This window comes from Mercurialis annua, linkage group LG6 (genome assembly GCF_937616625.2).
Source record: "Mercurialis annua linkage group LG6, ddMerAnnu1.2, whole genome shotgun sequence".
NCBI classification, from domain to species: Eukaryota; Viridiplantae; Streptophyta; class Magnoliopsida; order Malpighiales; family Euphorbiaceae; genus Mercurialis; species Mercurialis annua.
The window spans coordinates 28027835-28099729 of NC_065575.1; the positions used below are offsets into that span (position 1 = coordinate 28027835).

A 71895-nucleotide genomic window follows, 5' to 3' on the forward strand; every position below is an offset into this window, starting at 1 on the left:
TTTTGCAATTTAAGCCAAACGTTTACAAATGTTACGAAACAAATACAAACGTTTCACATTTTTAGCTATTTAAGTGAAATGTTGCGAAACAAATCCAAACGTTTCACCTTTTTAATGATTTAAGCCAAACCTTTACAAACGTTACGAAACAAAACCAAACGTTTAAAATGTTACGAAATAAATCCAAATGTTTCACATTATTAGCGATTTAAGCCAAACGTTATCAAACGTTACGAAACAAAACTAAGCGTTTCACCTTTTTAGCGATATAAGCCAAACGTTTACAAACGATACAAAACAAATCCAAGCGTTTCACCATTTTAGTAATTTAAGCCAAATGTTTACAAACGTTACGAAACAAATCCAAGTGTTCCACCTTTTTAGCAATTTAAGCCAAACGTTTACAAACGTTACGAAACAAATCCAAGCGTTTCACCTTTTTAGCAATTTTAGCCAAACGTTTACAAACGGTACGAAACAAATCCAAGCGTTGCACCTTTTTAGCAATTTAAGCCAAAAGTTTACAAACGTTAAGAAACAAATCCTAACATTTCACCTTTTTAGCGATTTAAGCCAAACGTTTACAAACGTTACGAAACAAAACCAAGCGTTTCATTTTTTTTAGCAATTTAAGCCAAACGTTTACAAACGTTACGAAATCAATCCAATCGTTTCATCTTTTTGGCAATTTCAGCAAAACGTTTACAAACGTTACTAAATAAATCCATGTGTTCCACCTTTTTAGCAATTTAAGCCAAACGTTTACAAACGTTACGAAACAAATCCAAAAGTTTCACCTTTTAAGCGATTTAAGCCAAACGTTTACAAACGTTGCGAAACAAATCCAAATGTTTCATCTTTTAAGCAATATAATCCAAACGTTTACATAGATTATGAAACAAATCCAAATTTTTCACCTTTTTAGCAATTTAAGGAAAAGGGTTACAACTTTAGAAAACAAATCCAAGCGTTTCACCTTTTTAGCAATTTAAGCAAACGTTTACAAACGTTACGAAACAAAACCAAATGTTTCACCTTTTTAGCGATTTAAGCCAAACGTTTACAAACATTACGAAACAAATCCAAGCGTTTCACCTTTTTAGCAAATTAAGCCAAACGTTTACAAACGTAATGAAGCAAATCCAAGAGTTTCACCTTTTTTGTAATTTAAGTCAAACGTCTACAAACATTATGAAACAAAACCAAACGTTTAAAATGTTACGAAACAAATCTAAAAGTTTCACCTTTTTAGAAATTTAAGCCAAATGTTTACAAACGTTGCGAAACAAATCCAAAGGTTTCACCTTTTTAGCGATTTAAGCCGAACGTTTACAAACATTACGAAACAAATCCAAACATTTCGCTTTTTAGCGATTTAAGCCAAACATTTACAAACGTCCCGAAATAAATCCAAACTTTACGAAACAAAACCAAATGTTTACAAACGTCACAAAATAAATCCAAGCGTTTCACCTTTTTATCAATTTAAGCCAAACGTTTACAAATGTTACGCAACAAATCGAAACGTTTCACCTTTTTAGCAATTTAAGCCAAACTTTTACAAACGTTACGAAACAAATCTAAACATTTCACCTTTTTAGCGATTTAAGACGAACGTTTACAAACAGTACGAAATAAAACCACACGTTTCTCCTTTTTAGCGATTTAAGCCAAACGTTTGCAAACGTTACAAAATAAATCCATATGTTTCCCCATTAATTGATTTAACTCAAACGTTTAAAACATTACGAAACAAATCCAAAAGTTTCACCTTTTTAGCAATTGAAGCCAAATGTTTACAAACGTTAAGAAACAAATCCAAACGTTTCACCTTTTTAGATTTAAGCCAAACGTTTACAAACGTTACGAAACAAATTCAAACATTACACCTTTTTAGCGATTTAAGCTAAACGTTTACAAACTTTACGAAACAAATCTAAACCTTTCACCTTTTTAGCGATTTAAGCCAAACATTACGAAACAAATCCAAACGTTTCACCTTTTTAGCGATTTAAGCAAAACTTTTACAAACGTTACGAAACAAAACCAAACGATTAAAACGTTACGAAACAAATCCAAACGTTTCACATTTTTAGCAATTTAAGCCAAACGTTTACAAAAGTTACGAAACAAAACCAAGCGTTCCCTTTTTTAGTAATGTAAGCCAAACATTTACAAACGATACGAAATCAATCCAATCGTTTCACCTTTTTAGCAATTGAAGCCAAACATTTACAAACATTACGAAACAAATTTAAGCCAAACGTTTACAAACGTTTCACCTTTTTAGCGATCTAAGCCAAACGTTTATAAACGTTACGAAACAAATCCAAACGTTTCACCTTTTAAGCGATTTAATCCAAACGTTTACAAAGATTATGAAACAAATCCAAATTTTTCACCTTTTTAGCAATTTAAGGCAAACATTTACAAACATTTCGAAAAAAATCCAAACGTTTTACTTTTTTGGCGATCTAAGACGAACGTTTCCAAACGTTACGAAACAAATCCAAGTGTTTTACTTTTTTAGCAATTTAAGCCAAACGTTTACAAACTTTACGAATCAAATCCAAACGTTTCAGTGTTTTAGCGATTTAAGCCAAACGTTTACAAACGTTACGAAATAAATCCAAACGTTTCATATTTTTACCGATTTAAGCCAAAAGTTAACAAACGTTACGCAACAAATCCAAACGTTTCGCCTTTTTAGCGATTTAAGCCAAACGTTTACAAAGGTTACTAAACAAACCCAAACATGTCACCTTTTTAGCAATTTAAGCCAAACGTTTACAAACGTTACGAAACAAATCCAAACGTTTCACCTTTTTAGCGATTTAAGCAAAACGTTTACAAAGGTTGGGAAACAAAAGCAAACGTTTCTCCTTTTTAGCGATTTAAGCCAAACGTATATAAAGGTTACGAAACAAATCCAAATGTGTCACCTTTTAAGCGATTTAAGCCAAACGTTTACAAACGTTGCGAAACAAATCCAAACTTTTCACCTTTTTAGCAATTTAAGTCAAACGTTTACAAAGGTTATGAAACAAAATCAAACGTTTCCCATTTTTAGCAATTTAGGCCAAACGTTTAAATCGATAAAAATGTGAAAATTTTGGATTTGTTTTGTACGAAACAAATCCAAATGTTTCATATTTTTTGCGATTTAAGCGAAACTATTACAAAGGTTATGAAACAATTCCAAACGTTTTCCCTTTTTAGCTATTTAATCCAAACATATACAAACGTTACGAAACAAATCCAAGCGTTTTCATTTTTAGCAATTTAAGCGAAACATTTGGTTTGTTTCGTAACCTTTTAAACGTTACGAAAGAAATCCAAATGTTTCAAATATTTAGTGATTTAAGCCAAACGTTTACAAATGTTACGAAACAAATCCAAACATTTCACATTTTTAGCAATTTAGGCCAAACGTTTACAAACATTGCAAACAAATCCAAACGATTTTTTTAGCGATTTAGGCCAAACGTTTACAAACGTTACGAAACAAATCCAAACGTTCACCTTTTAGCGATTTAAGCCAAACGTTTACAAAGGTTATGAAACAAAACCAAACGTTTCCCCTTTTTAGCAATTTAGGCAAAACATTTAAATCGTTAAAAATGTGAAATGTTTGGATTTGTTTTTTATGAAATAAATCCAAATGTTTCCCCTTTTTAGCTATTTAAGCCAAACATTTACAAACATTACGAAACAAATCCAAGCGTTTCACATTTTTAGCAATTTAAGCCAAGCGTTTGGTTTGTTTCGTAACCTTTTAAACGTTATGAAAGAAATCCAAAGGTTTCACATATTTAGCGATTTAAGCCAAACGTTTACAAACGTTACGAAACAAATCCAAATGTTTCACATTTTTAGCAATTTAGGCTAAACGTTTGCAAACGTTGCGAAACAAATCCAAATGATTATTTTATCGATTTAAGCCACACGTTTACAAACGTTACGAAAAAATCCAAAAGTTTCCCCTTATTAGCGATTTAAGCCAAACATTTACAAACGTTATGAATCAAACCCAAATGTTTCCTAACATTTTAAATGTTTGGATTTGTTTCGAAACGTTTGGATTTATTTCGAAACGTTTGGATTTGTTTCGTAACGTTTTAAAATATTTGGCTTCTATCACTAAAAAAGTGAAACGGTTGGATTTGTTTTGTATCGTTTGTAAACGTTTGGCTTAAATTGCTAAAAAAGTGAAACGTTTGGATTTGTTTCGTATTTGTAAACGTTTGGCTTAAATCGATAAAAAGATGAAACGCTTGGATTTGTTTCGTAACGTTTGTAAACGTTTGGCTTAAATTGCTAAAAAGGGGAAACGTTTGGATTTTTTTCGTAATGTTTGTAAACGTTTGGCTTAAATTGCTAAAAAGAGAAACGTTTGGCTTTGTTTTATAACCTTTGTAAACGTTTGGCTTAAATCGCTAAAAAGGTGAAACGTTTGGATTTGTTTCGTAACGTTGTAAACGTTTGGTTATAACGTTTACAAACGTTACGAAACATATCCAAAGTTTTATCTTTTTAGCGATTTAAGCCAAACATTTACAAACGTTACTAAACAAATCCAAACGTTAAGAAACAAAACCAAACGTTTAAAACATTTCGAAACAAATCCAAAGGTTTCACCTTTTTTAGCGATTTATGCCAAATGTTTACAAAGGTTATAAAACAAAACCAAACGTTTAAAACGTTACGAAACAAATCCAAACGTTTCACCATTTTAGCGATTTAAGCCAAACAGTTACAAACGATACAAAACAAAACCGAACATTTCCCCTTTTTAGCGATTTAAGCCAAACGTTTACAAATGTTACGAAACAAATCCAAACGTTTCGATTTGTTTCTTAGCGTTTGTAAAGGTTTGGCTTATATCGTTAAAAAGGTGAAACGTTTGGTTTTGTGAGCGTTTGGCTTAAATCGCTAAAAAGGTGAAACGTTTGGATCTGTTTCGTAACGTTTTGTAAACGTTTAATTTAAATCGCTAAAAAGGTGAAAGGTTTGGATTTGTTTTGTAACGTTTGTAAACGTTTGGTTTTATTTTGTAACGTTTGTAAAAGTTTGGCATAAATCACTAAATATGGGGAATCGTTTGTGATTTGTTTCGTAACGTTTTAAACGTTTGGTTTTATTTCGTAACGTTTGTAAACAATTGTCTTAAATCACTAAAAAGGGGAAACGTTTGGATTTGTTTCGTAACGTTTGTAAAAGTTTGGCTTAAATCGCTAATAAGGTGAAACGTTTGGATTTGTTTCCCAACGTTTGTAAACGCTTCGCTTAAATCTCTAATAAGGTGAAACGTTTGGTTTTATTTCGTAACCTTTGTAAATGTTCGGCTTAAATCGCTAAAAAGGTGAAACTGTTGGATTTGTTTCGTAACGTTTTAAACGTTTGGATTTGTTTCGAAATGTTTAGATTTGTTTCGTAACGTTTGTAAACGTTTGGCTTCAATCACTAAAAAGGTGAAGCGTTTGGATTTGTTTCGTAACGTTTGTAAATGTTTGGCTTAAATTGCTAAAAAGGTGAATCGTTTGCATTTGTTTCGTAATGTTTGTAAACGTTTGGTTTAAATCACTAAAAAGATGAAACGTTTGGATTTGTTTTGTAACGTTTGTAAACATTTGGCTTAAATTGCTAAAAAGGTGAAACATTTGGAATTATTTCGTAACGTTTGTAAACGTTTGGCTTAAATTGCTAAAAAGATGAAACGTTTGGTTTTGTTTCCTAACCTTTCTAAACGTTTGGATTAAATCGCTAAAAAGGTGAAACGTTTGAATTTGTTTCGTAACGTTTGTAAACGTTTGGCTTTAATCGCTTAAAAGGTGAAACATTTGGATTTGTTTCGTAATGTCTGTAAACGTTTGGCTTAAATTGCTAAAAAGGTGAAACGTTTGGCTTTCTTTCGTAACGTTTGTAAAAATTAGGCTTAAATCGCTAAAAAAACCCAAACGTTTGGTTTTGTTCTGTAACGTTTGTAAACGTTTGGCTTCAATCGCTAAAAAGGTGAAACGTTTGGATTCATTTCGTAGCCTTTAAAAACGTTTGGCGATTTAATGTTTGGATTTGTTTCGTAACGTTTGTAAAGCTTAAATCGCTAAAAAGGGGAAACATTTGGATTTGTTTCGGAACGTTTGTTAACATTTGGCTTAAATAGCTTAAAAGGTGAAACGTTTGATTTTGTTTCGTAACGTTTGGATTTGTTTCGAAACGTTTGTAAAACTTTGGCTTAAAATGCTAAAAAGGTGAAACGTTTGGCTTAAATCGCTAAAAAGGTGAAACGTTTGGTTCTGTTTCATAACCTTTGTAAACGTTACGAAACAAATCGAAATGTTTCACATTATTAGCGATTTAAGCCAAACGTTTACAAACGTTACGAAATACATCCAAACGTTTACAAACGATACGAAAGAAATCCAAGCGTTTAACCATTTTAGCGATTTAAGACAAACGTTTACAAACGTTACGAAACAAATCCAAAAGTTTCACCTTTTTAGCGATTGAAGCCAAACGTTTACAAACGTTATGGAACAAAACCAAACGTTTGGATTTTTTTAGCGATTTAAGCCAAACCTTTGTAACAAATCCAAACGTTTGGTTTTTTTTAGCGATTTAAGCCAAACCTTTGTAAACAAAATCCAAATGTTTCCTCTTTTTAGCAATTTAAGCCAAACGTTTATAAAAGTTACGAAACAAATCTAAACGTTTACAAACGGTTACGAAACAAATCCAAGCATTTCACCCTCTATGAAACAAATCCAAAAGTTTCACCTTTTTAACAATTTAAACCAAACGTTTACAATCGTTATGAAACAAATCCAAACGTTTGGCTTCAGTCGCGAAAAACGTCAAACGTTTGTTTTTCTTTCATAACGTTTGTAAACATTTGGCTTATATTGCTAAAAAAGTGGAACGTTTGGATTTTTTTCGTAATGTTTGTAAAAGTTTGGTTTAAATCGCTAAAAAGGTGAAAAGTTTGGATCTGTTTCGTAACGTTTGTAAACGTTTGGCTTAATTCGCTAAAAAGGGGAAACGTTTAGATTTGTTTCGTAACGTTTGTAAACGTTTGACTTAATTCGCTAAAAAGGGGATACGTTTGGATTTGTTTTGTAACGTTTGTATACGTTTGGCTTAAATCTCTAAAAAAATACAAACATTTGGTTTTTTTCAGTAACGTTTGTAAACGTTTGGCTTCAATCGCTAAAAAGGTGAAACGTTTGGATTTGATTCATAACGTTTGTAAACGTTTGGCTTAAATCTCTAAAAAGGTGACACGTTTGGATTTGTTTTGTAACCTTTGTAAACGTTTGACTTAAATCGCTAAAAAGGTGAAACGTTTGGATTTGTTTTGTAACGTTTGTAAACGTTTCGCTTAAATTGCTAAAAAGGTGAAAGGTTTGGATTTGTTTCGTAACATTTGTAAACGTTTCGCTTAAATCGCTAAAAAGGTAAAACATTTGGATTTGCTAAACGTTTGTAATTGTTTTGATGTAATCGCTAAAAAGGTGAAACATTCGGTTTTGTTTCGTAACGTTAGTAAACGTTTGGCTTAAATCGCTAAAAAGGTGAAATGCTTGGATTTGTTTCATAACGTTTGTAAACGTTTGGCTTAAATCGCTAAAATGGGGAAACGTTTGGATTTGTTTCGTAAGTTTGTAAACGTTTGGCTTAAATGGCTAAAAATATGAAACGTTTGAATTTGTTTCGTAACGTTATAAATGTTTGGCTTAAATCGCTAAAATGGGGAAATGTTTGGATTTGTTTCGTAACGTTTGTATACGTTTGGCTTAAATCGCTAAAAAGGGGAAACGTTTGGTTTTGTTTCGTAACTTTTGTAAACGTTTGGCTGAAATCGCTAAAAATGTGAAACGTTTGGATTTGTTTCGTAACGTTTGTAAACGTTTGGCTTAAATTGCTAAAAGGGGGAAACGTTTGGATTTGTTTCGTAACGTTTGTAAATGTTTAGCTTCAATCGCTAAAAAGGGGAAACGTTTGGATTTATTTCGTAACGTTTGTAAATGTTTGGCTTCAAACACTAAAAAGGCGAAACGCTTGGATTTGTTTCGTAGCGTTTGTAAACGTTTGGCTTAAATCGCTAAAAAAGTGAAATGATAACAACACAGATAAATAATCTCAAAACACACTACAGACCGAGCAAGACACATCATAAATCTAGTTAGTAAGGAACACTGCTAATCCGTCTTGGCTCAAAACCGAACAAGGACATACCACATCGTCACCTCATGATAATCGAATGAAACACACAGCACCTCGGTTTTGTCCGAGGTTCGCCTCTCACTGATTACAACGACAGAACTGTCAGAAGGTACCTTGACATTCCAGACAATATCTGCACGGACAAAGAGAATGAAATCAGGATTGTCGGCCCAGACAAAGAGGAACATAGGCATAATATAAAAGGCTAAGAAAAAGTAGGTAAAAATGTTAATTCTCTTTTTCTCTCAACTCTTATCTCACTTCCACTTCTTATTCTTTCTCTCACTAAAATACCTATTGACTAGACCGTCGGAGTGGTTTTCCGGAATCTCCTTCCGGCATCCTTCTTACGGTTGTGCTGTGCCTTTCAGGCACGGTCTTGAAGCTTTCGCCGGATCAGAGTGTCGCCGCCGTTCCACAAGTTATCATTGGCGTCGTCTGTGGGAATTGAAGTAAGAAAGTTTCCCCCTATCTATTCTACCGGAAGGCGATAGGATGAACAGAGTAGAGGGAAATGATCCCGCTACCGGAGATAATAACACGCTCAGCAATAGAACAGGAGAGGGGCTCTACGCGCCGCCACGGGTGAAAGCTCGTTCTGCCCCTTCACAACATCAGGAGGAGGTATTCACCGAGGCACTACATCGGGGGTCACCACTCATTATCCATGGGGAATGCCACTACCGGGAAACATTCCCCCAGCATCATACTTCACTTCTATGCAGCAAACCACTCAAAAAATTTCAGTAAGACCGGGCGTAACCCCCATTAACCTCACATTAACTCCGAGCACCACCCCCACTCCCAGACCGACCACCACCACATAAATTCAAAACCCCACACTAGCACAAATCCAAGAATACATCGAGTTTCATGCTCGGCAATTGGCTTTCCTTCAACAAGTACAACAAGCCCATGCTCGGCCAACGTCCGCAACCATATCTCAGGGCAACATACCACCCCACCATACATACCGACCGCACAACCTCATCCACAAGAATTCTACCAAGGCCAGACAACACCTGAGGAAGCAAACCACGAGAAAAATCCACGTGAACAGAACCCAAAGGAAGGACAAGGAATACTAGCCGGACACAAAGCTCCAGAGGGACCGAAGAAGACGCCCAAGCGGGTGGAAATCGAAGAAAGCGTGCATAGCTCGGGAGCCGATTCACCAAAGAAAAAGAATTTGGAGCAAGAAATTACCGAGAGGGTCTGAACTGAAATGGAAAAATTCAGGAGGAAAGAGCCGAGGAACACAAGCTTCTTAAACATTGGAAACCCACCGTCTACCGAGATACGGGATGAACCCTTCCCTTTAAACTACAAAACACCGCAGTTAGACGACTACAATGGAACAAGGGATCCGATCACACACTTGAGCTGCTTCCAAGTGGTCATGATGGTACAAAGCTTATCCGAAGCCGCCGGTTTCAAGCTCTTTCCAACAACCCTGAAAGGACCGGCTGCCATCTGGTATCAAAGCCTGAAAGAAGGCTCTATTCGGAGCTCTAACGAGCTCGTGAAAGCTTTCTGAACTCATTTTGCACCGAGCATACAGCGGAAGAAAAAGTCCAGTGACCTAAAACTTTGTTACCAGAAACCAGGAGAAAGTTTGCAAAGCTATATCGGCAGATTCAATGCCGAAGCCGTCGAAGTAGGAAACTTGAATGATGATACCGTGATAGACGCAATGAAGGACAACACAACGATGATGGCCTTCAGAGATAACCTGATAACGAATCCGGTACAAACTTACTCCCAGCTCATGGACCGAGCCTGGAATTATATAAATTTGGACGAAGAACAACTACGAAAAGCCACACAAACGACAACACAGTTCCAAACACCAAAGCCTACTTTCAGTCAGACGGCTAGGCAAGACACGTTCAGGCCAAGAAACCAACAACAAGTCGGTCCACAACGAACAGAACAACACCGTGCAGTGAAAGTAGAAGACCAATCCTTCATTCCACTCAATACACCGAGATCGCACATCTTAATGTGGATACAGAACACCAATGAGCCAGTAAGATACCCACCAAAGCTTCAGTACGAGGGAGATAGGAAAAAATACTGCCAATTCCACGATGGCCATGGCCATGTCACCGATGAATGTGGAAGTCTGAAGAAGGAAATTGACTGATTGGTGCAAGTGGGTCGGTTAAAAGACTTTGTCGCACAAAGCAAAAATTATAACTCGGGAGGAAGTTACCGAAGCGAGCATAGTGGAAAAAGAGAAGAGTCACCACCGCCCAAAAGACAAAATGTATCGGGAGTAATAAACACCATAGCAGGCGGTATGGCCGACCCAGAATACAAACGAGGAAGACGCAAATGGCAAAAAGTGGTGATGAATATATCGGTAGCTAAACCTTTACCCGAGGCTAGTTTCGGCTCGGTCGACGGCGAAGGAATAGATTTTCCACACCAAGACCCCTTGGTAATCTCGGGACTAATCGAAAAATTTTGGGTAATGAGGCAATTGGTCGATGAAGGAAGCTCAGTTAACCTCATCACAAAGCAGGCATACCTCGGTATAGGGTGCTCCATTCTAAATCTCAAACCAGTCAAAACTCCCCTAGTCGGCCTGGGAGGAACACTGGTACAAGCAAAAGGGGTTGCGGAACTAACGGTGGAATTAGGGAAAGAAAATGGCTCGCCAAAAGGAGGCCTGATCGGCATCACAAAAAAATTCAAAACACTATTTATGGTTGTCGACATGCCACTTGCTTACAACGTCATACTCGGCAGACCAATGTTATACAACACCGAGGCTGTCACATGCATCAAATACTTGTGTATGAAAATACCGAACGAAGAAGGAGTGGTGACGGTCAAAGGAAGGCAAGACATAGCCAAACAATGCTACTTGGTATCAATGAAAGGAGTATCGGAAACTTTGGCTATTGAAACAATGGAGATACCAGACTCGGATGAAGGCAAGCTCGAACCGCATGGAAAGTTAGAAAGAGTAAATCTAACAGGAATAACACCAAGATCGGTCCAAATAGGCGCAGCACTGCCTAAACCAATAAAACAGGAGATAACCGACATGCTAATCAGGAATGAGGTCGAATTTGTTAACACCCCAGGCGAGATAGAAGGGGTCGACCCGGCAATAATATCACATAAACTAAATGTTTATCCAAAGCACAAGCCAGTCAAACAAAAGAAAACAGTCTTCGCAGTAGACAGACAAATCGCCATCAGAGCCGAAGTAGACAAATTATTAGCAGCATGTTTTATCAGAAGAGTGTACTACCCGGAATGGCTATCAAATGTCGTGCTCATAAAAAAGCCAAATGGGAAATGGAGATTGTGCATAGACTTCACAGATCTGAACCGAGCATGCCCCAAGAACAGCTACCCCTTGCCAAACATTGACCAACTGGTCGATTCAACCAGCGGTTACGAAGTTTACTCATCCATAGACGCGGCCCAAGGATATCACCAGATCCCAATGCACAAAGATGATGAAGAGAAAACAAGCTTTGTAACTGACAGCGGCACATACTGTTACAAACAAATGCCATTCGGATTAAAAAATGCAGGGGCAACTTATCAGCGGCTAATGAATTTCGTATTCAAAGACCAGATCGGTCGTAACATGGAAGTTTATGTCAACGACATCATCATCAAGTCCAAAAAGGTAGAAGATCATGCAAAAGACCTAGAAGAAGTCTTCACCAAGCTTAAAAAATACAAACTCAAGCTAAATTCGGACAAATGCGCATTCGGAGTCCCAGCAGGAAAATTCCTCGGTTACCTCATCTTTCAAAAAGGCATTGAAGTAAACCCGGAGAAAACAAAAGCAATTTTGGAAATGAAGGCGCCAAAATCAGCTAAAGAAACGTTACGAAGCTATTTAAGCCAAACGTTTACAAACTTTACGAAACAAAATCAAACTTTTCCCCTTTTTAGCGATTTAAGCCAAACGTTTACAAACGTTACGAAACAAAACAAACGTTTTAAACGTTACAAAACAAATCCAAACGTTTCCCCATTTTAGCGATTTAATCCAAACGTTTATAAACGTTACAAAACAAAACAAAACGTTTACAAACGTTACGAAACAAATCAAAGCGTTTCACCTTTTTAGCAATTTAAGCCAAACGTTACGAAACAAATCCAAATGTTTACAAAGGTTATGAAACAAATCTGTAATACCCCAAAATATTTAAGTATTTAATTGGACCACGTGTCCAGTGTTAAGTCGCCAGAATGGCGATATCAGAAAGACTTCCGAGAAATTAAAATAAATATTAAATTTTAGTAGGACGGATTCGAGAGGATTATTGTGAGAAATTTAACATTATATTTCAGTTCTAAAGTTCGAATTGGAATTAGAAAAGAAAAATGTTAAGAAAGTCGCAAAATAAAGTACAGGGACTAAAATGGTAATTTAGCCATATAATTTCCGAAGTGAAAATTATTTCGCCAAGGTCCGCGAAATATTTTATAGTATATGTGGTAAAAGTTTCGGGTCAATCGAAGACCTTTTAAAATTTGGACGCGGATGCGTTTTGGGCTAAATTGCAACTTTTGAAAAGTTCAAGGACCAAAGTGAAAAGTAGCCAATTAAATCTCAAGAATAGTAATTAAAAGATTATTGACGGAAAATAATAATTTTGCGTTAATATTATTTATATGAATATAAATAATACGTAAATAATCGAGTTAAAAGAATAATTTAACCGTTTGGTTAAATTAGAAAGTTTAAAAGAGAAATGGTTTAACTTAAAGAAATGAAGGATCAAAATGGATAATTAACCAATATATATGTAAAAGAAAGAAAGGAATCAGATGATTCCAGAGAGAAAGAAATGAAACAGAGTGACGAAGAAAGGTTTTGGCGATCGATTCGTTCCGCCGCCGTTTCGTCGTTTCTCGCCCAAATCACGAGTTCTTTATATCGATTCGTTCAGAATTCGATTCTCTATCATCGCTAAGCTTCAAATCAAGGTAAGCTTGACATTTTTGTTGCGAGAATTAGTAAATAAGAGTTATTTCATTTTAACAAATTAAACAAATCGTAATAGCGTTTTTATAGTCGTTTTTTGGTGAGATTTAGATTGGATTATATGTTAAAACGGAGTGGAAGCATGTCGGGAGTGCCGGCGAGCGGCAAAGCGCCCGGAAAAATGATTTTTTCGGGGATGCGTGCGGTGTGCGAATGCACACCTGTGTGTGCGGACGCACACTTGCTGGCGTGCGAATGCACACCGGACCGTGCGAAGCGCACGGGACCTTTCGTGCGCTCGCACAGCCAGCTACCGCGCCTGTTTGGGCTTTTTGCCCCATTTAGACCTAGATTTCCGACTTCAAGTACGTCGGACATTAAAAGTGAATCACGGACCCCGAAAACGAGAAATGTGGATATCGAACATAATGTATTCGACTAGGATTTCGAGATATAAAGAACCTAAGTTTAAGAATCGATGAATAAGAGATATAACGAATATCTCGACTAAGTATTAAAATAATATCAAAGTTAAGAATCGTAATAGAAATACGATTATATTAGCCTAAGTTTATAACTTAGGATTTTGATATTAAGTTCACGTTTAAGAATTAAACGTACAGGTAACTCGGATAAGTAACTGACTAATCGACGAGCCAATAGACCGATGAGCTAGAATAGCTAAAGGATCAAACGATGCATGGAGCTCGAGTTCATGGGATCTTTATACTATTATTATTCGGGAAGCGGTCACTGTGAGTGGCAATTTACTTTTGCGTATTATTATGAAAGATATTTTTATACCTTATTAGTATTATTATCCGTATATCGTATTTATATGAACTGTTATATGAGATGATAGGTTGATGAATTTGATTATATAGATGTTGTGTATTCGTTGTTTCGAAGGTGAGTGTCTAATGTGCGGTCCAAAGAGACCAACTACCTATTGGGTATCAATAGGCTGCGTGATCATAAGTGAGTCAATCTAGAGTGCCTGACTTTGTGATTGAAATTTAATATATTGATGCATGATGTAATACGATATACGATACGGTGGTGAACTTGGTTACGGTGTAACCTAAACCCCCTATCTAGTGGGCTGGGCCCACCAGTGGGTTGGACCCACCAGTGAGTTACACTCACACTTTAAGTTTCGATACGAGAGAGCACTCGGCTACGGTGTAGTATGGAGTCCCCGTATCTAGTGAGTTGGACTCACACTTTGAAATTAATAATGTTTTCTTGTATCATAAATTTACATATACGTATTAAGCGTGTGACGCTATATTTTGATAATAATATAAGTAACTTGCAAACTCACTCAGTATTTTCCCAAATACTGACCCCTCACTCTGACGTTTGCAGGTAGACAGAGTCGGATCAAACAAGCCATCTCCATTGTGCCAGAAGTCATTGGACTTGCACAAGTACGAGTTTCTAAAGCTGCAGTAGTCAGTAGGTGTCAGTCTAAGATTGGTGAATTGATTTTAAATATATATTTTTGTATGTAAACTCTAATATAATATTTCAATATCTACAAGTACATTATTTAAAAAGAGTTTTCCAAAGATTTTTATATATAATATTATACTTTTAAATGCGAAAAATTATTAGTGGTTTTCGGCTTGCTACGTGTCTCGGAGCTACCACTCCCATTTCCTAGCGCCGGTATCGGCCCAATAATTTGGGTCGTGACAAAAACAATGTTTCACCTTTTTAGAAATTTAAGCCAAATGTTTACATACATTACGAAACAAATCCAACCGTTTCACCTTTTTAGCAATTTAAGCCAAATGTTTACAAACGTTACGAACCAAATCCAAACGTTTCACCTTTTTTGCAATTTAAGCCAAACGTTACGAAACAAATCCAAGCGTTTCACCTTTTTAGCAATTTAAGCCAAACGTTTACAAACGTTATGAAACAAATTCAAATGTTTCACCCTTTTAGTTATTGAAGCCAAACGTTTACAAACATTAAAAAAGAAAACCAAACGTTTCATCTTTTTAGCAATTAAAGCCAAACGTTACGAAACAAAACCAAACGTTTGATCTTTTTAGCAATTTAAGCCAAACGTTTAGTAAGGTTATGAAACAAATCCAAACATGTCAATGTTTTGGCGATTAAAGCTAAACGTTACGAAATAAATCCAAACGTTTAAAACGTTACGAAACAAATCTAAACGTTTAAGATTTTTACAAAACAAATCCAAATCCAAATCCAAATGTTTAATACGTTACGAAACAAATCCAAACGTGAAAAGGTGAAACGATTTGGGTAAACGTTTACAAATTTTACAAAACAAAAAAGCGGGAACGCTATCAAGGTTCTCGGAATCTGGGCTCCCTTGTTGCTTTTTATGCAGATGTTACTGGTAAGGCTTTTCTTTTAGACTTATTTTTAGAGTCTGAGTCTCTGGTTATAATTTCCTCATCTGTCTGTATGATTAAAGTCTATACCTTCGAGATAGTTGTAGTATGTCTTAGAAATTTTAGGTGGCTTCTTCTCGTGTTAATATCTATTATCTTCATCTACCTTTCAATTTTTTTGTATTGGATAGCAAAAAATGACAGTTCTATGTTCCTTTATTATTATTAACAGGGAATTCGTCTATTCGAATCTAATGACAAATTACTTGACTGCAGGTATTAAAACTGAATCATTGAATAAGGTACCCCTTGACAAAATTATTCATCAGTCAAATAACGAGAAACATGACAATTATGATCATGAAAGCTGTCCATTTTCATGGGCAAGATCTCCAGAGAATTTGTTTAGGCAGGAGACATATTTGGCTCTGGCGACAGCATTTGTGCTTGTAAGATTGATTTATTTGTTTTTCCCTACACTGCTTGCATTGGCTCAATTTGCTTGGAGACGGCAAATTTGTAACTTGAGAGTGGGGAGCTTTTTGGAGCATCCTCGAGCATATCTAAACGGAATAATGCAGATTTTCAATTCTCTCAAGGAGCCTTGCAAGAAGCGTAATTTGCAAGAAGGAGCAATGAATGCTAGAGCATGGGCTTCCAAGTCACTTGCTACAGTTTCAATAGGCGATGCAAGCAATAGTAGGGGTGCACCGATAAGTGAATGTCGCTGAACTTTGTCCGACATGGGAATTGATATACAACAACAAGCGGTCTGGCTGCAAGGCCTACTGTGCAAGGCAGAATCATCTTGATGTACCTTGATTATAGTTTAATTTGAGGTCTAATGTTCTGTTAGAATGTGAAATATGTTGACTTATAGTATTCGTTTTTCTCATTTGTTCATATATGATTTAGTATACATTTTTTTTTTCATTTATGAAGTAATGATCGAAATCCAATTTGTATATATATACTATAAGTGAGAGACTTGATGTGCAATATGCATCTTTGTTCCTTTCACTCTATAATTAAAACAGTTCATTTATTAATCAAACTGAACCAAATCAAAACCAATATTAAATTTTAGTTACTGAATCAAAATTTTGTTTTATTTATTCCTAAAATATGATTTAGTTTTATATTTTACTTTTTTTTAATCAAATTAAATTGAACCATGCTCACCACTACTTTCAGCATTTGGATTCATAAATTAAACACCTACATACTTTAGATGATGAGTTGAATTAAATAAAGTAAAATAAATACTTAGAAAATCAGTATTTAATGTTCTTAGTGCTGAACAAAGATTCATAAATTCTAGTAGAAGCTAGCTATTCATCAGCTGGAAGCCTGGAAGGTAAACAACGATCCCCTAGTTTTCTGCTTCCTGCCTTCCTTGTTGCTTATTGAGAATGTCGTCCTTCACTGCATAAGGCCGGAACAGCTGACGTGGATGTGACCATCTGTCTCCTCACCTCCGTTCAGACCATTAATCAAGTTCCACCGTGGCCACGTCATTTTTCACAATCTGCCAAGACTAGTTTTAGTGATTCTAAATAATAAGGATTAAGGGGTAACCAAATACTTAAAAGCACCATCAATGCCATAACTCACAAACACAATCGCGGAGAAAAAAAATACATATAGTGTTGGCACCGTGAAATTATTGAGCTGTGAATCTCCTACGTACTTAATTAGTACCTGTGATATGTATTCTTTAATTCTTTTATTGACGGAACCATCTAAAGCTCTCTCAGCAAGCTCATACACCAAAATACTACCTTCAGGACCATTAACTTTGTCTTTCTGCAAATATCTGCAAAAACATGCCAGCGTGTTCGTGTAAAGCAACATACATAGTAAGTAACTATTTGCAACAAGATCCATCCATCTCGCTAGTGTCACCTTTGCTGGACGAGCATCTCCAATGCCTGCTTCATGTTCCCCAGGACCGGATGGCTTTCATCAATTTCATGTAACCCCATTCGCCTCAAGTGATGCCAAAGATTTTCTGCACAGCAAAAGCAGACAACATTATATTACATCGCATAAAAAATAGCATGAACATAAGGTTTTTTGCTTTTCCATTCAACTGTTTAGTATCCTCCAAATTATTATATCAAATGACAGTCCCATTACCCTCTATGACTTTGCCACCAGCCAGGTGCACAATACTGATTACAACAAATGTAAAACCAGTCATGTGCGTTGTGTTTGCATCCTCGACATATTTCCTATATATATCAGCCGGTAGCTTACTGATGAGAACATATGATTTAGCATCAGAAACACCTGCAATTGATGAATCATATAATTACCAAAAATGCAATCCAACAAAAAGTACAAGGGCATAAATGCAATCTAATTTCTAAATGTCTAATATCAGCCACCAACTTGTCCACGCAATGCTTAATCCATGAGAATTCCTTAGCTTTCATAATCTAACTACATGTAATATGAAATTCACAATCACAGTATTCATTTGGAGCAACAGCAATTGAATTAAGTAGAAAAGTTGAAAGAAAAAGAGCAAAAAGGTGTGTACTTGGTTGTTGAGTGTTAGAAGAAGGACGAGATCTTTGAAGTTCTCGCATTTCAAACCCGAAAATGGAAGAGAGCTTAGAGATGGCCTCGTTAATAACCAAAGCAGGAAGCAGACGCTGACGGTAGTTTTTGGTGACAATTTGAGTAAGCTCGTCTCGTTTAATAGGGCAACCTGAATTATGATGCGTCTTGAAAAGCACATAGCGGATCACTTCTGCTACAAGCTTGTCTTTTTCCTCTTCTGATATGTTCAGTTGACTCCAATCTTGACTTGAATTTGCCATTCCTGCGTTCCCACAAGTTAGAGAACAAAATTCAATTGAAATTATTTTTTTAACAATTAGAATTGGAACTTTGCGGATTTTGTTTACTGTGTTAAAGATGTTCTTTTCAATTGAAAAAACTGGGAATCGGACTGAAACCCTAATTTATTAAGTCGTGTTTGGTTGAAGGAGACATGAGAAATTTTCAGGTGACTCAAAGCGGGAAAATGGAGTGGCGGGAGGGAAAATGGGGTCCGCTACAACTTTAATTCTCACTCAAATTTACTGCTCATACATTCGTACCCGTGCGTTACAAATTATCAAACGTAATCACATCTTTTTAATAATTTAAATTATCAAATTATTAAATAAAAATCGAAAAAAAAATAAAAATTTAGTGGAGCAATAACTCCAAATTCTCCAAATTGCAATTTTTATAATGATAAAAAAATACATGCTTTTCCCCATCAATTATGTAAAGAATAAAAGCCGAATGATCTAAAAATGTCAAACGTTTAACACTAGTTTATTTTCTATCCAAATATATAAAACGTTTCAATAATAGCTAATATTTTCACTAAAATATTGGTCATAAATAATAAAAGAAAAATACATACAATACAAGTAGATAGATCATACAAAAGAGTTGAAACTAAGCTTTGGTTACTCTCTGAATGACAATAATATCCTTATTTGCATTGACTCTCTCACTTCCTCACAAGGCTATGCTTTGGTTTTCAGGTAATTTCAGGTATGCAAGCAATGTCCAAGCAATGAGCTGTTACTTTTGACTAGTCTTCATGAAAATGAAGCTCTCACATATGGATGAACATAAACTGATCACAAACTTTAGTATATAAATAAGTGTTGCATTTTATTAAAATTGGTTCAAGTTATAGCCATGGATTTGTATACAATTATTTTCCCATTTCTCTTTGTTTTGATTGGTTCTCAAGCAGGTTAGTTTTTAGTTTGAAGTAGTTTATGAATTTTACAATTTTGATGCTTGTAGTTTTAATGTTGAACTGTTTTCTGCAATTTAAGCTGCGTATGATCATTTGGATCCAACTGGGAACATTACAATCAAATGGGACGTGATGGCATGGACTCCAGATGGTTATGTAGTATGTATCTATTTCTATAAACTTACAGTTTTATGTGTTTCTTCAATTATTTCAGCAATTTAGATCCCGGAATGCGAAGGAAAAACTCGAAACTATAGTAAATTTTTTAGAAAAATAGATTGTACATAAAGTTTAGAGTTTTAGAATTCTTTTCGAAAGCGAAATGAATGTGGAAATTTTGAAGGTTTTGTATGTGATGCAGGCAGTGGTGACTATGACAAACTATCAAAAATACAGGGAAATATCAAAAATAAGAATATAATATAGTTATTATATTTTTACGAAGAAAATGAGTTTTTATTTATGCATACAGTGAATATGATTTATAAAATTGAGATAACTACTATATAATTTTTTTTATATCGAATCGCTTTCCTACTAAGAAATGAGCGTCTAAATTTTATTATTTATATGAGTTTGAAGAATTTTGAACATGTAAATATTTGGGAATCTGAGAAATCCAACTTCCTCGAAGTTTTCATGCATCACATGAAGAGCTATATTATACTAGAAGACTACAATAAAGCTGCAAATTTTGCGCGTCTCCATTCTCCACAAATCTTTAGAATGAGTTCTATTAAATAGCACCGCGAACTATGCAAAGCAACGCAAACCAAAACTTAAATATGATATGACTATGGAAACTAAAAAAAACATATCCCTAGTTTAGAAAAAAGGTTTGTTGTTTCCAGAGGGATAAAGATAGTGCTTACCACCCTCCTCTGGAAGATCTGATGTCCAGAGAGTGAGATTATCCCTTAGAAGCTGCATGATAAGAGTGCTGTCCTTGTATGACTCTTCATTGAGGCTATCAATTTCTGCTATTGCTTCATCAAATGCTTGTTTCGCCAGGTGGCATGCCCTGCACGAAGATGATTATCCAAAAATTATAGTACATAATCCCACAAACAGTATTAGGAGTTCCATCATCCATGTGCTGACCAAAAATTTATTAAAAATATGTACATAATTTTTTGGTGAAGAAAGATAGGAGGGAGAAAAAGAGAGAAAGATAATAACCTTTCAGGAGAGTTCAAAATCTCATAGTAAAAAACAGAAAAGTTCAGAGCCAGGTCAAGTCTGATTGGATGAGTAGGGGGTAGGTCCGTTGATGCAGTAGCAGTGGCAGCCTGCATCATAAAAAAGAAGATCAATATGTTGAATAATCAATTATCTTCACCCTTGAACATTGTCGATTGACAGAATGATGTAGAGGAAAACAATCCAAGATGAGAAGGGAAACTGAAAACACCTCATAAGCCTTAAGGGACTGATCTGCAGCTTCCTTGCGTTCATCAGCAGACTTAAACTCAGCTAAATAACGATAGTAATCTCCTTTCCTGCTCAAAGAGAATAGCAATGAAAATGTACGTGCAGATCCAATACAAGTAAACAGATGCTACAACTGACACAATTTACATTCAAGCCAAAAAGCACAGCAAATTAGCAAATTCAATACCAAGGATTAAAAACCAGAAATAAAAAGATCCAAACACATTATTTATTTTGAACCAAATTCACTTGATGAGCCACGACCAAAGTTTGTACCTCCAACAAAATTTAACATATGAGTTGTTCCATGCCAAAAATCATAACAATAATGTCATAATAGATCAAAACCAACAGAATGTGGTGATGTGGAAAGGATAACACAAAATAGTTTTTAACAAAAATCTCCTTCATGGCCACTCTTTGTTCATTTCTACAGGTAGATTTCTATTCTTATTCTGCATCAACAGCTTTGGCATCCATAGGTATCTAAGTTAGAGCTACATATATAATTGTTTATGAGATAAAATGCAAATTATTTCCAAAGGAAAAAAGAGGAGACTCACATCTTATAGTAAAAAACAGTGGATTCCCCGGTGGTTGCAGAGGGAAGAAGATGGTGATCAATCACTGATAGTATGTCATTGCAGATCTTTAGAAGCTCCTCTTCCTCCGTCTGACAGTACCCCTTAATTCGCCACGATGCCCTTCTTGCCCCGATCACGTTTTTGTAACCAACAGACACCAAATTCCTCTCCTCCACTGTCAATTCCACATCCAACTTAGCTACTTTCTTCATTGCTTCCACCATCTCTACAGTAAATAAATAAACACAAACGCAGCACTGGATTAGGTTAATCATGAATAACTTTTCACACACCAATGAGAGACAAAATGTTTAAAGAAGAAGAATAAAATCAAACGTAAGCATACAAATTCCTAATCTATGAAGCGTAAATCAATCAGAAGAGAAAGCGTTATAGAAATGAACATTTACCATCGTATCGCTCAGCTTGCTCTGCAACTCTGGCTAAGTGAACTTGTTGCTCTCTCTCCTTCTCCATTTTCACGTTTCTTTTCTCCGAGTGTGTGTCATATTTTGGCGGAGAGATGGTGATGAGCGTTGGATTGTGAAATGGACGATTGAATGATCTGATGGAGAAATGTGAGACGTTGATGTTAGGGTTTGAATGCGTTGATTTTCGATTTTTAATTAATAGTGTGATGTTGACTAATTGGCCCAGCAAATAATGTTTGTCTTTTTTGTGGTTACGAGTTGTACCCGTAATCATGCCGTAGGCTCCATTTCCCGTTATCGCCATTCTTCCGCTTTTTTTGTATCCGTTTTCTATGAATTTCTGAACCCAATAATAACTTTTTTTGTTTGTAATTATGAAAGGGGGAGCGCTTACAAAAAAATTGATCCCACGATTGCTGTTTAGCTAATTTTATTAAACCAGGATGTTAATATTTCCGTAAATATTAGGTCTTCAAATCAAGAAATTACAGTTTTTACATATAGAATATGATCATTTTTAGATCATCTTTATATATCTTTGGTACTGATAATAACAAAAATAACAGTTTTAAAATTACCTATATTTGAAGATAAAAAAATAAATTAAATTTATCATTGGAAACTGTAGAGTTATTCTTCTTTCTTAGTATGAAAATATAATGCTTTAGAATTTTACTATAAAGAAAATCAAATTTTCTATTATTAAATCAGATCAATGTTATTGATTAATCTTGCTTCCCAATTCATCTTACATTTGATCTTTAACAAAAATGATATTAATCTAAATTACAAATTAAATAGGTGACAGTTTATGTCACTGACACATCCGAATCAGCACACTTCTTTTCGAGTTGGAATACTTTTTTATACGATATAATACAATATTAGCTATTATTGAAACGTTTTATATATTTGGATTGGAAAATAAACTAGTGTTAAACGTTTGACATTTTTAGATCATTCGGCTTTTATTCTTTACATAATTGATGGGGAAAAGCATGTATTTTTTTATCATTATAAAAATTGCAATTTGGAGAATTTGGAGTTATTGCTCCACTAAATTTTTATTTTTTTTCGATTTTTATTTAATAATTTGATAATTTAAATTATTAAAAAGATGTGATTACGTTTGATAATTTGTAACGCACGGGTACGAATGTATGAGCAGTAAATTTGAGTGAGAATTAAAGTTGTAGTGGACCCCATTTTCCCTCCCGCCACTCCATTTTCCCGCTTTGAGTCACCTGAAAATTTCTCATGTCTCCTTCAACCAAACACGACTTAATAAATTAGTCCGATTCCCAGTTTTTTCAATTGAAAAGAACATCTTTAACACAGTAAACAAAATCCGCAAAGTTTCAATTCTAATTTTTTAAAAAATAATTTCAATTGAATTTTGTTCTCTAACTTGTGGGAACGCAGGAATGGCAAATTCAAGTCAAGATTGGAGTCAACTGAACATATCAGAAGAGGAAAAAGACAAGCTTGTAGCAGAAGTGATCCGCTATGTGCTTTTCAAGACGCATCATAATTCAGGTTGCCCTATTAAACGAGACGAGCTTACTCAAATTGTCACCAAAAACTACCGTCAGCGTCTGCTTCCTGCTTTGGTTATTAACGAGGCCATCTCTAAGCTCTCTTCCATTTTCGGGTTTGAAATGCGAGAACTTCAAAGATCTCGTCCTTCTTCTAACACTCAACAACCAAGTACACACCTTTCTGCTCTTTTTCTTTCAACTTTTCTACTTAATTCAATTGTTGTTGCTCCAAATGAATACTGTGATTGTGAATTTCATATTACATGTAGTTAGATTATGAAAGCTAAGGAATTCTCATGGATTAAGCATTGCGTGGACAAGTTGGTGGCTGATATTAGACATTTAGAAATTAGATTGCATTTATGCCCTTGTACTTTTTGTTGGATTGCATTTTTGGTAATTATATGATTCATCAATTGCAGGTGTTTCTGATGCTAAATCATATGTTCTCATCAGTAAGCTACCGGCTGATATATATAGGAAATATGTCGAGGATGCAAACACAACGCATATGACTGGTTTTACATTTGTTGTAATCAGTATTGTGCACCTGGCTGGTGGCAAAGTCATAGAGGGTAATGGGACTGTCATTTGATATAATAATTTGGAGGATACTAAACAGTTGAATGGAAAAGCAAAAAACCTTATGTTCATGCTATTTTTTATGCGATGTAATATAATGTTGTCTGCTTTTGCTGTGCAGAAAATCTTTGGCATCACTTGAGGCGAATGGGGTTACATGAAACTGATGAAAGCCATCCGGTCCTGGAGAACATGAAGCAGGCATTGGAGATGCTCGTCCAGCAAAGGTGACACTAGCGAGATGGATGGATCTTGTTGCAAATAGTTACTTACTATGTATGTTGCTTTACACGAACACGCTGGCATGTTTTTGCAGATATTTGCAGAAAGACAAAGTTAATGGTCCTGAAGGTAGTATTTTGGTGTATGAGCTTGCTGAGAGAGCTTTAGATGGTTCCGTCAATGAAAGAATTAAAGAATACATATCACAGGTACTAATTAAGTACGTAGGAGATTCACAGCTCAATAATTTCACGGTGCCAACACTATATGTATTTTTTTTCTCCGCGATTGTGTTTGTGAGTTATGGCATTGATGGTGCTTTTAAGTATTTGGTTACCCCTTAATCCTTATTGTTTAGAATCACTAAAACTAGTCTTGGCAGATTGTGAAAAATGACGTGGCCACGGTGGAACTTGATTAATGGTCTGAACGGAGGTGAGGAGACAGATGGTCACATCCACGTCAGCTGTTCCGGCCTTATGCAGTGAAGGACGGCATTCTCAATAAGCAACAAGGAAGGCAGGAAGCAGAAAACTAGGAGATCTTTGTTTACCTTCCAGGCTTCCAGCTGATGAATAGCTAGCTTCTACTAGAATTTATGAATCTTTGTTCAGCGCTAAGAACATTAAATACTGATTTTCTAAGTATTTATTTTACTTTATTTAATTCAACTCATCATCTGAAGTATGTAGGTGTTTAATTTATGAATCCAAATGCTGAAAGTAGTGGTGAGCATGGTTCAATTTAATTTGATTAAAAAAAAGTAAAATATAAAACTAAATCATATTTTAGGAATAAATAAAATAAAATTTTGATTCAGTAACTAAAATTTAATATTGGTTTTGATTTGGTTCAGTTTGATTAATAAATGAACTGTTTTAATTATAGAGTGAAAGGAACAAAGATGCACATTGCACATCAAGTCTCTCACTTATAGTATATATATACAAATTGGATTTCGATCATTACTTCATAAATGAAAAAAAAAATGTATACTAAATCATATATGAACAAATGAGAAAAACGAATACTATAAGTCAACATATTTCACATTCTAACAGAACATTAGACCTCAAATTAAACTATAATCAAGGTACATCAAGATGATTCTGCCTTGCACAGTAGGCCTTGCAGCCAGACCGCTTGTTGTTGTATATCAATTCCCATGTCGGACAAAGTTCAGCGACATTCACTTATCGGTGAACCCCTACTATTGCTTGCATCGCCTATTGAAACTGTAGCAAGTGACTTGGAAGCCCATGCTCTAGCATTCATTGCTCCTTCTTGCAAATTACGCTTCTTGCAAGGCTCCTTGAGAGAATTGAAAATCTGCATTATTCCGTTTAGATATGCTCGAGGATGCTCCAAAAAGCTCCCCACTCTCAAGTTACAAATTTGCCGTCTCCAAGCAAATTGAGCCAATGCAAGCAGTGTAGGGAAAAACAAATAAATCAATCTTACAAGCACAAATGTTGTTGCCAGAGCCAAATATGTCTCCTGCCTAAACAAATTCTCTGGAGATCTTGCCCATGAAAATGAACAGCTTTCATGATCATAATTGTCATGTTTCTCGTGATTTGACTGATGAATAATTTTGTCAAGGGGTACCTTATTCAATGATTCAGTTTTAATACCTGCAGTCAAGTAATTTGTCATTAGATTCGAATAGACGAATTCCCTGTTAATAATAATAAAGGAACATAGAACTGTCATTTTTTGCTATCCAATACAAAAAAATTGAAAGGTAGATGAAGATAATAGATATTAACACGAGAAGAAGCCACCTAAAATTTCTAAGACATACTACAACTATCTCGAAGGTATAGACTTTAATCATACAGACAGATGAGGAAATTATAACCAGAGACTCAGACTCTAAAAATAAGTCTAAAAGAAAAGCCTTACCAGTAACATCTGCATAAAAAGCAACAAGGGAGCCCAGATTCCGAGAACCTTGATAGCGTTCCCGCATTGTAGAATTTAAAATGAAAAGAGTCGGAAATCCATGAACTCCATACTTCGAGAGTATGCTGCAGAAACACTCAAACAGTCAACAAATGGTAAATACAACAAGAAAAAGGAATTTATGAACATGTTCCACTAACAAACCTCGGCATGATGGACGATTCTTCAATTGCGAAATGAGCGACAGAAGGATAGAAAGAAGAAAGCAGGGAAAAGCTTGGCCTAAAGTTCCTAGAGAAAGGACACCACGCTGCGTAGAAGAGCACAGCTACATATGTATGACTGTTTTTATGAACCAAATTCAACGCCTTTTGTAGTGAAACCTCGTCACCCTTTACAAGATAACAAAATTTTGAATTATGCCATTTGACCAAGCATATTTATCAACCAAAAAAAGTGAGCTTTGAAAACCTAAAATTAACAGTAAGAAAATATTAGGCACATTAACATTATCTCACCAACAACTATGTGTCAGTGTAATCCTTTTCATAGCTTGCAAGCCTCGGAAATTTGAAAAGCAACGGTTAAAAGATAACTGAACTAGCCCGTTCAAACATTTCAGAAAGAGTAGCAAAAGCATTTTCTGACTGAACTACGCCCCCAATAACAATAAGTACGCATTAGAACACAAAACCCGGACACAAACAAATACTATGCAACAAAACAAAACATACACAACTCAATCACGTATTCAAGTTCCAGCTCGCACGGGCAATCGCACCAATTAATGAAAAACAATAAGCTCGGAGAAAAGCAAAACTAAATTAATTACTAGAAGCATGTAAAAATTTATGATATGAATAACAAGAATATGAGAAATAAGTTATACCTCTGTAACACCAAAGAAACTAGGAGAATCAGAAGTAGCGGTGCAGGTTTGATCTAGAAATTGAAAGATCGAATCTAAAAGGGATTCTCGCGAACACATCAAAACCTCCTTGCTTCTACTAATGCTCCTACTGAGGTCGGCGGCGGTAGCGTCAAAGGCGGAGGCAGAAATTGAAGTCTTTAATAAAATTATAACGAGCGGCAAGAGCATCGCGATCCGCCTTTGGCAAACCCTAGCTCCCATTATTCAAACCCCCCAAAAAAATGATAAAAAAGAAAGAAAGAAACTGAAGACCTAGAATAATAAAAATAAAAAAAATCAAGAAAGGAAGGAGGTAGATGAACGAAGCAGGCACATTTTAGCTGAGTGATTTCATATTTTTTTAAAATGGGAACCTAAAAATTAAAGACGAAACTAAAAAATTTGATTCTTTTTAAAAGGAAAAATAATGTTGGGTTCGTGCCGCGTGAGGTGAGAGAGACAAGTAGTTTTGGGAATTTCTTTATTAAAGAAAAAGATGAATTGAATAATTAATGTTTTAAAAAGAGTCTGTCTGGTTTTAGCAAAGGGGAGGAGGAGAGGTAGAGCCGTCGAGGAAGGTAAAGTTGTAGATAACGAATTTAATTAACTTAAACGATACCGTTTTACTGTTGCTGGTATGATCACCCACTTCTTGTATTCCTACGTGTATCCACCTTACGCGGTCGCCAAGGAGCCAACCAAAATTTTATTATTTTCTTTAAAAATAATCGTGATATTGATTGTTCTTCTGTAAATTAAATTTTACTAAGTTTTAACCAATTCAATACAAATATTCATGTTTTTGCCAGTAAAATTTCTCTTTAGTTTGTCTTTTATTTGAATAGTTAGTTGTCTTTCGGACATCTCAAAATATTGATAAGTTTATTACATTAATTTGTTGGAATATTAATTTCATCTTTCATTAATTTCAAATTTTTATAATTCTTTTTATATTTTCTTAATTTGCCAAAAGGCCTCGTCTCTAGAAGCACGGCTCGCGAGGCATCCCTCTCGCAGTAGGGTTCCATATCTCGTTATCATTAATACTTATTTTATTCATTAGAAAAATTAGTAATCTATTTAATTTTCTAAAGTTTTTTTTTGATAATTGAAAGGAGAAGCGCTTGTGAGAGAAAATAAACTCACGACCTCGTTATACAGTGTTTATACCATTTGAGCTACAGGTCATTGGTATTTTCTAAAGTTTATTATTGATCAATAAGGAGTTGTTTAAAAATAATTTTTACAGTACACTTGATATAGGTAAAAAAAATAAGTGTTTTCAGAAGATTAAACTAATAATGGTGAATATATCTAGTAAATAATTTAACTTTTTTTTTAAAAAAAAATTGTGTAAAAATATAATCTATTTTTGTGGACAAAAGTAATATTTTAGGTTAAAAATACTTTTACTCATTTTTATCATTTCATACAATATTAACAGTTTGGAAATAAAATACAATACAATTATTAGTAACAATAAATAAAGAGAAATGAATATATGAAATTTTGTTTTTTGAAATGTTTAAACTACTACTCCTACAAAACATCTAAAATGAAATATTCAAAAAAGAAAAAAAATGACTTTTAAATTAAAATGAAGAGAGCTTATAGAGCTTGCTTATTTATTTCTAATAAAGTAGTACATAATTAACACTAAATTATGAAGTTGACCAATTATTTGATGTCTAGCAGCAAGTATATGCCTCATTTGGTTGGGATAACCACTCTAAAGGAGTAAATATTTTCTATAAAACAATATATAAATCTTATTTTATTTACATTTTATTATTCTTTGAAAAGTTGAGGATCTTAAAAAATCACTGGCAAAGGCCTAAAGAAACTCAAACAATAATCTCCTACAAACTTATCAATTGAATGAAGTGTCCTGGCACTTAGATGTTTAAACGTTTTGTACCTTCTGCCAATATATATCTAACAACTAATTTGGATTAAATCTATTTCTGATAAAAAAAAAATGCTTAAATGAAAGACATGTTCTTTTATCGTATCAAAAAAGTCTTTTTTAGTTGTATCATAGTTTTTCTTTTTTAAGTAATGCAAACAATTAAACATAGGTTGCAATAATGAGCTATACAAATAAAGCTAAAATATAATGTTATTTACCACATGATATTGTATTGAGCCCCAAAAATAAACAGGCATAAGCCTAATTCATGAAGACGTCCGGTCCGGATTCGACCTGGAACATGGACGAAAGTTGCCATGAAGCTGCTGCATCTGTACATCAATGCGAAATCAATATATATTGAGATTGTGTATTTATGTCATAACTCGTTCCCCCCGACGTCGGATTTTAATATTATCAAACGCTAAAAAAGTATGATCTGATTACATGTTCAATATTTATGACCCAGTAAACCTTTAATATTTTGCCTAAAGGTTTACAAAAGTTACGTAACAAATCCAAACGATTCACATTTTTAGCGATTTAAGCCAAACATTTAAAAACCATTACGAAACAAATCTAAACGTTTCCCATTTTTAACAATTTAAGCCAAACGTTTACAAACGTTACGAAACGAATTCAAACGTTTCACCTTTTTTATCGATTTAAGCCAAATGTTTACAAACGTCACGAAACAAATCCAAACGTTTCTCTTTTTTATCGATTTAAGAAAAACGTTTACAAACGTTACTAAACAAACACAAACGTCTCACCTTTTTATCGATATAAGCCAAACGTTTACAAACGTTACGAAACAAATCCAAATGTCTCCCCTTTTTAGCGATTTAAGCCAAATGTTTTCAAACGTTACGAAAGAAATCCAAGTTTTTCACCTTTTTAGCAATTTAAACCAAACGTTTACAAACGTTACGAAAGAAATCCAAACGTTTCGCCTTTTTAGCAATTTATGCCAAAAGTTTACAAACGTTACGAAAGAAATTTAAACGTTTCCCCATTTTAGCGATTTAAGACAAACGTTTACAAACGTTGCTAAACAATTCCAAACGATTCACATTTTTAGTGATTTAAGCCAAACAATTTCAAACGTTACAAAACAAATCAAAACGTTTCCCCTTTTTAGCGATTTAAGCCAAAAGTTTTCAAACGTTAGGAAATAAATCCAAACATTTCACCTTTTTAGCGATTTAAGGCAAACGTTTACAAACCATACGAAACAAATCCAAGCGTTTCACCTTTTTAGCGATTTAAGCCAAACATTTACAAACGTTACGAAACAAATCCAAGTGTTTCACCTTTTTAGCAATTTAAGCCAAACGTTTACTACCTTTACGAAACAAATCCAAGCGTTTGACCTTTTTTTAGCAATTTAAGCAAAACGTTTACAAACATTACGAAATAAATCAAAATGTTTCACCTTTTTAGCGATTTAAGCCAGATGTTTACAAGCGTTACGAAACAATACAAGCAATTCACCTTTTTAGCAATTTAAGCCAAACATTTACAAACGTTACGAAACAAATCCAAGCGTTTCACCTTTTTAGCAAATTAAGCCAAACGTTTACAAACGTTACGAAATAAATCCAAGCGTTTCACATTTTTAGCAAATTAAGCCAAACGTTTACAAACGTTACGAAATAAATCCAAGCATTTCACATTTTTAGCAAATTAAGCAAAACGTTTACAAACGTTACGAAACAAATCCAAACATTTCACATTTTTAGCAATTTAAACCGAACGTTTACAAACATTACGATACAAATCCAAACGTTTCCCCGTTTTAGCGATTTAAGCCAAATGTTTACAAACGTTACGATACAAATCCAAACGTTTCACCTTTTTAGCGATTTAAGCCTAGTGTTTACAAACGTTACGAAACAAATACAAGCGTTTCACCTTTTTAGCAAATTAAGTTAAACGTTTACAAACGTTACAAAATAAATCCAAACGTTTCGCATTTTTAGCAAATTAAGCCAAACGTTTACAAACGTTACGAAATAAATACAAACATTTCATATTTTTAGCAATTTAAACTAAACGTTTACAAACATTACGATACAAATCCAAACGTTTCCCCATTTTAGCGATTTAAGCCAAAGGTTTACAAACGTTACGATACAAATCCAAACATTTCACCTTTTTAGCAATTTAGGCCAAACGTTTACAAACGTTACGAAACAAATCAAAGCATTTAACATTATTAGCGATTTAAGCCAAATGTTTACAAACGTTACGAAAAAAATCCAAGCGTTTAACCTTTTAAGCGATTTAAGTCAAACGTTTACAAATGTTACGAAACAAATCCAAGTGTTTCTCATTTTTAGCAATTTAAGCCAAACGTTTACAAATGTTACGAAACAAATGAAAACGTTTCACCTTTTTAGCGATTCAAGCCAAATGTTTACAAACGTTACGAAACAAATGCAAGCATTTCACCTTATTAGCGATTTAAGCCAAACGTTACGAAAAAAATCCAAGCGTTTCACATTTTTAACGATATAAGCCAAACGTTTTTAAACGTTACAAAACAAATCCAAGTGTTTCACCTTTTTAGTAATTCAAGCCAAACGTTTACAAACGTTACGACACAAATCCAAACGTTTCACCTTTTTAGCGATTTAAGCCAAACGTTTACAAACATTACGAATCAATTTCGAACGTTTCCTAATTTTAGCGATTTAAGCCAAACGTTTAAAATGTTAAAATTCTAACGTTTCACCTTTTTAGCGATGTTACGAAACAAATTTAAACGTTTCCCCATTTTAGCGATTTAAGCCAAACGTTTTCAAACGTTACGAAACAAATCCAAACGTTTCACCTTTTTAGCGATTTAAGCCAATCGTTTACACACATTACGAATCAAATCCAAACAATTCCCCTATTTAGCGATGTAGGCCAAACGTTTACAAACTATACGAAACAAATCCAAGTGTTTCACCTCTGTGGCGATTTAAGCCAAAACATTTACAAACGTAACAAAACAAATCCAAACGTTTCCCCTTTTTAGCGATATAAGCCTAACGTTTACAAACGTTACGAAACAAATCCAAACGTTTCACCTTTTTAGCGATTTAAGCCTGTCACGACCCAAATTTATGAGTCGCGACCGGCGCTAGGGAATAGGAGTGGTAGCTCGGAAACCCGTAGCAAGCCTAAAAACCTGTGTAAATTTTTCGCAAATCAAATCATGTTTCATATATCAAAATACATGTGACCCCATTTTACAAAAACATCAGAGTTAAAATGCGCTATACAAATACATAGACAAAAACATCTAGACTACTGCAGACCGCTAGAGTGAAAACCTTCTTTCACTTCTTGTGTAAATGACTTCCGAGAATTAAAACTTCGGAACCTTGACTCTTCAAATCATATCATACTATCCCTGAAAAATGGGAGGAACAACAGGGTCAGTATAAAACTGAGTGAGTTCACTAAATTACACGCAATATCACATAAAGGGTTAAAACATTTGAAAACCCATTTTATATATAGAAAATACTCTTTTGAAATCATATTGCATACTCTATTTACTTTCCTTCCTAACTCTTTGTTTATTTCATAAACTTATAGTTTATATGTATCTGACATCTTTGATTTCTTATTATGGTATTGATATTTTTCTTTCTCGTTTTGTTGTAATAGTTTTTGATCGAATCTTAAATCTTAGGTTATATCATCATGATTCTAAATCGAATTAAATCATTGGCAAGTCTCTTGTGACTTGATCCTTATGGTTGGGTCCCGAGATAGTTCAACCGAGTTACCCATAACCATATGGTACAGTCCCGAGATAATTCAACCGAGTTACTTGTACCATTTCTCAATCCCAAACGATCGATAGGAGTCCCGAGATAATTCAACCGAGTTACTCCTTGGACACGGGTCCCGAGATAGTTCAACGGAGTTACCTTCGTGTCTACATTCGGACTCTGCACCCTGCAGGTCTTTTGAACTTAACTGTCGATTCATATAATTTCTATTGACATTTAATAGGAGTGTTTGTTCACATTGTGTCTCGATCTTGTTTCGTATTGATTCTCGATGTATCGCACTTACTTTTTATTACGTATGAGTTCTGAGAATTATCATCGAGAATGGATGAGATACAGGTCCCGGGATAATTCTACCGAGTTCCACCTTGTATCTCAGTTCTTATTATTGAATATGTCAGAGTTCACTTTTCTTATCTCATGTATTTATCATTTCGATGATTTATGTTGGGTTTTCTTGATCCTTTATGGACCATGACATGCACATTACAATCTACAAGCATACATCTATAACACACGCACGTATGGGTATTCATTATAATTAAAAGTACGTGTAGGAACGTACAATGTATCTTTATAAATATATGAATAATAGTACATATAGGCATGTACTATATTTTTCTTATTTGTATTTGGTTCGATTTATGTCATTTTACTTTACCCATCCCCGGTGCCTTAACATTTATGTTATTATCAAAATAACACATTACGATAAAACATCATTTTCAAAGCATACATACGTATACATTTTAAAAGCAAATCTCTCAAATATATATAAATATTCATATAGCTTATCGTATTAAAATACGTAGCTTTATGAATATTAACGAGTAATTTAAAGTGTACTCACCACTTGCTATTCAAACTCTTCAAATAAGCATGACGATATCTCGATCCGTTTTTTTTTCTCAAGCCTCGTCGATAGTCGCTCGTCCAATCTATGCAAATATAATAATAGCAAGAATTAATAAAATTCTAGCTATTTTTAACTTATCCAAAATTATGTTTCTAGCCAACTTCGGCTATCGAAACCGTATACTTAAAATAGTCTGACCCCTAAAAAAAATTGACATTCTTAAAGTTTAGAACGTCGCCTACAACTTTCGTTTAGGTCTCGGACCATGAAACGCACCCGAAGGTGTCGAAAACAAGCTCATAAGTTAAGACCTTGAGCTGTCCCGAAATAACAGGGCAGATTACACCCCAAAATGTTCTGCCTAAAATGAATACCGTAGAGTCCGATTCAACAGAAACTCAAACTTAGACAATTATAGTTAACATCCTATAGTTTCCGTATCAACAAACGGAACTTGATTTGGAGTTATAAAACTCGAGATATGGTTCACACAAGATGGCTATTTTGTAAGAACAGATTCTACAAAACGTCCAACTAGTTTCCGTAGTAACGTCTATTAAAAATAACTAAACGAAAGCCAATCCGAGGCATGGGAGGGGCTGGACAGATCCTACCCAGGGCTTAAGGTCAACAACACACAAACACAATCCTCAAACTCACCATCAATTCATTCAACAATTCAATCAACAACTAATCTTATACACAATTCAATCATCAAACATCACTAATCATCACAAAACTCTACTCAATTTTCATTTAATTTCATCAATTCAAACTCATCCAATTTCACCTTGTAATGAACAATCAACAAAATCCCCAATTAAGACTTATAAACCCTAACTTTTTTATTATCATCAATCCATGAAAACTAACCATGAAAACTAAAATTGATTATCCTACCTTGAAAACCTTAGCTCCATCATAAATTTGCATCCAATTCAAGCTTATAAACACCTAACAACATCAATTAAACACTAACTTCATTAAACCTAAAAATCCCGAAATTCACAGCTTAAACCTTGACCATATATTGATTTTCTTACCTCAAATTGAAGCCATAGATCTTTAGAAAATCATTTTCTCGTTCCGTGGCCGCAAGAATCGCTCAATTCGGACTTAAAACGAATGAGATATGATGTTTTGAAGATTTGTGAGAAATTTGAGAGGAGAGTTACGGGATTCTTCTCCTTTGGCTGCAAAATTCTGTTTGAATGAATGATTATTCATTCATAATAGATGATAATAAGTGGGTAAAAAGTCCACTTAGGTCCTTGAAGTTGTCACCTCCTTTCTCTTCACTTTCTATCTTATCTTTCGTACAATTTAGTCCACTAATCTTTTAATCATTCGATTCTCGATAAATTCCGTATTATTTATTTCTCAAATAAATAATATTAGTCTCATATCTTTTAATATCACTTTCCAATAATTTATTTTGGCAATTTTGGCTAAAAACGCTCAAATTTCCATTTTGAGCTAACTTGTACTTTTTCGTCCAATATTTCATCTTAATGACCATCGATAACCACTTTATCGATATTATTTTCTTATCTTGAGAAAATAGATTAAAACACAACTTCCTCCGAAAGTTTGTGGTTAAAAGTTCACTTTAGTCCTTAAAGTGGCTAATTTGCACTTTAACCCTTATTCTTAACTAATCATCAAACTATCTTCTACACGACCTCGTATACTTATGAAACTATGACGATCGTTTATTACTAATATTTCACGGACCTTGCCATGAATATTATTAGCTCTAGCTTTCCAACTCATTTTATTTTATTCCCTTTTAGTCCCGATTAAATTCAATTTATCGCATAATAATTTTCCAGGTAAATTCTTATTTTACGATAATTCCAATAGACCTGCTTCGGTCTAAGTCCTTATCTTAATCCGATATTCTCGTTCTTAATCTTTAAGGTTATGCCTCGTGGCACTACACGTAACACCTCAAAAATTTAGGTTATTACAAAGCCAAACGTTTACAAACATTACAAAACTAATCCAAGCGTTTCACATTTTTAGCGATATAAGCCAAACGTTTTTAAACGCTACGAAACAAATCCAAATGTTTCACCCTTTTATCAATTTAAGCTAAACGTTTACAAACGTTACGAAACAAATCCAAACGTTTCCCTTTTTTAGCGATTTTCGCCAAATGTTTACAAACGTTACGAAAAAAAATTAAAAGTTTCCCCATTTTAGCGATTTAAGCCAAACGTTTACAAACGTTACGAAACAAATCCAAACATTTCGCCTTTTTAGCGGTTTAGGCCAAACGTTAACAAACGTTACAAAACAAATCCAAACGTTTCACCTTTTTAGGGAATAAGGCCTAACGTGTATAAAAGTTACAAAACAAATCCAAACGTTTCTCCTTTTTAGCGATTTAAGCCAAATGTTTACAAATGTTACGAAACAAATTGAAGAGTTTCACCTTTTTAACAATTTAAGCCAAACGCTTACAAACGTTACGAAACAAATTCAAACGTTTCACCTTTTTAGGAATTTAAGTCAAACGTTAACAAACGTTACGAAACAAATTCAAACGTTTCCTCATTTTAGCGATTTTAGCCAAACGTTTAAAACGTTAAAATTCTAACGTTTCACCTTTTTAGCAATTTAAGTCAAACATTTACAAACGTTACGAAACAAATTTAAAAGTTTCCCCATTTTAGCGATTTAAGCCAAACATTTACAAACGTTACAAAACAAATCCAAACGTTTCACCTTTTTAGCGATGTAAGCCAAACGTTTAAACACATTACGAAACAAATTCAAACGATTCACCTTTTTAGCGATTTAAGCTAAACGTTTACAAACGATACGAAACAAATCCAAGTGTTTCACCTCTTTAGCAATTTAAGCCAAAACGTTTACAAACGTTACGAAACAAATCCTAACGTTTCACCTTTTAAGCAATTTAAGCTAAACGTTTACAAACGCTACGAAACAAATCCAAACGTTTCACCTTTTTAGCGATTCAAGCCAAACATTTACAAACGTTACGAAACAAATAAAAACGTTTCCCCATTTTAGCGATTTAAGCCAAACGTTTAAAACGTTACGAAACAAATCCAAACGTTTCACCTTTTTAGCGATTTAAGCCAAACGTTTACAAATGTTATGAAACAAATCCAAACGTTTGCCTCTTTTTAGCTATTTAAGTCAAACGCTTTCAAATGTTACGAAACAAATCCAAGCGTTTCACCTTTTTAGCAATGCAAGCCAAACGTTTACAAACGTTACGACACAAATCCAAACGTTTCCCCTTTTAAGCGATTTTAGCCAAATGTTTACAAACGTTACGAAACAAATTAAAAGGTTTCCCCATTTTTGCGATTTAAGCCATACGTTTATAAACGTTACGAAACAAATCCAAACGTTTCCCCTTTTTAGCGATTTAGGCCAAACGTTGACAAACGTTACAAAACAAATCCAAACGTTTCTCCTTTTTAGCGAATAAGGCCAAACATTTACAAAAGTTACAAAACAAATCCTAACGTTTTGCCTTTTTAGCGATTTAAGCCAAACGTTTACAAACGTTATGAAACAAATTGAAGCGTTTCACCTTTTTAACAATTTAAGCCAAACGTTTACAAACGTTACAAAACAAATTCAAACATTTCACCTGTTTATGGATTTAATCCAAACGTTTACAAATCAATTTCAAACGTTTCCTCATTTTAGCGATTTAAGCCAAATGTTTAAAATGTTAAAATCTAACGTTTCACCTTTTTAGCGATGTTACAAAATAAATTTAAGCGTTTCCCCATTTTAGCGATTTTAGCCAAACGTTTTCAAACATTACGAAACAAATCCAAACGTTTCACCTTTTTAGCAATTTAAGCCAATCGTTTACACACATTACGAAACAAATCCAAACAATTCACCTTTTTAGCGATGTAGGCCAAACGTTTACAAACGATACGAAACAAATCCAAGTGTTTCACCTCTTTGGCGATTTAAGCCAAAACGTTTACAAACATAACGAAACAAATCCAAACGTTTCCCCTTTTTAGCGATATAATCCTAACGTTTACAAACGTTACGAAAAAATCCAAATGTTTCACCTTTTTAGCGATTTAAGCCAAACGTTTACAAACGTTACGAAACAAAATCCAAGCGTTTCACATTTTTAGCGATATAAGCCAAACGTTTTTAAACGCTACGAAACAAATCCAAGTGTTTCACCTTTTTAGCAATTTAATCCAAACGTTTACAAATGTTACGAAACAAATCCAAATGTTTCCCCTTTTTAGCGATTTTCGCCAAATGTTTACAAACGTTATAAATTTTTTTTAAAAGTTTCCCCATTTTAGCGATTTAAGCCAAACGATTACAAACGTTACGAAACAAATTCAAACGTTTCACCTTTTTAGGAATTTAAGTCAAACGTTTACAAACGTTATGAAACAAATTCAAACGATTCCTTATTTTATCGATTTAAGCCAAACGTTTAAAACGTTAAAATTCTAACGTTTCACCTTTTTAGCGATTTAAGCCGAACGTTTACAAATGTTACAAAACAAATTTAAAAGTTTCCCCATTTTAGCGATTTAAGCCACACATTTACAAACGTTACGAAACAAATCCAAACGTTTCACCTTTTTAGCGATGTAAGCCAAACGTGTAAACACATTACGAAACAAATCCAAACGATTCACCTTTTTTAGCGATTTAAACCAAACGATACGAAACAAATCCAAGTGTTTCACCTCTTTAGCGATTTAAGCCAAAACCTTTAGTTTTATTTTGTAACGTTTATAAACATTTGGCATTAAATTGCTAAAAAGGTGAAACGTTTGGATTTGTTTCGTAACATTTGTAAATGTTTGGCCTAAATCGCTAAAAATGTGAAACGTTTGGTTTTGTTTAGTAATGTTTGTAAACGTTCAGCTTAAATTGCTAAAAAGGTGAAATGTTTGATTTTGTTACATAACGTTTGTAAACCATCGGCCTAAATCGCTAAAAAGGTGAAATGTTTGGATTTGTTTCGTAACGTTTGTTAACTTTTGGCTTAAATCGCTAAAAAGGGAAAATTTTTGGATTTGTTTCGTAACGTTTTAAACTTTTGGTTTTATTTCGTATCGTATTAAATGCTTGGATTTGTTTTCTAACGTTTGTAAACATTTGGCTTAACTCGCTAAAAAGATGAAACGTTTGGATTTGTTTCATAACGTTTGTAAACGTTTGGCTTCTATAACTAAAAAGGTGAAACGTTTAGATTTGTTTCGTAACGTTTCTAAACGTTTGGATTTGTTTTGTAACGTTTTGTAACGTTCGGAAACGTTTGGATGTGTTTCTTAACATTCGGAAACGTTTGGCTTTGTTTCGTAACGTTTGTAAACGTTTGGCTTAAATCGCTAAAAAGGGGAAACGTTTGGTTATGAAACAAATCCAAGCGTTTCCCCTTTTTAGCAATTTAAGCCAAACTTTTACAAACGTCACGAAACAAATCAAAATGTTTCCCCTTTTTAGCAATTTAAAAAAAATTACAATCATTACGAAAAAAATCCAAACGTTTCACCTTTCAAGCAATTTAAGCCAAACGTTTAGAAACGTTAAGAAACAAAACCAAACATTTCACCTTTTTAGCAATTTAAGCCAAACGTTTACAAATATTACGAAACAAATCCAAAAGTTTCACCATTTTAGCGATTTAAGCCAAATGTTACGAAACAAAACCAAATGTTTCCCCTTTTTAGCAATTTAAGTCAAACATTTACAATCGTTACGAAACCAATTCAAACGTTTCACCTTTTCAGCGATTTAAGCGAAACGTTTACAAACGTTACGAAACAAATCCAAACGTTTCACCTTTTTAGCGATTTAAGCCGAACGTTTATAAACGTTACGAAATAAAACCAAACATTTAAAACGTTAAGAAACAAATCCAAATGTTTCACCTTTATAGTGATTTAAGCCAAACGTATAAAATGTTAAGAAACAAATACAAACGTTTAAAATGTTACGAAATAAATACAAACATTTCACATTTTTAGCGATTTAAGGCGAACGTTTACAAACATTACGAAACAAAACCGAACGTTTCAGCTTTTTAGCGATTTAAGCCAAACGCCGAGCGTTTACAAACGTTACGAAAGAAAGCTAAACGTTTCACCTTTTTAGCAATTTAAGCCAAACGTTTACGAACGTTACGAAATAAAATTACAAAACAAATCCAAACGTTTCACCTTTTTAGCGATTTAAGCCAAACGTATACAAACGTTAACAAATCCAAACGTTTCCCCTCTTTAGCAATTTAAGCCAAACGTTTACAAACGTTACGAAACAAATCCAAACATTTCACCTTTTTAGCGATTTAAGCTAAACGTTTACAAACATTACGAAATAAATCCAAACGTTTCACATTTACAGCAATTTAAGCCAAACGTTTACAAACGTTACGAAACAAATCCAAACGTTTTACCTTTTTAGCAACTTAAGCAAAACGTTTACAAACGTTACAAAAAAAATCCAAATGTTTCCCCTTTCTAGCGATTTAAGCTAAACGTTACGAAACAAATCCAAATGTTTCACCTTTTTAGAAATTTATGCCGAACATTTATAAATGTTACGAAACAAAACCAAACGTTTAAAACGTTAAGAAACAAATTCAAACGTTTCACCTTTTTAGCGATTTATCCCGAATGTTTAAAACATTAAGAAATAAATCCAAACATTTCACATTTTTAGCGATTTAAGTCGAACCTTTACCAACATTACGAAACAAAACCGAACGTTTCACCTTTTTAGCGATTTAAGCCAAATGTTTAAAACGTTACGAAACCAATCCAAACGTTTATAAAATGTTTCACCTTTTTAGGTATTTAAGCCAAACGTTTACATATTCTACGAAACAAATCCAAACGTTTGGTTTTGTTTCGTAACATTACGAAACAAATCCAATCGTTTACAAACATTACGAAACAAATCCAAACGTTTCACCTTTTTAGCGATTTAAGCCAAACGTTTACAAATGTTACGAAACAAATCCAAACGTTTCACCTTTTTAGCGGTTTAAGCCGAGCGTTTACAAACGTTACGAAACAAAACTAAATGTTTCACCTTTTTAGCAATTTAAGCCAAACATTTACAAACTTTACGGAACAAAATTACGAAACAAATCCAAATTTTTCACCTTTTTTGCGATATAAGCCAAACGTTTACAAACTTTACAAAACAAATTTAAACGTTTTACCTTTTTAGCAATTTAAGCCAAACGTTTACAAACGCTACAAAACAAATCCAAGTGTTTCACCTTTTATAAATTTAAGCCAAACGTTTGCAGACGTTTGGTTTTTGATTTGATTCGTAACGTTTGGCTTAAATTGCTAAAAAGGTGAAACGTTTCGCTTAAATCGCTAAAAACGTGAAACGTTTGGATTTATTTCGTAGAGTTTGTAAACGTTTGGCATAAATCTCTTAAAAGGTGAAACGCTTGGTTTGTTTCGTAAAGTTTGTAAACGTTTGGCTTCAATCGCTAAAAAGGCAAAATGTTTTGATTTATTTCTTAACGTTTGTAAACGTTTGGCTTCAATCACTAAAAAGGAGAAATGTTTGGATTAGTTTCGTAATGTTTGTAAACGTATAGCTTAAATCGCTAAAAAGGTGAAACGTTTGGTTACGAAACAAATCCAAGCGTTTTCCCTTTTTAGCAATGCAAGCCAAACGTTTACAAACGTTACGAAACAAATCTAAGTGTTTCACCTTTTTAGAAATTTAAGCCAAATGTTTACAAACATTACGAAGCAAATCTAAACGTGTCACCTTTTTAGAGATTTAAACAAAACGTTTAGAAACGCTAAGAAACAAAACTAAACGTTTCCCCTTTTTAGCAATTTAAGTCAAACGTTTACAAATATTAAGAAACAAATCCGAACGTTTCACCTTTTTAGTGATTTAAGCCAAACGTTACGAAACAAAACCAAACGTTTGGATTTGTTTCGCAACGTTTATAAACGTTTGGCTTAAATCACTAAAAATGGGAAACGTTTGGTTTTGTTTCGTAACGTATGTAAACGTTCGACTTTAATCGCAAAAAAAGTGAAACGTTTGGGTTTGTTTCGTAACGTTTGTAAATGTTCGACTTAAATCGCTAAAAAGGTGAAACGTTTGGATTTGTTTCGTAATGTTTGTAAACTTTTGACTTAAATTGCTAGTAAACGTTTGAATTTGTTTCGTAACGTTTGTAAATTCGGCTTAAATCGCTAAAAAGGTGAAACACTTGAATTTGTTTCGTAACGTTTGTAAACGTTTGGCTTATTTTCGTAACGTTTGGAAACGTTTGGCTTTAATCGCTAAAAATGTGAAACGTTTGGATTTGTTTCGTAAAGTTTGTAAACGTTTGGCTTAAATCGCTAAAAATATGAAACGTTTGGTTTTTTTCGTAACGTTTTAAATGTTTGGTTTTGTTCCGTAATTTTTGTAATCGTTTGGCTTCAATCGCTTAAAAGGTAACGTTTGGATTTGTTTCATAACGTTTGAAAACCTTCGGCTTAAATCGACAAAATGGGGAAACGTTTGGATTTGTTTCGTAAAGTTTGTAAAAGTTTCGCTCAAAGGTGAAACATTTGGATTTGTTTCGTAACGTTTGTAAACGTTTAGCTTTGTTTCGTAACGTTTGTAAACGTTTGGCTTAAATCGCTAAAAAGGTGAAACATTTGGTTTTGTTTTGTAACGTTTGTAAACGTTTGGTTAAATCGGGAAAAATTTGGAACATTCGGATTTGTTTTGTATCATTTGTAAACGTTTGACATAAATCGCTAAAAAAGTAAAATATTTTGATTTGTTTCGTAAGGTTTCTAAACGTTCAGCTTAAATCGCTAAAAATTTGAAACGTTTGTTTTTGTTCCGTAACGTTTGTAAACGTTTGGCTTAAATCTCTAAAAAGGTGAAACGTTTGGTTTTGTTTATAAACATTTAGCTTATATTGCTAAAAATGTGAAACTCTTGGATTTCTTTCGTAATGTTTGTAAATGTTTGGCTTAAATCAATAAAAATGAGAAACGTTTGGTTTTGTTTCATAATGTTTGTAAACGTTTGGCTTAAATTGCTAAAAAGGTGAAACGTTTGGATTTGTTTTGTAACGTTTGTAAAAGTTTGGTTTTGTTTCGTAACGTTTATAAACGTTTGGGTTAAATCGCTAAAAAGGTGAAACGTTCGGTTTTGTTTCGTAAATTTTGTACACGTTCGGGTTAAATCGCTAAAAATGTGAAACATTTGGTTTTGTAAACATTTGGCTTAAATCGCTTAAATCGCCAAACGTTTGGATTTGTTTCGTAACGTTTGTAAACGTTTGGCGTAAATCGCCGAAAAGGTGAAACGTTTGGCTATTTTTCGTAACGTTTTAAACGTTTGGTTTAAATTGCTGAAATGGGGAATGTTTGGATTCGTTTCGTTACATTTGTAAACGTTTGGCTTAAATTATTAAAAGGGGAAACATTTGGATTTGTTTTGTTATCGTTTGTAAACATTTGGCTTAAATCGCTAAAAAGGTGAAACGTTTGGTTTTGTTTCGTAACGTTTGTAAACGTTTGGTTTAAATTGTTTCGTTTCACCTTTTTTGCGATTTAGGTGAAACATTTGGTTTTGTTTCGTAACTTTTGTAAATGTTTGGCTTCAATCGCTAAAATGTTTAAACTTTTGGATTTGTTTCGTAACATTTGTAAACGTTTGGCTTACATCGCAAAAAAGGTGAAACGTTTGGATTTGTTTCGAAATGTTTGTAAACGTTTGGCTTAAATTGCTAAAAAGGTGAAACGCTTGGATTTGTTTCTTAATTGTAAACGTTTGGCTTAAATCGCTAAAAAAGTGAAACATTTGGATTTGTTTCATAACGTTTTAAACGCTTGGATTTGTTTCGTAACGATTGTAAACGTTTGGCTTAAATCGCTAAAAAGGTGAAACGTTTGGATTTGTTTCGTAATGTTTGTAAACGTTTGGCTTAAATTTCTAAAAAGGTGAACCGTTTGGTTTTGTTTCGTAAATTTGTAAACGTTTGTCTTAAATCGCTAAAAAGGTGAAATATTTGGATTTATTTCGTAATGTTTTATATGTTTGGCTTAAATCGCTAAAATGGGGAAACGTTTGGATTTGTTTCGTAATGTTTGTGAACATTTGGTTTAAATCGCTAAAAGGTGAAACGTTTGGATTTGTTTTGTAACGTTTGTAAACGCTTGGTTTAAATTTCTTAAAAGGTTAAACGTTTGGATTTGTTTCGTAAAATTTGTAAACGTTTGGCTTAAATTGCTAAAAATGTGAAACGATTGGATTTATTTCGTAACATTTAAGACGTTTGGTTTTGTTTCGTAACGTTTGTATACGTTTGGCTTAAATCACTAAAATGGGGAAACGTTTGGATTTTTTTCGTAACTTTTGTAAACGTTTGGCTTATATCGCTAAAAAGGTGAAACATTTGAATTTGTTTTGTAACGTTTCTAAATGTTTGGCTTAAATCGCTAAAAAGAGGAAACGTTTGGATTTGTTTCATAACGTTTTAAACTTTTGGCTTAAATCGCTAAAAAGGTGAAACGTTTGGTTTTGTTTCGTAACGTTTGTAAAGTATTGACTTCGATCGCTAAAAAGGTGAAATGTTTGGATTTGTTTCGTAATGTTTGGCTTAAATTGCTAAAAAGGTGAAACGCTTGGATTTGTTTCGTAACGTTTGTAAACGTTTGGCTTAAATTGCTAAAAACGAGAAACGTTTGGATTTGTTTCCTAACATTTGTAAACCTATGGCTTAAATAGCTAAAAAGATGAAACGTTTGGATTTCTTTCGTAACGATTGCAAACATTTTGCTTAAATCGCTAAAAAGAGGAAACGTTTGGATTTGTTTCATAATGTTTGTAAACGTTTGGCTTAAATTGCTAAAAAGGTGAAACTCTTGGATTTGTTTCGTAAAGTTTGTAAACGTTCGGCTTAAATCGGTAAAAAGGTGAAACGTTTTGATTTGTTTCGTAATGTTTGTAAACAATCGGCTTAAATCGCTAAAAAGGTCAAACGTTTGGATTTGTTTCATAACATTTGTAAACAATCGGCTTAAATCGCTAAAAAGGTCAAACGTTTGGATTTTTTTCATAAGGTTTATAAATGTTTGGCATAAATCGCTAAAAAGGTGGAATGTTTGGATTTGTTTCATAACATTTGTAAACGTTTGACTTAAATCACGTAAAAGGTGAAACGCTTGGAGTTGTTTCGTACCGTTTGTAAACGTTGGGCTTAAATCGCTAAAATGGTGAAGCGTTTGGATTTGTTTCGTAACATTTGTAAACGTTTGGCTTAAATCGCTAAAAAGGCTAAACGTTTAAAAACGTTACGAAACAAATAAAAGTGTTTCACCTTTTTAACGATTTAAGCCAAATGTTTATAAACGTTACGAAACAAAACCAAACGTTTGAAATATTACAAAAAAATACAAACGTTTCATATTTTTAGAGATTTAAGCCAAACGTTTACAAACGTTACGAAACAAATACAAAGGTTTCACCTTTTAGCGATTGAAGCCAAACGTTTACAAACGTTACGAAACAAATCCAAACGTTTCACCTTTTTAGAAATTGAAGCCAAACGTTTATAAACGTTACAAAACAAATCCAAATGTTTTAGCTTTTTAACGATTTAAGCCAAACGTTTAAAAATATTATGAAACAAAACCAAACGTTTCACTTTTTTAGTTATTTAAGCCAAACATTTGCTAAAAATGAGAAATGTTTGGATTTGTTTCGTAATGTTTGTAAACTTTTGGCTTAAATTGCTAAAAAGGGTAAACGTTTGGATTTGTTTCGTAATGTTTGTAAACGTTTTGCTTAAATCGCTAAAAAGGTGAAACGTTTGAATTTGTTTCGTGAAGTTTGTAAACGTTTGGTTTTGTTTTGTAACGTTTTTAAACGTTTGGCTTAAATCGCTTAAAAGGGGAAACGTTTGGACTTGTTTCGTAAAGTTTGGCTTAGATCGCTAAAAAGATAGAACGTTTGGACTTGTTTCGTAACGTTTATAAACGTTCGGCTTATATCGCTAAAAAGGTGAAACATTCGGTTTTGTTTCGTAAATTTTGTAAACGTTCGGCTTAAATCGCTAAAAATGTGAAACATCTGGTTTTGTAAACATTTGGCTTAAATCGCTTAAATCGCCAAACGTTTGGATATGTTTCGTAACGTTTGTATACGTTTGGCGTAAATCGCTAAAAAGGTGAAACGTTTGGATTTGTTTCGTAACGCTTTAAACGTTTGGCTTAAATTGCTAAAATGGGGAAATGTTTGGATTTGTTTCGTAACATTTGTAAACGTTTGGCTTAAATTGCTAAAAAGGGGAAACATTTCGATTTGTTTTTTATCGCTTGTAAATGTTTGGCTTAAATCGCTAAAAAGTGACACGTTTGGTTTTTTTCGTAACGTTTGTAAACGTTTGGTTTAAATTGTTTCGTTTCACCTTTTTTGCGATTTAGGTGAAACATTTTGTTTTGTTTCATAACGTTTGTAAATGTTTGGCTTCAATCGCTAAAATGTTTAAATTTTTGGATTTGTTTCATAACGTTTGTAAATGTTTTGCTTAAATCGCAAAAAAGGTGAAACATTTGGATTTGTTTCGAAACGTTTGTAAACGTTTGGCTTAAATTGCTAAAAAGGCGAAACGCTTGGATTTGTTTCTTAACTGTAAATGTTTCGCTTAAATCGCTAAAAAAGGGAAACGTTTGGATTCGTTTCGTTACGTTTAAAACGCTTGGATTTGTTTCGTAACGTTTGTAAACGTTTGGCTTAAATCGCTAAAAAGGTGAATCATTTGGATTTGTTTCGTAACGTTTGTAAACGTCTGGTTTAAATTGCTAAAAAGGTGAACCGTTTGGTTTTGTTTCGTAAATTTGTAAACGTTTGTCTTAAATCGCTAAAAAGATGAAATGTTTAGATTTGTTTCGTAACGTTTTAAATGTTTGGCTTAAATCGCTAAAATGGGGAAACGTTTGGATTTTTTTCGTAATGTTTGTAAACATTTTGTTTAAATCGCTAAAAAGATGAAACGTTTGAATTTTCTTCGTAACCTTTGTAAACGTTTGGATTAAATTGCTAAAAAGGTGAAACGTTTCGATTTTTTTACAAAAAAAATCCAAACGTTTCATATTTTTAGAGATTGAAGGCAAACGTTTACAAACGTTACGAAACAAATACAAAGGTTTCACCTTTTTAGCGATTCAAGGCAAACGTTTACAAACGGTACGAACCAAATCCAAACGTTTCACCTTTTTAGAAATTGAAGCCAAACATTTACAAACGTTACAAAACAAATCCAAACGTTTCAGCTTTTTAACGATTTAGGCCAAACGTTTACAAACATTACGAAACAAAATCAAATGTTTCACCTTTTTAGCAATTTAAGCCAAACATTTGCTAAAAATGAAAAACGTTAGGATTTGTTTCGTAACGTTTCTAAACGTTTGGCTAAATTGCTAAAAAGGTTAAACATTTGGATTTTTTTCGTTACGTTTGTAAACGTTTGGCTTAAATCGCTAAAAAGGTGAAACGTTTGGATTTGTTTCGTAAAGTTTGTAAACGTTTGGTTTTGTTATGTAACGTTTGGCTTTAATCGCTAAAAAGGGGAAACGTTTGGTTTTGTTTCGTAGCATTTGTAAACGTTTGGCTTGGATTGCTAAAAAGGTGAAACGTTTGGTTTTGTTTCGTAACGTTTGTAAACGTTTGGTTTAAATTGCTAAAAATGGGAAACGTTTGGATTTGATCTGTGACGTTTTTAAATGTTTGGTTTAAATTGCTAAAAGTGTGAAACGTTGGGTATTGTTCCGTAACGTTTGTGAACGTTTGGCTTAAATCGCAAAAAAGGTGAGAAATTTGGATTTGTTCCGTAACGTTTTGCTTAAATTGCTAAAATGGTGAAACGTTTAGATTTGTTTCGTAACGTTTGTAAACGTTTGGCTTATATCGCTATAAAGAAGAAACGTTTAATTTTGTTTCATAATGTTTGTAAACGTTTGGCTTAAATCGCTAAAAAGGGGTAACATTTGGATTTGTTTTGTAACGATTGTAAACGTTCGGCTTAAATCGCTAAAAAGGGGAAAAGTTAGGATTTGTTTCATAACATTTGCAAATGTTTGGCTTAAATTGCTAAAAAGGTGAAATGCTTGTATTTGTTTCGTATGGTTTGTAAACGTTTGATTTTGTTTTGTAACGTTTCTAAACATTTGTCTTAAATCGCTAAAAAGGTGAAACGTTTGGTTTTGTTTCGTAAAGTTTGTAAATATTTGGCTTAAATCGCTAAAAAGGGGAAACGTTTGGATTTATTTCGCAACGTTTGTAAACGTTTGGCTTAAATTGCTAAAAAGGTGAAATGCTTGGATTTGTTTCGTAATATTTGTAAACGTTTGGCTTAAATTGCTAAAAAGGTGAAACGTTTGGATTTGTTTCGTAAAGTTTGTAAACGTTTGGCTTAAATTGCTAAAAAGGTGAAACGCTTGGATTTGTTTCGTAAAGTTTGTAAACGTTCGGCTTAAGTCGCTAAAAAGGTGAAACGTTTGGATTTTTTTTGTAACGTTTGTAAACAGTCGGCTTAAATCGCTAAAAAGGTCAAACGTTTGGATTTATTTCGCAACGTTTATAAATGTTTGGCATAAATCGCTAAAAAGGTGGAACTTTCGGATTTGTTTCGTAATATTTGTAAAACGTTTGACTTAAATCGCTAAAAATGTGAAACGCTTGGATTTGTTTCGTACCGTTTGTAAACGTTTAAATTTCTAAAATGGGGAAACGTTTGGATTTGTTTCGTAACGTTTGTTAATGTTTGGCTTAAATCGCTAAAAAGGCTAAACGTTTAAAAACGTTACGAAACAAATAAAAGTGTTTCACGTTTTTAACGATTTAAGCCAAATGTTTATAAACGTTACGAAACAAAACCAAACGTTTGAAACACTACCAAAAAAATCCAAACGTTTCATATTTTTAGAGATTTAAGCCAAACGTTTACAATCGTTACGAAACAAATACAAAGGTTTCACCTTTTTAGCGATTTAAGACAAACGTTTACAAACGTTACGAAATAAATCCAAACATTTCACCTTTTTATAAACTGAAGCCAAACATTTACAAACGTTACAAAACAAATCCAAATGTTTCATCTTTTTAACGATTTAAGCCAAACGTTTTCAAATATTACAAAACAAAACCAAACGTTTCACCTTTTTAGCGGTTTAAGCCAAACATTTGTTAAAAATGAGAAACGTTTGGATTTGTTTCGTAACGTTTGTAAACGTTTGGCTTAAATTTCTAAAAAGGTTAAACGTTTGGATTTGTTTCGTAACGTTTGTAAACATTTGGCTTAAATCGCTAAAGAGGTGAAACGTTTGGATTTGTTTAGTAAAGTTTGTAAACGTTGGGTTTTATGGTGTAACGTTTGTAAACGTTTGGCTTAAATCGCTAAAAAGGGGAAACATTTGGTTTTGTTTCGTAACGTTTGTAAACGTTTGGCTAGAATTGCTAAAAAGGTGAAACGTTTGGTTTTGTTTCGTAATGTTTGTAAACGTTTGGCTTAAATTGCTAAAAATGGGAAACGTTTGGTATTGTTCCGTAACGTTTGCAAACGTTTGGCTTAAATCGCAAAAAAGGTGAGACATTTGGATTTGTTACGTAACGTTTTTCTTAAATTACTAAAATGGTGAAACGTTTGGATTTGTTTGTTTCGTAACGTTTGTAAACGTTTGGCTTAAATCGCTAAAACGAGGTAACATTTTGATTTGTTTTGTAACGATTGTAAACGTTCGCCTTAAATCGCTAAAAAGATGAAATGCTAGGATTTTTTTCATAACGTTTGTAAACGTTTGGCTTAAATTGCTAAAAAGATGAAACGCTTGGATTTGTTTCGTAAAGTTTGTAAATGTTTGGTTTTGTTTTGAAACGTTTCTAAACATTTGGCTTAAATCGCTAAAAAGGTGAAACGTTTCGTTTTGTTTTGTTTCGTAACGTTTGTAAATATTTGGCTTAAATCACTAAAAAGGGGAAACGCTTGTATTTATTTCGTAACGTTTGTAAACGTTTGGCTTAAATTGCTAAAAGGGTGAAACGCTTGGATTTGTTTCGTAAAGTTTGTAAACGTTTGGCTTAAATCGCTAAAAAGGCGAAACATTTGGATATGTTGCGTAATGTTTTAAACGTTTGGCTTAATCGCTAAATGGGGAAACGTTTGGATTTGTTTCGTAATGTTTGTGAAGATTTGGCTTAAATCTCTAAAAAGGGGAAACGTTTCGTTTTGTTTTTTACCGTTTGTAAACGTTTGGCTTAAATCGCTAAAAAGAAAAATGTTTGGATTTGTTTCGTAACGTTTGTAAACATTTGGATTTGTTTCGTAACGTTTGTAAACGTTTGGCTTCAATCAGTAAAAAGGTGAAACGTTTAGATTTGTTCCGTAACGTTTAAAAATGTTTGGCTTAAATTGCTAAAAAGTTGAAACGCTTGGACTTGGTTCGTAACCTTTGTAAACATTTGGCTTATATCGCTAAAAAGGTGAAATGTTTGGATTTGTTTCGTGACATTTGTAAACGTTTGATTTTGTTTCGTTACGTTTATAAACGTTAAGAAACAAATCCAAGCGTTTCACCTTTATAGCAATATAATCCGAACGTTTACAAATGTTACGAAACAAATCAAAACGTTTCACTTTTTTAGCGATTTAAGCCAAACGTTTACAAACATTACGAAATAAACCAAACATTTCACCTTTTTAGCGATTTAAGGCAAACACTTACAAACACTACGAAACAAAACCAAACGTTTCACATTTTTAGCGAATTAAGCCAAACGTTTACAAACTTTACAAAACAAATCCACACGCTTCACCTTTTTAACGATTTAAACTAAACGTTTACAATAGTTACGAAACAAATCCAAACGTTTTACCTTTTTAGCGAATTAAGCCAAACGTTTACAAACGTTACGAAACAAATCCAAATGTTTCACCTTTTTAGCGATTGAAGCCAAACGTTTACAAACTTTATGAAACAAATCCAAACGTTTCTCCTTTTTAGCGATTTAAGCCCAACGTTTACAAATATTACGAAACAAATCCAACCGTTTCACCTTTTTAGCGATTTAGGCCAAACGTTTACAAACGTTACAAAACAAATCCAAACGTTTCACATTTTTAGCGATTTAAGCCAAATGTTTAAAACGTTTCACATTTTTAGCGATTTAGATTAATTTCGTTTATTTTAGTTTAATTAATTTTAATAACTAGTTAATTATAAATAGTTTACGTTTACGAAAAGGTGATACAAAACCAAACATTTCACATTTTTAGCAATTTAAGCCAAACGTTTACAAACGTTATGAAAAAAATCCACACGTTTCCCCTTTTTAGCAATTTAAGCCAAACGTTTACAAACGTTACGAAACAAAATTACGAAACAAATCCAAATGTTTCACCTTTTTAGCGATTTAAGCCAAACGCTTACAAACATTGTGAAACAAATCAAAATGTTTCCCCATTTTAGCGATTTTAGCCAAACGTTACGAAATAGATCCAAACGTTTCACCTTTTTAGCAATTTAAGCCAAACGTTTACAAACGTTACGTTACAAATCAAAACGTTTCTCCTTTTTAGCAATTTAAGCCAAACGTTTACAAACGTTATGAAACAAATCCAAACGTTTCACCTTTTTAGCAATTGAAGCCAAGCATTTCACCTTTTTAGCGATTTAAGCCAAATGTTTACAAACGTTACAAAACCAATCCGAACGTTACACCTTTTTAGCGATTTAAGCCAAACGTTTGCAAACGTTACTAAACAAAACCAAACGTTTATAACGTTACGAAACAAAACATAACGTTTTCCCTTTTTAGAGATTTAAGCCAAACATTTACAAACATTACAAAACAAAACAAAACGTTTAGAAACCTTACGAAACTGATTCAAGCGTTTCACCTTTTTAGCGATATAAGCCAAACGTTTACAAACGTTACGAAACAAATTTAAACGTTTCACCTTTTTAGCGATTTAAACCAAACGTTTACAAACGTTATGAAACAAAACCAAACGTTTCACCGTTTTAGCGAATTAAGACAAACGTTTAAAAACGTTACAAAACAAATCCAAACATTTCACCTTTTTTAACGATTTAAGCCAAACGTTTACAAACAAAAAACGTTACAAAAAAAACCAAACGTTTGCCCTTTTCAGCGATTGAAGCCAAACGTTTATAAACGTTACGATACAAATCCAAACGTTTCACCTTTTTAGCGATTGAAGCCAAACGTTTATAAATGTTACGAAACAAAACTATACGTTTCCCCTTTTTAGCAATTTAAGCCAAACTTTTACAAACGTTACGAAACAAATCCAAACGTTTCATCTTTTTAGCAATTTAAGCCAAACGTATACAAACGTTACGAAACAAATCCAAATGTTTCACATTTTTAGCGATTTAACCCAAACGTTTATAAACGTTGCGAAACAAATCCAAACGTTTCACCTTTTTAGCGATTTAAACCAAACGTTTACAAACGTTACGAAACAAAACCAAATGTTTCAGCTTTTTAGCAATTTAAGCCAAACGTTATGAAACAAATCCAAATAGGTGAAACATTTGGCTCAAATTTCTAAAAAGGTGAAACGTTTGGATTTGTTTCGTAATGTTTGTAAACTTTTGGTTTTGTTTCGTAACGTTTGTAAACTTTTGGCGTAAATCGCTAAAATGGGAAAACGTTTGGTTTTGTTTCGTAACGTTTGTAAACGTTAGGCTTTTGCTAAAAATGTGAAACGTTTGATTTTGTTCCGTAACGTTTGTAAACGTTTGGCTTAAATCGCTAAAAAGGTGAAACATTTGGATTTGTTTCGCAACGTTTGTAAACATTTGGTTTAAATCGCTGAAAAGGGCAAACATTTGGTTTTGTTTCGTAATGTTTTTAAACGTTTGGTTTAAATCGCTAAAATGGTGAAACATTTGGATTTGTTTAGTAACGTTTGTAAACGTTTGGCTTAAATCGCAAAAAAGGTGAAAGGTTTCGCTTTTTGTTGAAACGTTTATAAACGTTTGGTTATTGATGGAGTCTGCCTTCTGAACCGGTGAATGATACCTGCAAAACAGGATAGAAGCTAAGCGGACAGTGGTTGTCTGATTAACTCTCTGATGTTAAAGTCAGTTTAGAGCTTTGAGCAACGTTTCGAGTATCTGGATGTAGTTGTGTGTTTAGGCATACCTCATGCTCCTTTTATAGTAGATGATTTCATACCTAGCAGTGTTGTAGTAGGAAAGTAAATCCTACTTTGTAGGGATTGACCATGATTTGGTGTGATCTTCCTTATTCAGACATTAGTCCTATTTAGGAACGTCTTCCTAAATAGTCTTGTCTTCCTAAGTTAGAGCTTATCTTCCTAAGTTGGAGTTTGTATCCAAATAAGAAGATATTTCAAGATTATGTAGTAGATCTGGTAATCTATCCAAATCTCGGGGTCGATGCGCTTTTATCCGATCCCTCGGGGATTCAGTCTTCATCTTGTTAAATGATATCATGGCGGATCCTGTGGATTCTGCCATCTTCCTTACATGTTTGGTTCTTCTGGCAGGAGTCCGATATCGTATGAGAGTGGTTCTCCTGCGACTCGACTCCATTGTAGTTATGATAGGATTCAATATCCATCATTAGCCCCCCCCGCAAGTGAGCTGAAGTCTTGATATTTATGCCTTAGTAACTTTTAGCTCTTTTGGAGCTGGGTCGTTTCATATTTGGGCGAGTAGCTACACTTGTCCAGTAAGATTCTATTTTCCTTTTTTCTGCCATGTGGCATTCATCGGCGAACTGTGGTTCCTAGATGAGGGACAAGTGTCTTGCTTGTATGACATTTGTCATTCATCCGATGCGACCCTTAGGGCTTCGTCTCTTCAACTTCTGGGTCCTTTTTTTGGGGTATATAAGTGTTCATTTGTCATTTTTTCTTCTTTTACTTCCATTTTTCTGCAAAAAGTCTTCAGATTTCATTGAGAAATTTTGCTATTTACGTCACTCATCTTCAAGATTCCTCGTTTTCAAGTTGCTCCATATCTTTCCTTTGATCCAGCTTATTTGATTTTGAGGTATTTGTGCTTTCCTTTTGTTTCTTTGACTTTCTGTTTTTAGTATCTGAGTTTTTAGTTTGTTCTTCATGCTCTTCGCATTCCATCTTTTTTCTTCTCTTTTGATCTATTAAAATCGAAATTTCATCGTCCTTCCTTGTCCCCCCCCATTTTAATTTTAAAATGTCAGAGGTAACAGAAGGGATTCGGGGTGCTCGTGATGACTTAGAGCGTACCCGAAGTTCTCTTTCTGTTCAGCAAATAACAGATTATGCTGAAGAATCTAATTTTCCCTAATCGTATGCTATTGTAAAGCCCGGAAAAACATATTGGGCGAATCATAGTACAGATTCGCCTACGAAAATTGTTGTTTTTCATGAACAGTTTGTGGCGGGTCTTCGATTTCCTCTTGAGTCTTTGATTGTAGATGTTTGTCATAATTTAAACATTCCCCTTGGTCAACTTCATCCAAATGTGGTTCGTATTATTTTCTCTTTTGTTGAGTCCTGTAGGTCTCGCAGCCAAGAGCCTTCACTTGGTTGGTTTAGTTATTTCTATGTTTTCTTCCGCCGAAAGGGCGAGGAGTTTATTTTTGCTGGTGGCCGACCGAATCGGTCTCTTTTTGTTCTTCCTTCTTCTCTGAAGAGTTGGACTCCAAAAAATTTCTTGGTCCAACACTCATCTTTTTCTTCCTTTTCGCGGAGCTTTACATAGAGTAAAGTTTCGCTTACCGCTGTTCCTGATTTGTCTAACGAAGAGAAGGACTTTGCCTTGGCTCTTTTGTCGGATTGCCGAACCGACAAACCCAAATACAACGCTCTTTTAGAGCAATATTTAAATCGTCGTGATATACTTTTGGCGAATCTTCCTTTAGAAGGTATTTTCCTAACCTTTGCTATTTTCTTTTTTTTGTAGGATGTCAACTTCTCTTGATCATCTCCTTGATAATTTTAATGTCGATATGAGTGTAGATATGGGCGAGGTAACCAGTGGAGTCGTCCCCATCCCTGCTGCCATCCCTAGCCCGAATCCGAGCTCGAAAGACCCTTCACCTGCTACTGATCAGGTGCCCTCTGTTAGTCCCGAGTCCGCTTCGCTCCAACCGAAGGATTCAGATTCTCCTCTGAAGGAGGTGCCAACTGTTGGCAGGAAACGGCCTGTTGAAGATCAGACCGATCCTTCTTCTAAATGTTTCAAGAAGAAGGCTTCTAGGGAAATTTCTAGTGGCGAAGCGCCTCGCTTTGCTGCATGGGCGGATGCTAAAGATCTGCCTCGACTATCGAATGCTGCTATTCTTCATGCTTGCATGGAGAATATTATGATCAAGGAGGACATAGAGTCTTGCTGAGTTCGCCTGTCTTGGTAGTTTTTCGGTAAGCTTTATTTCGTTTATTTCTATATCGTCATTTATTGTCTTGTAATCATTGTTTATTTCTTCCATTTTGTAGGTGGTTCAGTCAATCGCCGTTCTAGAGAGATGCCGTCGAGATGCGGTGTATCAGCTGAAGAAACTCCAGGAAGACTCCGAGTCCTGGCAGTCGGAGAAATTGAAGATGGAAATGGCTCTCGGTGAAGCAGAGGGTCTGAACCAACAATTGCGCTCTTCCAAGCCTGCCAAGGAGAAGGAGATCTCAGCATTAGAGGTTCGGGTTCAGACTTTTTCCGAAGAGAACCAATCTCTAAGGTCTTCTTCAGATTCCCTTATAAAGGAACAGGATGTTCTGAAGAAGGAGGAAGAGCGCCTTCGCCGTCGATTGGGCAAGTCTGGGGGTTTTTACTCCCAAGTTATGACCCAGTACCGATTGGCCATCGGGGCAAAGTTGCGGGAACAGAACCCTGGCATCGACCTTTCTGGGGTGAATCAGCTAGACTCTGCCTCCCTGGCAAAAGAGGTGAAGGCGAAACTGGACAAGCAAAAACATGATGCTTTGAAGAAAGCTTAGTTTTCCCCCATCTTTGTTTTATTTTTCCTTGATCTTTTGTACCGGATCGTGGCAGATCCATTGTAAATTTCATTTTGATTAATATATGATATTTTCCAATCGTTGTTCCTCTTTATTTATTTCCAGAGTTAATCAAAACTCGTGCTTGCTTTATTTTTTATTTCATGTTTTAGAAGTTAGTTTAAACTTCACGAATGCATAGTCGCGAAACCAATTAGGATTCGGATGTATGTAATTTATTTGTAGATCCAAGCGGATCTATTTATTTTCTTTTTGACTCAAACGAGTCTTATTAAATTGCGTATATTTCGATGTCGTATCCTCTTTATTTCATAATGGAAACTTGTACATGCCACGAGCTAGTCTATTGGTGTTATTTTCTTAAATGTTCTACATTCCAGTATCTTGAGACCATAGATCCGGTCATTATTTTCATCTTGTACGCGCCTTTGCCAGTAGTTTCTTCCACTATGTAGGGTTCTTCCTAATTTGCCTGCATTTTCTTTACTCCGGCGTTTCCTCTGCCAATTTCAGCGTTTTGTAGGACGAGATCGCCCACTTAAAATTCCCTTGAGTTTACTCTCTTGTTGTGGTATTTCGCAGCTTGTTTTTTGTAAGCTGCAGCTCGGATTATTGCCTCGTTTCTCCTTTCTTCTAGTAGATCGAGGCATAGCCTTATTTTCAATTCGTTCGCCTCCTCTTCTAAATAGTTCACTCTGATACTCGGTATACTGATTTCTACAGGTATCACGGCCTCAGTGCCGTAAGTGAGTCTGAAAGGTGTTTCGCCCGTTCCTTTCCTTGGGGTTGTCCAGTATGCCCACAAAACACTGTAAAGTTCGTCAGCCTAGTTTTCTTTGTACTGGGCTAATCGTTTCTTTATCCCCTGGGCTATGGTTTGATTAGTTACTTCAGTCATCCCGTTTGTCTGAGGGTGCGCCACTGATGTGAACTTTAGGTTTATCTTCAGGTCTTCATAGAACTTTTTAAACCGTTTGCAATCGAATTGTTTTCCGATATCTGCTACTATTGTATGAGGTATGCCGAACCGACATATCACTTTATTCTTGAAGAACTCTTTTAGTCTTGCTGCGGCTATGGTTAAAACTAGAGCTACCTCGACTCACTTTGTGAAGTGTTCGACTGCGACGATTAGGAATTTTATCTGATTTCTTCCCATTTCGAACGGCCCTACTATATCGATTCCCCATGTGGCGAACGACCAAGGACTCTCTAGCGATCCTTGTGGCACCGTTGGCCTATGGCTGACATTGTTATGTCTCTGGCATTTATCACATTTCTTTACCAGCGCTTTTGCGTCCTCTTAAATGGTCGGCCAAAAGTAGCCTTGAAGCATTATTTTTCTTGCAATGGTGACCGGTCCTTCGTGCGCCCCGCATATTCCTTTGTGGATTTCCTTCAGGATTAGGCTTCCAGTTTCGGGCGAGACACATCTCGACCAAGGATGAGTTAGGGAGGTTCGGTAAAGAATTCTGTTGTGGTACAAGTAGTTGGCAGATTTTCGGATGGTTCGGACGACTTCGACATTGTCGGCTGGTAATTCTCCTTGGTCTAAGTATTTGATTAGCGAGGTCATCCAGGAATCAGCTTCATTCATAGTCATAATTTCTTTTTCTTTTGTGCTCGGTGATTCAAGAGTTTCTTTCAGTTGCATTTTCATGAATAGGTCTCCTAGTTCCGATGCTGACTTGGCGACGGCGTCAACATCGGTATTTTCTTTTCGTGGGATTTGAATAATCTCCCACTGTCCTCCCTGTGCTTCCAGTTTCCGAAGTAGCTTTGTGACTTTCTCCATGTATTCAGTCATTCCAACTTCTTTAGCTTGATATTCTCCTTAGACCTGATTTACTACTAGCTAATAGTCTCTATAGATTTTTAGAATTTCTGTTCTTATCTACAGAGCTAGACCGAGTCCAGTGATCAAATCTTCATATTATGCAGCATTGTTGCTAGCAGCGAATCAGATGTTCACTCCGTATTCGATTTTCACTTTTTCGGGTCCTTTGAGAATGGCTCCCGCTCCAGCTCCTTTTTCGTTTGAAGCTCCGTCTACGTGGAGTTCCCATAGTAATTATGGCTTGGATTCTTCAGGTTTGCCGGGGGTTATTTCTGCTACGAAGTCCTCCAGGGCTTGCGCTTTGAGTGTTGGGCGGGGTTTGTATCGGATATCATGTTCGCTAAGTTGGATGGACCAATGGACAAGTCTTCCGGAGTTCTCGGGTCTCTAGATCACCTTTCGCAGAGGTTGGTTTGTTCTTACTACCATATTGTGGCTCTAGAAGTAGTATTTTAACTTTTTAGATGTAGTTACTACGGCAAGCGCCATCTTCTCGATCTCAAGGTACCTCGTTTCTGCACCTTTCACAACTCGGATGATGTAGTAAATTGGTTTCAGCTCGCCATCTTCCTCTCTTACTAGTACCGTTCCTATGGTTTCTTTTCTTGTGCAGATGTATAAGTAGAGCGTTTCCCCCTTCAGTGGCCTGCTAAGTAATGCCTGAAGAATCTTTTCAGTTCTTCAAATGCTTCCTCGCAGTCTTTGTTCCATTAGAATTTTTGTGTCCCTTTAAGGGCTTTGAAGAATGGTAAAGATCTTTTCGCTGAGCAGGACATGAATCTGCTGAGTGCAGTGATTCGCCCATTGAGATTTTGGACCTCATTTATATTCCGAGGTGCTTTCATGTCCATTATTGCTTTGATCTTCTCTAGATTCGCCTCTATTCCTCTCTGGGATATCATGAATTCCAGGAACTTTCCTACTTCTACTCCAAATGTGCACTTGTTTGGGTTCAGCTTCATCCCAAATTTGTTTAGTATTTTGAATGTTTCCTCTAGGTCTTTCGCATGGGTTTCCTCATTCTCGCTCTTGATGATTAAGTCGTCTACGTACACTTGGACTTGCTTTCTGATTTCGTCTTTAAACATGAAATTCATGAGTCTCTGATATGTCGCTCCGTCGTTTTTCAATCCGAAGGGCATCGCCGTATAGCAATAGGTTCCTCCTTCAGTGATGAATGATGTTTTCTCCTGATCTTGTTCTTTCATTTGTATTTGGTGATAGCCTTGGGCAGCATCTGCTTAGCTGTACATCACGTGTCCGGCAGTATAATCCACGAGCTGGTCGAATCAGGTAGTGGGTAACTATCTTTGGGGCACGCCTTGTTTAAGTCGGTGTCGTCTACGCACATCCTGTTTTTTCCATTAGCTTTCTTCACGATTACTACGTTGGCTACCCATTCGGTGTAGTGCACTTCTCTGATGACTCCGGCTTTCTCGTGTTTTTCTACTTCTTCCGCTATTATCTTTTGTTTTTTTTTTAAAAAAATTTCCTCTTCTTTTGTCTGACTGGGTTTGCCGTTTCTGTTACATTCAGGTCGTGGGTATGACATGTGGGTCTATTCTGACGATCTCCGAAGCTTTGGCGGCGAATGTTCCGATGTTGCTTTTCAGCATTGCCGTGATATCTTTTTCAACCTTGGGGTTCATGTTTTCTCCCAGGTTTACTTTTTTCTCCATGCTGCGTTTTAGCTTCTTCGTCTCGCCTTCGGGGGCCGATTCTTTTTCTTCGATATCATGGTTGAGAATTTCTTCGATGGGCATTGTTTTGAATGATTCCTTTATCGCCTGATCGTAGCATTCTTTCGCCGTGGTTCGGTTTCCTTGTACTGTGATGATCCCTTGCTGCATTAGTATCTTCATTGTTAGTGCTTTCACACTCGTCACAGCTGCCGAGTCATGGAGGAAAGGTCTCCCTAGTATTGCGTTGTATGGTAGGTCGATTTCTATGACACTAAACCGTGTGGGTAATTCTTCGCTCCTTCTAGTTCTTCCTAGCTTGATGTCAAGTACAATTGTTCCCATGGGTTTAATGGGAGATCCACCAAATCCTGTTACGGGTGTAGCATTCCTCTTTAGTTCTGCGATATCCCTTTCCAGGCTTTCGTAAGCCTTTCTTGTTATTAGATTAATAGCACTCCCTTCGTCGACTAAGATCATCTCCACATTCCAGTGCTCGATGATCATAGCCACCACTACAGCCTCGTTGTGCTCTTCTATGATTCTTCTGCAATCTTCCTCGTCGAAAGTCACCGGCGGCAGGATTGAGGATTCTGGTGTTTTTCTTTTTCTACATTGCGGTATGTTTCTTGATTTTTCTTTCAGGTTCACTCTGTCAGAAGTCATCTTCTTCGATGAAATTTGTTTGAGTTCAGAAAAGCTCCTTCGAGTTTGAAGTTTAATTAAGCTTTTCCCAAAGACGGCGCCAATTGATGGAGTCTGCCTTCTGAACCGGTGAATGACACCTGCAAAACAGGGTAGAACTAACCGGACGGTGGTTGTCCGATTAACTCTCCGATGCTAAAGTCAGTTTAGAGCTTTGAGCAGCGTTTCGAGTATCTAAATGTAGTTGTGTGTTTAGGCATACCTCATGCTCCTTTAACAGTAGATGATTGCATACCTAACAGTGTTGTAGTAGGAAAGTGAATCCTACTTTGTAGGGATTGACCCTAATTTGTTGTGATCTTCCATATTCAGACATGAGTCCTATTTAGGAACGTCTTCCTAAATAGTCTCGTCTTCCTAAGTTAGAGCTTATCTTCCTAAGTTGGAGTTTGTATCCAAATAAGAAGATATTTCGAGATTAAGTAGTAGATCTGGTAATATATCCGAATCCCGGGGTCGATGCGCTTTTATCCGAGCCCTAAGGGATTCGGTCTTCATCTTGTTAAATGATACCATGGCGGATCCTATAGATTCGGCCATCTTCCTTACATGTTTGGTTCTTCTGGTAGGAGTCCGATATAGTCTAAGAGTGGATCTCCTGCGACTCGGCTCCATTGTATTTAAGATAGGATTCGGTATCCAACAGTTACAAAACAAAACAAAACGTTTCCCCTTTTTAGCGATTTAAGCCAAACCTTTACAAACGTTATAAAACAAATCCAAACGTTTCACCTTTTTAGCGATTTAAGCCAATCGTTTAAAACGTTACGAAACAAAACCAAACGTTTCACCTTTTTGGTGATTTAAGCCAAACGTTACGAAAAAACCAAACGTTTGGATTTATTTCGTAACGTTTGTAAACATTTGGCTTAAATCGCTAAAATGGGGAAACAGTTGGATTTAAGCCAAACGTTACAAAACAAATCCAAGCGTTTCACCTTTTTAGCGATTTAAGCCAAACGTTTACAAAGGTTACGAAACAAAACTAAACATTTCCCCTTTTTAGAAATTTAAGCCAAACGTTTACAAACATTGAGAAACAAATAACCTTTTTAGCAATTTAAGCCAAACCCTTAGTTTTGTTTCGTAACGTTTGTAAACGTTTGGCTTAAATTGCTAAAAAGGAGATTTATTTTGTAACATTTGTTAACGTTTGGCTTAAATTGCTAAAAAGGTGAAACGTTTAGTTTTGTTCCGTAACATTTGTAAACGTTTGGCTTAAATCGCTAAAATGTTTTAAACGTTTGGATTTGTTTCGTAAATTTTGTTTGTAAATGTTTGGCTTAAATCGCTAAAAAGGTGAAACGTTCGGATTTGTTTCGTAAAGTTTTAAACGTTTGGTTTTGTTTCGTAATGTTTTAAACATTTGGCTAAAATCGCTAAAATGGGGAAACGTTTGTATTTCTTTCGTAAAGTTTGTAAACGTTTAGTTTAAATAGCTAAAAAGGTGAAACGCTTGGATTTGTAAACGTTTAAGCCAAATCGCTAAAAAGGTGAAACAAATGATTGGATTTGTTTAGGTTTGGATTTGTTTCGTAACGTTTGTAAACGTTTGGCTTAAAATGCTAAAAAGGTGAAACGCTTGGATTTGTTTCGTAGCCTTTGTAAACGTTTGGCTTAAATCGCTAAAAAGGTGAAACGTTTGGATTTGTTTCGTAATGTTTGTAAACGTTTGGCTTAAATCGCTAAAAAGGTGAAACGTTTGGATTTGTTTCGTGACATTTATAAACGTTTGGCTTATATCACTAAAAAGGTGAAACGTTTGGTTTTGTTTCGTAACGTTTGTAAACGTTTGGCTTAAATTGCTAAAAGGGCGAAGGATTTGTTTCGTAACGTTTCTAAACGTTTTGCTTGAATCGCTAAAAAGGTGAAACATTTGGTTTTGTTTCTTAACATTTTTAAACGTTTTGCTTAAATTGCTAAAAAGGTGAAACACTTGGATTTGTTTCTTAACCATTTGTAAACGTTTGGCCTAAATTGCTAAAATGGGGAAACGTTTGGATTTGTTTCGTAACGTTTGTAAACGTTTGGCTTAAATCGTTAAAAAGGTGAAACGTTTGGATTTGTTTCGTAACATTTATAAACGTTTGGATTTGTTTCGTAACGTTTGGCTTAAATTGCTAAAAAGGTGAAACGTTTGGATTTGTTTCGTAACGTTTGTAAACATTTATCTTATATTGCTAGAAAGGTGAAACGTTTGGATTTGTTTCGTAACGTTTCTAAACGTTTGGCTTAAATTGCTAAAATGGGGAAACGTTTGGATTTGTTTTGTAATGTTTGTAAACATTTTGGCTTAAAGCACTATAAAGGTGAAACGTTTGGTTTTGTTTCATAACGTTATAAACGTTTGGATTTGTTTCTTAACGTTTGTAAACGTTTGGCATATATCGCTAAAAAGGTGAAACGTTTGGTTTTGTTTCATAACCTTTGTAAATGTTCGGCTTAAATCGCTAAAAAGGTGAAATGTTTGGATTTTTTTCGTAACATTTTAAACGTTTGGCTTACATTGATAAAATGGGGAACCGTTTGGATTTATTTCGTAACGTTTGTAAACGTTTGGCTTTGTTTCGTAACGTTTGTAAAAGTTTGGCTTAAGTCGCTAAAAATGTGAAACGTTTGGATTTGTTTCGTAACGATTTAAACGTTTGGTTTAAATCGCTAAAATGGGGAAACTTTTGGATTTATTTCGTAACCTTAGTAAATGTTCGGCTTAAATTGCTAAAAAGGTGAAACATTTAGATTTATTTCCTAATGTTTTAAACGTTTGGCTTAAATCGCTAAAATTGTGAAATGTTTGGTTTTGTTTCGTAACCTTTGTAAACGTTCGGCTTAAATCGCTGAAAAGGTAAAACTTTTGGATTTGTTTCGTAACATTTGTAAACGTTTGGCTTAAATTGCTAAAAAGGTGAAACGCTTGGATTTGTTTCGTAACATTTATAAACATTTGACTTAAATTGCTAAAAAGGTGAAACGCTTTGATTTGTTTTGTAAAGTTTGTAAACGTTTGGCTTAAATTGCTAAAAAGGTGAAGCGCTTGGGTTTGTTTCGTAACGTTTTAAACGTTTGGATTAAATTGCTAAAATTGGGAAACGTTTGGATTTGTTTCGTAAGGATTGTAAACATTTGGCTTAAATCACTAAAAAGGTGAAACATTTGGATTTGTTTCGTAACGTTTGTAAACGTTTGGCTTAAATTGCTAAAATGGGGAAACGTTTGGATTTGTTTCATAACGTTTGTAAACGTTTGGCTTAAATCACTACAAAGGTAAAACATTTGGATTTGTTTCGAAACACTTGGATTTGTTTCGTAACGTTTGTTAACGTTTGGCTTTGTTTCGTAACGTTTGTAAAAGTTTGGCTTAAGTCGCTAAAAACGTGAAACATTTGGATTTGTTTCGTGACGTTTGTAAACATTTGGCTTAAATCGCTAAAAGGGGGAAACGTTTGGATTTGTTTCGTAACGTTTGTAAACGTTTGGCTTAAATCGCTAAAATGGGGAACGTTCGGATTTGTTTTATAACGTTTATAAAGGTTTGGCTTAAATCGCTAAAAAGGGGAAACGTTTGGATTTGTTTCGTAACGTTTGTAAACGTTTGGCTTAAATTGCTAAAAAGGTGAAACATTTGGTTTTGTTTCGTAATGTTTTAAACGTTTGGATTTGTTTCGTAGCGTTTCGTAATGTTTTAAACGTTTGGATTTGTTTCGTAGCGTTTCACCTTTTGTTTCGTAATGTTTTAAACGTACGAAACAAATCCAAACGTTTCATCTTTTTAGCAATTTAAAAGAAACGTTTACAAACGTTTAGAAACAAATGCAAACGTTTCACCTTTTTTACGAAACAAATCCAAACATTTCACATTTTTAGCGATTTAAGCCAAACGTTTACAAATGTTACGAAACAAATCAAAGTGTTTCACCTTTTTAGCAATTTAAGCCAAATGTTTACAGACGTTACGAAACAAATCCAAACGTTTCACCTTTTTAGCGATTAAAGCCAAACGTTTACAAACCCTACGAAACAAATCCAAACGTTTCACCTTTTTTAGCAATTGAAGCCAAACGTTTACAAATGCTACGAAACAAATCCAAACGTTTCACCTTTTTAGCAATTTAAGCCGAACGTTACGAAACAAATCCAAATGTTTCTCCTTTTTAGCGATTTAAGCCAAACGTTTACAAACGTTACGAAAAAAATCCAAGCATTTCACCTTTTTAGTAATTTAAGCCGAACATTTACAAACGTTACGAAACAAATCCAATCGTTTCACCTTTCTGGCGATTGAAGCCAAACGTTTACAAACGCTACGAAACAAATCCAAACGTTTCACCTTTTTAGCAATTTAAGCCAAACGTTTACAAACGTTACGAAACAAATCCAAACGTTTCACCTTTTTAGCGATTTAAGCCAAACGTTTATAAACGTTACTTAACAAACCCAAATTTTTAAAACGTTACGAAACAAATCTAAACGTTTCACATTTTTAACGATTTTAGCCAAACGTTTACAAGCGTTACGAAAAAAAACCAAACGTTCCAACTTTTTAGCGATTTAAGCCAAACGTTTACAAACGTTACGAAACAAAAGCAATCGTTTAAAACGTTACGAAACAAATCCTAACGTTTCGCCTTTTTAGCAATTTAAGCCAAGCATTTACAAACGTTCCGAAACAAATCCAAACATTTCACCTTTTTAGCGATTGAAGCCAAATGTTTACAAATGTTTTGAAACAAATCCAAACGTTTCACAAATCCAATCAAAACTCATCGGTTTAGTCAGTTAATTCGGTTGGCCGGTTTTTTCTTACCCCAAATAGAAGGAGTACTATCTATTGCGAGTAATAGCCAAGCGTTTCCCTTTTTAGTAATTTAGCCAAACGTTACGAAACAAAACCAAACTTTTAGCGATTTAAGCCAAACGTTTACAAATGTTACGAAACAAATCCAAACGTTTAAAACGTTACGAAACAAATCCAAACGTTTCCCCTTTTTAGCAATTTAAGCCAAACGTTTTCAAACGTTACGAAACAAATCCAAAGGTTTCACCTTTTTAGCAATTTAAGCCAAACGTTTACAAATGATACGAAACAAATCCAAACGTTTCACATTTTTAGCAATTTAATCCGAACGTTTACAAACGTTATAAAACAAATCAGAACGTTTCACATTTTTAGCGATTTAAGCAAAACATTTATAAACGTTACGAAATAAATTCAAACGCGTATGTAACGTTTGTAAACGTTTGGTATAAAACGCTAAAAATGTGAAACGTTTGTTTTTGTTCTGTAACGTTAGTAAACGTTTGGCATAAATCGCTAAAAATGTGAGATGTTTGGATTTGTTTCGTAACGTTTTAAACGTTTGGTTTTGTTTCGTAACGTTTGTAAACATTTGGTTTAAATCACTAAAAATGTGAAACGTTTGGTTTTGTTCCGTAACGTTTGTAAATGTTTGGCTTAAATTGATAAAAATGTATGGTTTTGTTTCGTAACGTTTGTAAACGTTTGGCTTAAATCACTAAAAAGGGGAAACGTTTGGTTTTGTTTCATAACCTTTGTAAACGTTTGGCTTAAATCGCGAAAAAGGTGAAACGTTTGGATTTGTTTCGTAACGTTTGTAAATGTTTGGCTTAAATTACTAATAAAAATTCAAACGTTTACAAACGTTACGAAACAAAATCAAACGTTTCCCCAAATCGTTTACAAAAGTTACGTTTGCATTTAAGCCAAACGTTTACAAACGTTATGGAAAAAACCAAACGTATCCCATTTTTAGCGATTTTATGCCAAACGTTTACAAACGTTACGGAACAAAACCAAACGTTTACAAACGTTACAAAACAAATCCAAACGTTTAAAACGCTACGAAACAAATCCAAACGTTTCACCTTTTTAGCGATTTAAGACAAACGTTTGGTTTGGATTTGTTTCGAAACGTTTGCATTATTGTAAACGTTTGGCGATTTGTTTACAAACATTACGGAACGAAACCAAACGTTTCACATTTTTAGCGATTTAAGCCAAACAGTTTACAAACGCTATGAAACAAATCCAAAGGTTTCACCTTTTTAGCTATTGAAGCCAAACGTTTACAAACGTACGAAACAAATCCAAACATTTCATCTTTTTAGCAATTTAAAAGAAACGTTTACAAACGTTCAGAAACAAATCCAAGCGTTTCACCTTTTTAGAGATTTAAGCCAAACATTTACAAACGTTATGAAACCAATGCAAACGTTTCCCCATTTTAGCGATTTAAGCCAAATGTTTACAAATGATACAAAACAAATCCAAACGTTTCACCTTTTTAGCGATTTAAGCCAAACGTTTACAAAAGTTACGAAACAACTCCAAGCGTGAAACCTTTTTACCGATTTAAGCCAAATGTTTACAAACGTTACAAAACAAAGCCAAACGTTTCCAAACGATAAGAAACAAATCCAAACCCTTACAAATATTACGAAACAAATCCAAGTGTTTCACCTTTTTAGGATTTAAGCCGAACATTTATAAATGTTACGAAACAAAACCAAACGTTTAAAATATTACGAAACAAATCGAAACGTTTCCCCTTTTTAGCGATTTAAGCAAGAAACAAATCCAAACGTTTAAAATGTTACGAAACAAATTTACGAAACAAATCCAAACGTTTCACATTTTTAGCAATTTAAGCCAAACGTTTACAAACATTACGAAACAAAACCAAACGTTTGACATTTTTAGCGATTGAAGCCAAACGTTTCACCTTTTTAGCAATTTAAACCAAACCTTTACAAACGTTACGAAACAAACCAAACGTTTCACCTTTTTAGCGATTTAAGCCAAACCTTTACAAAAGTTACGAAAAAAACAAAACATTTGACCTTTTTAGCGATTTAAGCCAAACGTTTACAAAGGTTACGAAAAAAAACCAAACGTTTCACCTTTTTAGCGATTTAAGCCAAACGTTTACAAACATTACGAAAAAAACCAAACGTTTCACCTTTTTAGCGATTTAAGCCGAACGTTTACAAACATTACGAAACAAATCCAAACGTTTGACTTTTTTAGCAATTTAATCCAAACGTTTACAAAGGTTATAAAAAAATCCAAACGTTTCAGCTTTTTAACGATTTAAGCCAATTGTTTACAAACGTTACAAAACAAAGCCAAACGTTTACAAACGTTACGAAACAAATCCAAACGTTTGCAAACGTTACGAAACAAATCCAAGCCTTTCACCTTTTTAGCGATTTAAGCTGAACATTTATAAACGTTACGAAACAAAACCAAACGTTTAAAACGTGAAGAAACAAATCCAAACGATTCACCTTTTTAGCGATTTAAGCCAAACGTTTAAAACGTGAAGAAAAAAATCCAAATGTTTAAAATGTTACGAATCAAATCCAAATGTTTTACCTTTTTAGCGATTGAAGCCAAACGTTTACAAACGCTACAAAACAAATCCAAATGTTTCACCTTTTTGGCAATTTAAGCCAAACGTTATGATACAAATCCCAACGCGTCTCCTTTTTAGCGATATAAGCTAAACGTTTACAAACGTTACGGAAAAAATCCAAGCGTTTCACCTTATTAGCAATTAAGCCAAACGTTTATAAACAATATGAAACAAATCCAAATGATTCACCTTTTTGGCGATTGAATCCAAACGTTTACAAATGCTACGAAGCAAATCTAAACGTTTCATCTGTTTAACGATTTAAACCAAACATTTACAAACGTTGAGAAACAAATCCAAACGTTTTATATTTTTAGTGATTCAAGCTAAACTTTTACAAACGTTACGAAACAAATACAAACGTTTCCCCATTTTAGCGATTAAAGCCAAACGTTTAAAACGTTAAGAAACCAATCCAAACATTTCCCCATTTTAGCGATTAAAGCCACACATTTAAAACATTACGAAACAAATCATAACGTTTCACCTTTTTAGCAATTTAAGCCAAACGTTTACCAACATTACGAAACAAATCCAAACATTTCGCCTTTTTAGCAATTTAAGCCAAACGTTTACAAATGTTACGAAACAAATCCAAAAGTTTCCCCTTTTTAACGATTTAAACCAAACCTTTACAAACGTTAAAAAAACAAATCCAAACGTTTCCCCTTTTTAGCAATTTAAGCCAAACGTTTATAAACAATACGAAACAAATCCAAACGTTTCCCATTTTAGCGATTTAAGCCAAATATTTAAATTGTTTCACCTTTTTACCGATTGAAGCCTAACGTATATAAACGTTACTAAACAAAACCAAATGTTTCACCTTTTTTAGCAATTTAAGCCAAACGTTTAGAAACGTTACTAAATAAATCCAAACGTTTCACATTTTTAACGATTTCAGCCGAATGTTTACAAACGTTACTAAACAAAACCAAATGTTTTACCTTTTTAGCGATTTAAGCCAAACGTTTACAAACATTACGAAACAATTTAAAACGTGTAAAATGTTACGAAATAAAACCAAACGTTTAACCTTTTTAGCGATTTAATCCAAACATTTACAAACGTTAAAAAACAAATCCAAACATTTCCCCATTTTAGCAATTTAATCCAAACGTTTCCCCATTTTAGCAATTTGAGCCAAACGTTTACAAACGTTACGAAACAAATCCAAACGTTTCCCCTTTTTAAGAATTTAAGCCAAATGTTTACAATTGTTACGAAACAAATCCAAGCATTTCACTTTTTTAGCAATTTAAGCCAAACGTTTACAAACGTTACGAAAAAAATCCAAACGTTTCCCCTTTTTAGCAATTTAAGCCAAATTTTTACAAACGTTACGAAACAAATCCAAACGTTTACAAATGTTACGAAACAAATCCAAACGTTTTCCATTTTAACGATTTAAGCCAAATGTGTAAAACATTACGAAACAAATCAAAAGGTTTCACCTTTTTAGCGATTTAAGCCTAACATTTACAAAGGTTATGAAACAAAACCAAATATTTCCCCTTTTTAGCGATGTAAACTAAATGTTTACAAACGTTACGATGCAAATCCAAATGTTTCCCCTTTTTATCGATTTAAGCCAAACGTTTACAAACGTTTACGAAATAAATCCAAACGTGTAAAACGTTACGAAACGAAACCAGACGTTTCACCTTTTTAGCGACTTAAGCCAAATGTTTACAAACGTTACAAGACAAATCTAAACGTTTCCCCAATTTAGCTATTTAAGCCAAACGTTTATAAACGTGACGAAACAAATCCAAATGTTTCACCTTTTTAGCGACTTAAGCCAAACGTTTACAAACATTATGAAAGAAATCCAAACGTTTCCCCTTATTAGCGATTTACGCCAAACGTTTTAGAACGTTACGGAATAAAAACAAACATTTCACATTTTAAGCGATTAAAGCCAAACGTTTACAAACGTTACGAAGCAAATCCAAACGTTTCCCTTTTTTATCGATTTAAGCCAAACGTTTACAAACGTTACGAAACAAATCAAAACTTTTTAAATTTTTAGCGATTTAAGCCAAACGTTTACAAACGTTACGAAACAAATCCAAATGTTTCCCCTTTTTAGCGATTTAAGCCAAACGTTTACAAACGTTACGAAAGAAATTCAAACGTTTCACCTTTTTAACCATTTAAGCGAAATGTTTACAAAGGTTATGAAACAAATCCAAACGTTTTAGACGTTACGAAACAAATCCAAACGTTTACAAACGTTACGAAACAAATCCAAACGTTTTCCCATTTTATCGATCTAAGCCAAACGATTAAAACGTTACGAAAAAAATCCGAAAGTTTCACATTTTTAGCGATTTAAGGCAAACGTTTACAAACGTTACAAAACAAGTCCAAACATTTCACCTTTTTAGTAACTTAAGCCAAAGGTTTACAGACGTTACAAAATAAAACCGAACGTTTCACATTTGTAGAGATTTAAGCCAAACATTTACGAACATTACAAAACAAATCCAAACGTTTCACTTTTTTAGCGAATGAAGCCAAATGTTTACAAACGTTACAAAATAAAACCAAACGTTTAAAACGATACGAAACAAATCCAAACGTTTCACCTTTTTAGCGATTTAAGCCAAACGTTTACAAATGTTACGAAAGAAATCCAAACATTTCGCCTTTTTCGCAATTTAAACCAAACGTTTACAACTGTTACGAAATAAATCCATACATTTCGCATTTTTAGCGATTTATGCCAAAGGTTTACAAATGTTACAAAACAAATCCAAATGTTTAAAACGTTACGAAACAAAACAAAACGTTTCACCTTTTTTGCGATTTATGCCAAATGTTTACAAACGTATTAAAACAAATCCAAAAGTTTCCCCATTTTAGCGATATAAGCCAAACATTTACAAACGTTACGAAACAAATCCAAACGTTTCATCTTTTTAGAAATTTTAGCCAAATGTTTACAAATTTTACGAAACAAATCAAAACGTTTCACCTTTTTAGCGATATAAGCCAAACGTTTACAAACGTTACGGAACAAAAACAAACATTTCACATTTTTTGCGATTTAAGCCAAACGTTTACAAACGTTACGACAAAAATACGAAACAAATCTAAACGTTTCACCTTCGTAGCAATTTAAGTCAAACGTTTACAAATGTTACGAAACAAATCCAAACGTTTCACATTTTTAGCGATTTAAGCCAAACGTTTACAAACGTTACGAAACAAATCTAAATGTTTCACCTTTTTAGCGATTTAAGCCAAACGTTTACAAACGTTACGAAAAAAATTCAAATGTTTAAAATGTTACGAAACAAAACCAAACTTTTCACCTTTTTAGCGATTTAAGCCAAATGTTTACAAACGTTATAAAACAAATCCAAATGTTTCCCCATTTTAGCAATTTAAGCCAAACGTTTACAAACATTACGAAACAAATCCAAACGTTTCACCTTTTTAGCGATTTAAGCCAAACGTTTACAAATAATACAAAAAAAATCCAAATGTTTCCCTTTTTTGCAATTTAAGCGAAACATTTACAACCGTTACGAAACAAATCCAAGCGTTTCACCTTTTTAGCAATTTAAGCCAAGCGTTTACAAACGTTACGAAACAAATCCAAAGGTTTCCCCATTTTAGCAATTTAAGCCAAACGTTTACAAACATTACGAAACAAATCCAAACGTTTCACCTTTTTAGCGATTTAAGCCAAACGTTTACAAATAATACAAAACAAATCCAAATGTTTCCCCTTTTTTGCAATTTAAGCGAAACATTTACAACCGTTACGAAACAAATCCAAGCGTTTCACCTTCTTAGCAATTTAAGCCAAACGTTTACAAACGTTACGAAACAAATCCAAACATTTCACATTTTTAGCAATTTAAGCCAAACGTTTACAAATGTTACGAAGCAAATCCAAACGTTTACAAATGTTTCGATACAAATTCAAACACTTCACCATTTTAACGATTTAAGCCAAATGTTTAAAACATTACAAAACAAATCCAAACGTTTTGAACGTTACGAAACAAATCCAAATGTTTACAAACGTTACGAAACAAATCCAAACGTTTCCCCATTTTAGCAATTTAAGCCAAACAATTAAAACGTTACGAAAAAATCCGAACGTTTCACATTTTTATTGATTTAAGCCAAACGTTTACAAACGTTACAAAACAAATTCAAAAGTTTCACCTTTTTAGCAATTTAAGCCAAAGGTTTACAAACGTTACAAAATAAAACCGAACGTTGCCCATTTTTAGCGATTTAAGCAAAATGTTTACAAACGTAACAAAGAAAATCCAAATGTTTTACTTTTTTAGTGAATGAAGCCAAATGTTTACAAACGTTACGAAATAAAACTAAACATTTAAAACGTTATGAAACAAATCCAAACGTTTCACCTTTTTAGCGATTTAAGCCAAACGTTTACAAACTTTACGAAACAAATCCAAACGTTTCACCTTTTTTGCAATTTAAACCAAACGTTTACAACCGTTACGAAACAAATCCAAACATTTTGCCTTTTTAGCGATTTATGCCAAAGGTTTACAAACGTTACAAAACAAATCCAACGTTTAAAACGTTACGAAACAAAACCAAACGTTTCACCTTTTTAGCGATTTAAGCCAAATGTTTACAAACGTAACAAAACAAATCCAAAAGTTTCCCCATTTTAGCGAATAAGCCAAACATTTCTAAATATTACGAAACAAATCCAAACGTTTCATCTTTTTAGCAATTTTAGCC

General features: G+C 34.3%; 4 protein-coding genes and 1 long non-coding RNA gene across 6 annotated transcripts; 3 read left to right on the forward strand and 2 right to left on the reverse strand.

Moving 5' to 3' along the window:
- The first annotated feature begins 9448 nt into the window (after positions 1–9448).
- On the forward strand, positions 9449–10369 carry LOC126687714 (uncharacterized). Its single transcript, XM_050382269.1, has 2 exons — positions 9449–9745; positions 9824–10369. Exons 1-2 carry the CDS (start codon positions 9449–9451, stop codon positions 10367–10369), a joined length of 843 nt encoding a protein of 280 aa, XP_050238226.1.
- A 6428-nt stretch (positions 10370–16797) lies between these two features.
- LOC126686689 (14-3-3-like protein GF14 iota) lies at positions 16798–22095 on the reverse strand. Of its 2 annotated transcripts, XM_050380876.1 has the most exons (10): positions 21756–22095; positions 21325–21571; positions 20742–20829; positions 20510–20619; positions 20203–20351; positions 18104–18388; positions 17698–17850; positions 17464–17569; positions 17260–17374; positions 16798–17086 (listed from the first exon to the last, which is right to left on the reverse strand). In XM_050380876.1, the coding sequence occupies exons 1-10, from the start codon at positions 22078–22080 to the stop codon at positions 17048–17050; spliced, it is 1617 nt and encodes a 538-aa protein (XP_050236833.1). In that variant the 5' UTR covers positions 22081–22095; the 3' UTR covers positions 16798–17047. The 2 variants fall into 2 exon arrangements, with proteins under 2 accessions (XP_050236833.1, XP_050236834.1); XM_050380877.1 differs by lacking the exon at positions 18104–18388.
- Positions 18969–19750, forward strand: LOC126686693 (uncharacterized). The gene is made up of 3 exons (XR_007643987.2): positions 18969–19324; positions 19410–19489; positions 19692–19750. It is a non-coding gene; the product is annotated as an uncharacterized LOC126686693 (long non-coding RNA).
- A 1069-nt stretch (positions 22096–23164) lies between the features above and the next one.
- Positions 23165–24793, forward strand: LOC126686691 (uncharacterized). The gene is made up of 5 exons (XM_050380879.2): positions 23165–23483; positions 23737–23889; positions 24018–24123; positions 24213–24327; positions 24501–24793. Exons 1-5 carry the CDS (start codon positions 23201–23203, stop codon positions 24537–24539), a joined length of 696 nt encoding a protein of 231 aa, XP_050236836.1. The 5' UTR covers positions 23165–23200; the 3' UTR covers positions 24540–24793.
- A 504-nt stretch (positions 24794–25297) lies between these two features.
- On the reverse strand, positions 25298–27271 carry LOC126686690 (5'-adenylylsulfate reductase-like 4). Its single transcript, XM_050380878.2, has 4 exons — positions 26913–27271; positions 26228–26415; positions 26024–26148; positions 25298–25752 (listed from the first exon to the last, which is right to left on the reverse strand). The coding sequence occupies exons 1-4, from the start codon at positions 27153–27155 to the stop codon at positions 25298–25300; spliced, it is 1011 nt and encodes a 336-aa protein (XP_050236835.1). The 5' UTR covers positions 27156–27271.
- Between the last annotated feature and the right edge of the window lie 44624 nt (positions 27272–71895).

Excerpts from the sequence above, each read along its gene's own strand:
- LOC126686690 (XM_050380878.2), bottom strand. The coding sequence starts at position 27,155 with ATGGGAGCTAGGGTTTGCCAAAGGCGGATCGCGATGCTCTTGCCGCTC. Across the intron at positions 26,416-26,912 it reads GTTTCTTTGGTGTTACAGAG|GGTGACGAGGTTTCACTACA; the intron begins GTATAACTTATT and ends TATCTTGTAAAG. Across the intron at positions 25,753-26,023 it reads TTTTTATGCAGATGTTACTG|GTATTAAAACTGAATCATTG; the intron begins GTAAGGCTTTTC and ends ACTTGACTGCAG.
- LOC126686691 (XM_050380879.2), top strand. The coding sequence starts at position 23,201 with ATGGCAAATTCAAGTCAAGATTGGAGTCAACTGAACATATCAGAAGAG. Across the intron at positions 23,484-23,736 it reads TTCTAACACTCAACAACCAA|GTGTTTCTGATGCTAAATCA; the intron begins GTACACACCTTT and ends CATCAATTGCAG. Across the intron at positions 23,890-24,017 it reads TGGTGGCAAAGTCATAGAGG|AAAATCTTTGGCATCACTTG; the intron begins GTAATGGGACTG and ends TTTGCTGTGCAG.
- LOC126687714 (XM_050382269.1), top strand. The coding sequence starts at position 9,449 with ATGGAAAAATTCAGGAGGAAAGAGCCGAGGAACACAAGCTTCTTAAAC. Across the intron at positions 9,746-9,823 it reads TTCGGAGCTCTAACGAGCTC|AAACCAGGAGAAAGTTTGCA; the intron begins GTGAAAGCTTTC and ends CTTTGTTACCAG.
- LOC126686689 (XM_050380876.1), bottom strand. The coding sequence starts at position 22,080 with ATGGCGATAACGGGAAATGGAGCCTACGGCATGATTACGGGTACAACT. Across the intron at positions 20,830-21,324 it reads ACTGTTTTTTACTATAAGAT|GAAAGGAGATTACTATCGTT; the intron begins GTGAGTCTCCTC and ends CTCTTTGAGCAG. Across the intron at positions 17,570-17,697 it reads TGGTGGCAAAGTCATAGAGG|AAAATCTTTGGCATCACTTG; the intron begins GTAATGGGACTG and ends TTTGCTGTGCAG.